General features: G+C 48.0%; 3 protein-coding genes and 1 long non-coding RNA gene across 4 annotated transcripts; 1 reads left to right on the top strand and 3 right to left on the bottom strand.

Moving 5' to 3' along the window:
• Positions 1 to 188: 188 nt before the first annotated feature.
• Positions 189 to 3,484, bottom strand: LOC127346235 (B-type cell cycle switch protein ccs52B). Its single transcript, XM_051372788.2, has 9 exons — positions 2,852 to 3,484; positions 2,635 to 2,757; positions 2,446 to 2,550; positions 1,877 to 2,056; positions 1,500 to 1,757; positions 1,309 to 1,410; positions 800 to 862; positions 576 to 644; positions 189 to 496 (listed from the first exon to the last, which is right to left on the bottom strand). The coding sequence occupies exons 1-9, from the start codon at positions 3,329 to 3,331 to the stop codon at positions 443 to 445; spliced, it is 1,434 nt and encodes a 477-aa protein (XP_051228748.1). The 5' UTR covers positions 3,332 to 3,484; the 3' UTR covers positions 189 to 442.
• Positions 3,485 to 25,250: 21,766 nt separating this feature from the next.
• LOC127340575 (uncharacterized) lies at positions 25,251 to 26,558 on the top strand. Its single transcript, XM_051366313.1, has one exon. The coding sequence runs from the start codon at positions 25,251 to 25,253 to the stop codon at positions 26,556 to 26,558; it is 1,308 nt and encodes a 435-aa protein (XP_051222273.1).
• A 6,873-nt stretch (positions 26,559 to 33,431) lies between these two features.
• Positions 33,432 to 33,982, bottom strand: LOC127346236 (uncharacterized). Its single transcript, XR_007879409.2, has 2 exons — positions 33,735 to 33,982; positions 33,432 to 33,621 (listed from the first exon to the last, which is right to left on the bottom strand). It is a non-coding gene; the product is annotated as an uncharacterized lncRNA (long non-coding RNA).
• Positions 33,983 to 35,960: 1,978 nt separating this feature from the next.
• On the bottom strand, positions 35,961 to 40,032 carry LOC127340576 (putative FBD-associated F-box protein At5g50270). The gene is made up of 3 exons (XM_051366314.1): positions 39,064 to 40,032; positions 36,424 to 36,603; positions 35,961 to 36,305 (listed from the first exon to the last, which is right to left on the bottom strand). The coding sequence occupies exons 1-3, from the start codon at positions 40,030 to 40,032 to the stop codon at positions 35,961 to 35,963; spliced, it is 1,494 nt and encodes a 497-aa protein (XP_051222274.1).
• Between the last annotated feature and the right edge of the window lie 31,561 nt (positions 40,033 to 71,593).

Genomic DNA, 71,593 nt, shown 5'->3' with positions numbered 1-71,593 from the left:
GGGAGGATATGACTCATCTTGAGCTCTGAACACAGTTACCGAACCTCGTTTAATACTTTAATTTAACAGTCCACATATGCCCACCTAATGTTGACAGATACATCCACGGCCAGAGTTATACAGATTTCTTTCTACTACAAAGAATGGCTCAAGTTAAACGGCCAGAGGATATGACTCATCTTGAGCTCTGAACAAAATTATCCGAACCTCGTTTAATACTTTAATTTAACAGTCCACATATGCCCACCTAATGTTGTACAGTATATGTCAAACAGATACATCTGCGGCCAGAGTTATACAGATTTCTTTCTACTACAAAGAATGGCTCAAGTTAAAGGGCAATTGTATGGTATAAATTAGGTACTCAGCAACTGCACAGGCAAACCAAACTATGTTTTCGCACAGACATATCTATCTCCTCCTCCTTCGGTCCTCCGATGATTCATCGGATGTGGCTTCTCGAAAATGAAAAGAGCCCGGCATCGCGAGCAGGAGCCTGGAATCAGAGTGGCGGTACAAGTTAGAAGGTGTGTCTGCAGCACGCGCCACCATGCGAAGGATCTTAAGAGGCATACCTGTGTCTTCATTGAAGGGAAGATGTTCCAGAACCTGAGGGTTTCGTCACCTGCTCCTGTTACTATTGTCTGCGTAATTGGAAAACAGGCATGTGTTACATCTCATGTCGCCAACAACATATTCTTTCTGAATACTCATGTGGTTACTAAGTGTCCCTGTAATGCATCACATGATCTCCACGCGAATGGAAAGCTAGCATTTGATTATGAACTGGGTTTATTACCTGCCCATCAGGTGACGTTGCAAGGTAAAGCACACGCAGCGTGTGTCCAGTTAGAGTAGCCACCTGGTATTCCAAAATATTCAATGGTCAGTAATAGAAGCACATGGATGACCTTTCCCTACTGCACCAATATATAAACTTTCCAGAGGGAACATTTAAGTAGTACTCCATCTAATAACATCATATGTATGTTAAAGGTTCGAAGGATTTCAGTGATTAAACCATTCCTATACCAAATCTTAAACATTAAAAAAAAGCCATTTTAAAAATGTACACAGCAAAGCTTAACTTTGACATAGATGGGTACTTTCAAACCATATTTCAGTGACTAAACCATATTCCAATACCATATCTTAAACATTATAAAAAAGGCATTTATGTAGACAGCAAAGCTTAACTTTGACACAGATGGGTGCTTCCAAACCATTATTTCAGTGTCTAAACATTCCAATACCATATCTTAAACATCAAAACAAAACCATTTTAAAAATGTACACAATAAAGCTTACCTTTGACATAGATGGGTACTTCCAAACCATTATTTGGTTCTGGGAATACCCATGGGTGCTCACAAGCTCATTCACATTCTTACACCAGGCAAGATTGCAAACCTGCAACACAAAGCGGTAATCAGCACAAGCGCACATATTCACTGCAAAACAAACCGCGAGGGGTCTTGTTCAGAACTATAAGAACTTGCCTGGCTGCCTGTGTCGATAGAGTTCAGCATGTTTCCGTTCGCCGTGTTCCAGAACCTGATACATCTATCAGCCGTGCCACCTCCTGAGGCCACGAGGCTGTGCTGGTGCGGTGACCAGGCTATTGCTTTAACCGCAGCGGTATGTTTTGCCAGTCGCAACACCGGCTGTTGCGACCGCTGGTTCCATACTAGAAGCTGGTTGTCGTTTCCACCAGATGCAAGCTCACGGTCGTCATGCGACCATTTCAGGCCACAGACCTGGAAAGGTTTATCAATTCATGTTCAGAACGAGTTCTGAAGTCTACATACATACTACACGGGATGCACATAGGATTGAGTTAACAGTATTGAGGAATATAATGCTTTTGAAGCCTCACCTCTGATCTGTGGCCAGAAAATTTGCTGATGTAGTCACTGGGGACACGGATGTCGTGCTGCAGTATGTTCTTGTCCCTGCCACCGGACGACAAGATGGTAGAGTTCCATGCTAGTACCCCAGCCCGTGTTTGGTGGCCTCCCATATTCCTTATTCGTTTACAGCGAGAGCTATCCCAGATCTGTAAGAGTGTAGTTGAGAGTGTTATATTCTTTGAGACGGAAGATTATAGCTACTTGAGAGTGTTTACTGAAACTTTAAGCTAAATCAAGTTGGAAATGGTTTAAATGTGCAGACAAAATTACTGCATTTGGATCCATACTGATCCTAGGTGTGATACAGTGAAACAAACAGCTCTGTGTTGTGATGCAGTAATAATAAACTTTCCAATTTGATTGGTTGTGAAACTTTCCCAATGTGCATCACATTGGTGTGAAGTTGTGAAGCAAACAACCGGCACGTGTGCATCAGTATCAGTTCATATTTGGACTACCATCTAAGAACGGTGTATATATTCTGAACCGACGATTGCAGGGCGTGTAAGTGCAGAATGATGACGAGATAGTGGACCTGGACATCTCCAAGGCTGGTGCCAATGGCGAGGTAGGAGCCCTCGCGCGTCCAGTGCACGGCGCAGACGCTGTCCCTCGGCCCCAGGTCACATAGCTTGGTCACCTGAATGTGGCCAACCAATCAAAGATTCTCCATAAGCATCACAAAGTTGCAAGAAGAAGAAAGAAACAGCAATGTCCAGCTTACCTTGCTACTAGATGCCGACCAGAGGTAGACGCATGTGCCGAGGCCTACAGCGAGCATGTTCTGCGACGACCAGTCGACGAGGTTGAGGTAGAAGTCGTCCTGCAGAGACGGCGCGTCCAGCACCTGCGGCACATGGGAGAAATTCAGCAACCCGCGCGCGGGGGCGAGGTGTTTGCGGAATTGCGCAGGCAGGCAAGGGAGAAGAGGGGCAAGGCACCTTGTGTGGCGTCTTGGGGACCTTCCTGGGCGCCTTCTTGGGGGTGGAGGCCCCGGATCCGACGCCGCCGCAGTCGTTCTTGTCGGCGTTGGCGAAGGGGGAGGAGGGCGCGGAGTGGTCGGTCTTGTAGCGGAAGAGGTTGGTGTTCGGGGAGTCGGCGTTGGGCGAGGAGTCCGGGAAGAGCTCGGCGCGGAGGAGGCGGGTGTAGGGGGTGTCGGGCGCGGCGGGGGAGTTCTTGGAGTTGGGGGAGGGGCGGTCCAGGAGCGCGAAGTTGTGGAGGCGGGAGGAGGAGCGGCAGGGGATGAATCGGTCGCTGTAGGTGACCTTGGACGGCGACGGCGTCTTGGGGAGGTCCAGGAGCCGCGACGCGGAGCGGGAGGTGACCGGCGACGCGTCGAGGCGGAGGGATCCCGCCATCGCCGCCGGCACGTTGAGCCGCGGCGCCGCCGGCTTGGTGGACGCGGATGTGTCCGTGGCCATGGTGAATCTCTGCTCTAGAGTCTAGACTTTGCCCGCCGCCGGCCACTACCCGGTCGCGTGGCGCCGCCGGTCGATCTGGCTGCGTCTTGGGCGGCGTGGTGGCGAGATGGGGAAGGGGGAGGCTGCTGCAACGGTCACTTGGATTTGGAGCGGCGTGAGATGAGGTCCATTTTCTTTATACATATCCTTTTTTTTTTCTAGGGTGGCGACAGGTAGAGTAGCCGTTGTGGCTGGGACTGACATGTGGGATCATCGCCGGCGACACGGCTGGTCTTCTTCCTTCCAATCTCATGAATTTCACACCATCTAATCGATCGATTCCAAGTCAGAGTGTTGCCATTGCAACTGAATTTGGAAGCCATTATGTGGCGCAGTGCCCGCATGCCCCTCTAGCGCAATTTTGGCGCGAAAACCTGCCCGCGCCTCGCCGAGATCGTTACCTCTTCTCTTGGCGACAATGTCTTCCTCCTTCTCCTCCGTTGTGGCTGTCTACTTTGCTCTCTATAGATACCGCTGCCTCGTGAGTCGGTGACATTGTCCTGCCTCGATCATGCAAAGATCGCATATTCCTCTTCCTCCATCCTTAGTTGTTATCCAGCCATTTTCTCCTGTTTCTTAATTCTTCCCCTTTTTTCGCGCATTTTTTTTTTAAATGAACCCCTTTGCGCCACAAAACTCATTCGCGCCACCAGACTCATTCGCGCCATCGGACTATTTCGCGCCACCTAACTCCTTCGGGCCAACAAACGAACATTAATTATGCATCTAATTGGGCTAAAGTTTCTATAAATAACACAATATCATTGTCAAATTCAATGTGGGCTTAACGCAAACTAAAAGTGCCAACCGTGTGGGCTTCGCGTCGTGACCCCTCATTGCGATAAGCCCACGAGTTTGTCTTCTTTGCTCGGAAATTGTCTCTACTCCTTACTCCTTCTCATTTCCTTCTCGTCAATTTGTTCATCTTACTCCCCTCTAGATGGAGGTCGTCGAGCGCTGACATGACTCTCTTCGCCTTTTTTCTTCCTTCTCCTTTTCCCACGCGGTTGGATGACGACGTGCAAAATTATCTTTATAAGACTTAGTATATCGACTTACTGAATAATTTTTTATATATATGAAGATAAAATTATCCACGACATTTAGATCGTCCTTCGTAGTGCTATTCATATGGCCGCACTTGTATGCAAATTAATACTGTATTTTATGTCTTAAGGGAGGCAAAAAAAAAAAAGAATTCCTTGTGTCTAATTAAAAGAGATTCATAACATGACAGACTATGGGATCTCAAGCTTCGCCTTATAGGGGCGCAATTTGGTGCCCCAAATTTGATATTGCCACAGAAAGTTATCGATGTGGGACAACATACTCCACAAAAAAGGGCTCCATAATAAGCTCATATTTGCTCATTCCTAATATTTGAGAGATGTGATAGGCATCTTTAGCAGCGTGACCCAAACAGAGCAAGGCGTGATCGTTTAAGTCTGCGTGGACCGGAGGGCACCAAATACATGGCCGCAAAAACGAAACGATGTGTGCGTTTCAATCCATTCGTGGTCTAAATTTACGCTGAGAATGCATCTGCACTGACGTGGCGCAAACTTCCTGCTTGTCCTCTCGTAGATGGACTGTGCACTCGGTGCCTCTCTTCTTTCTTTTTTTGGGTCACTACATTTGAAGGCTTTGTAATAATATTGTACTGGTGTACAGGATGATCTGGAGGATGGTTCACGTGGCGGCACAGTGTGAGTAGGTGTGGTGACGCATTAAGACGGCAAAATGTAAATGCTGATCAACCTGATGCTTCAAATGTTGAAAATAGCGCTTAATGAGGATGAGCCACACTTGTGTGTCAGCTGAAGCAATCTGACTAGAAGCAGTAATTCCAAAGTAGCGAGGCCAATTCGTTTTGCAAAGCGTATAGTGCCAATTCGTGTTGTACCTAAATCATACTGAGATATTCATTTTGACAAGTTCCTCCTAAAGCTCATTTCTTCCTCTGGCTCATGATGCACAATAAGATTATCACTAGTGATAACATGATCAAGAGGCAATCAGTAGACGATTTGACCTTTGTATTTTGCAATGAAGAAGAGTCTTGTTATCATTTCTCTTTTGGTTGTGATGTTGCTTTTAATATGTGGCCAGGAGTTAAGAGGGTTTTGGGCATTAACGTCCCTTCTTCAACTTTAGTTGAAACCTCTCAGCTCTGGAACAATAAGAAAAAGAATCTAGAGTAAAATATGATCAATAATGCTATCATTTTGAGAATTATTTGGCTAACAAGGAATGATATGGTGTTCAATCACATACCTTGGGTGGAAATGCAGGTACCGTGGAGGAGAGTGGCTTATACCCTTGCTCAATGGAGCATCGTGATCAAAGGAGAAGAAAAAGGAAAGTTGATGAGGTATGTGAGCAGGTTACACCTTGGCTCGTGCTCCGCCTCTGCTGTTTTGGCCGGAGCCTGGCTAACCCCAGAGAAGAGGTGTCACGTGAAGGCTTTAGTGGTGCAGCAAATCGTAGGAAATCAATCTGTACCCTTCTAATTTAAGAGGATCATATATCTAGAGGTAGTTTCCAAGTTATTTAGTACTTTCCAAGTTTGTTAGGATTCTGGCCTTAGACCTCAAGTAATGTACGTGGGCTATTTGCCTATTTATGCCTGCCCCTAGACTCTTACGGAATCAATCAAGAAAGAATCAGATCTAATATATCTCCTCCCACGTTACTTCTTCATCTGCCTCTGTTGTGCGACAACCCCTCCACGGCTGGAGTCGCGCTGCAGAGGTCCAGGGGTTCGGCGTATATCCCACTACGTGATAATTTGGTATCAGATTCAGATCCATCCCTCCCACCATATCCGACGTCGCCATGTCCTGGGAAGAGAACCTCGAGAAGATTCAGGAATCCTTGCTGGCTTTGTGCAACACACATACCACCATGTGCGAAGATTAGAAGAAACTTGCTGCAGATCAGAAGGCTCTTGCTGTCAACGTTGACAACCTCTCTGGTACTGTGCGTGACATTGATCAGCAGACACGTGCACACAACTTGGCGATCCTTAGGTTAGAGAAGGGTGAACATCCTCCTTATAACCCTAGCACTGCCAAAGATGGCAACATGTCATCCTCCAGCCAGTCGACGCTCCCCATCAACAAGACGGCGGATGACAGGCCACCACGCTACTTCAAGATGGAGTTTCCCACCAACGATGGCGAGGTTGACCCGCTGTCTTGGCTGAACCGCTGCGATCTCTTCTTCAACGCACAGCGGACAACTGAAGCTGAGAAGGTGGGTATTGCCTCCTTCCATCTCATGGGCGACGCCCAGCTGTGGTATGGCTAGTACAAGGATGTCTACGGCCCGCCGCCATGGAACCGGTTTACTGAGTTGGTTCACACCCGATTTGGCCCACCTTCACGCAGCAACGCCCTGCGTGAGCTCATCTCACTCAAGCGCACTGCCCTGGTGGCAGATTTCAACAAGCAGTTTAATGCCCTACTTGGTCATATACCTCGCCTACCATCTACGCAACAGGTTATGATTTACACCACTAATCTCCAAGAGCCTCTCACACTCGATGTGGAGATGTGGCGGCCGACTTCTCTACTAGAGGCAATGAGTTTAGCGCGTACTTGTGAACGCCGAGCAAACTGGGTACGCCCAGCTCCAGAACCAGCCGTGAGAGCAACCAATGGTCTGCTTCAGGACTCTGATGTTCTCCCTGTTCCGGCTCTCCCACCACCAGGAGGAGTGGCAACAGCACGAGCTGGGCGCCCTTGGCGCACGCTATCTCAGGCGGAGATGGTAACCCGACAAGCCCAGGGCCTATGTTTCAACTGTGACGAGCAGTTTGGCCCTGGTCACCGCTGCAAGAAGTTGTATATCATGGAGGTGGATCCATTCCTCGATGATGATAATGCAGCTGATAATGGCTGATTTCTAGCAGCCCTGTCTAGCTTATCAGCTCGAGGACAAGCTGATTCTCGAGGGGAGGAGAAATGTCACGTGAAGGCTTTAGTGGTGCAGAAAATCGTAGGAAATCAATCTGTACCCTTCTAATTTAAGATGATCATATCTCTAGAGGGAGTCTCCAAGTTATTTAGTACTTTCCAAGTTTGTTAGGATTCTGGCCTTAGGCCTCAAGTAATGTACGTGGGACTCTTACGGGAATCAATCAAGAAAGAATCAGATCTAATATATCTCCTCCCACGTTACTTCTTCCTCTTCCTCTGTTGTGCGACAACCCCTCCACTGTTGGAGTCGTGCTGCAGAGGTCCAGGGGTTCGGCGTATATCCCACTACGTGATAAGAGGGCAAAAAGTGAGCTGGAGGTGTACATTGGAAATGTGAAGCACGAAGCTTGAGAATCCTTGAAGATCATTGGGACAGTGGCAATGACATTAAATGCTAATGCGTTGATGCTGGTGGGCGATGGGGAAGGGTTTTTAGAGTCTTGCCTATGCCTTGATCCTCTCCGTTGCTAGTTTTATGTTTGAGCTGCTGTGGGTTTCAGTCTCTGCTTGTGTTTTCACTTCACTGTAAGAAAGCCTTGAGCTGCATGTGACGTTTGGCATTGTCCTAAAAACTGATAACTTGCTGTAAAATCTTGTAGGCCTTGTTTGGTTGAAGTGTATTACCGAGTAACTGGAAGTGTTTTTTCCAAGGGGATTGGGTGAAAACACTCCTGTCACCCAAAACACTTCGTTACACCAAAAAACCCTTCATCACCAATACTCTACATTTATTCATCTGTTTGGCAGGCAGGGATAATTCTACAACCAAAAATGCAATTTACACAACAAGGCTAGGACGATCATAGTAATTCGAATAAAAATTAAACTTTTACACTCTGGTCACAAGCACATTACATAAAATAGATGCTGGATCAGAGGCGCAGTGGCCTTGACTTCTGTCAGCTTGGGGACATAAGGTGAGGCGACTTAAAGATGGACGCGGTAGCATCGGCGAATATTAAGTCAGCAGAGGCCGGGCAAGTGGCAGTATCATCGCTCCGCCGCGCCAACGGAGCCATGCATCATGTTGAGAAGCTGTCTCCGATGCACTTCCACCCAGCAGAGTTTCTGCCAAACCAAGTATGTGTATTAATCAGCATCTTAGTAAAACAACAAATCATGATGCAACCGGGACTTCAAAAGAAAGCATAGCTAACTTGAAGCACTAGGCAGCCTAACTCAATCAGGAAGCACCAAACCAAACATCCAGCAATAGTAATCATTATATCCTAGCTAAATTACAATCATGCCATGAATAAGAAATAAAAGACGGATATTATAACAGGGATGCAGACAAGTTAAGAATAAATTTTATGTTACTAACATGGCAGTGGTCAAATGGTTACAGATTACAGAAACAGGGCAAAGATGAAATGGTTTAGAAGCACAACAATAAATGATAAGGAAGAATATTGTTTAGCAAAATATACCTAGCTCCACTCTTCTCACAAAGGATGAAATGGACTGAAATCAACATAACATACAAATGCATCAGTGTGATAGGATGAACGAGCTAATTGAGCAAAACTATAAGCATCAATTTTTGTTTGTGAAATTCCTTCTTTTAGAACCAATTGTCTAGACCCCATCTTGCAATGCAAATATATTTGGTTGTAAAACATCTGTGTGCTAAAGTGAATTTTATTTAATTGATACAAGATTTGCAAGAAACTGCATCTAACAATGCATCAGACCGTATAAGTGACATTGCACATTAATTGTATAAGCATTCCAAATTTCATGTTTGCACAGGGTCATCCTACAGATCACAAGTTGTTATTTACAATAGCACAACTCGGCTCTGAATTCCTCACACCTTCAGATCATTGGAACCTCCATCGTTACTAGACTACAATGATGGTAAGAAAAAAAAAATCAAGACTTCTTCCATCTACTGAAGCAAACATAAGCAAGAATTTTTTATTACAATTTATACGTATTGCCCATGGACTGAATCGGCATATGCACATCTATCAAATTAGCCTATGTTCACAAGTATACTTCGTGCTCCTATGCAACTAGCCAAGAGATCGTACCTCATCCATAAATTGTAGCTCACGTGAGGAATAAAGCAAGAAAAGAAAATACCTCTGTCATGTGTCCTGGGGAGGTGAAGCGAATAACTGGCGGATGAACAAATGGAGCGCATGCGACCACTCCATCCATCTGGAGATCTGCTAGTCTGCAGCCTCCAAGTCTGCCATTCAGCGCAGCCATAAGTTCCTTTTGATAGAGAAATGACTATGGACATTTCAGTTTTTATACACTACTTATGTTCCTTTTGATAGAAAAATGACATGCTGATTTAAGGAAGTGCAATGGAAAACAAATCGTATATTACTAGAGGCAATTAACAGATCCAAAAGGACATGCAGTGGCATCAAGAACTAGAGGCAAACACTGTAATCATATATTACTACAGTAATTGACAGAATGACAGATCCAACAGAAATCTGAATCCGTAGCCACTAGCTCACCCTAGGCATCAAGAACTAGAGACAACTAACAGGATCTCACGGGAGGCATCAAGAACCCTAGGTCATTCATGTAGCAGTTGTATCTAGAACTAGATAGGGAGGGGAAGGGCGAGTTGAAATAGAACTTACACGAGAGGACGGACGGGCGAAGGAGCCTACGTCGGCAGGAACCTCAGCGGCGAGGGCACCAGGTGCTGAAGCGGCGGCGGCATCAGGTTCTGAGGCGGCGGGTACTGAGTCAACGGCGGCGGCAGATGCTGAGGCGGCGGCACAAGGTGCTGAAGTAGGCGTCGCCGGAGCTGTTACTTTCTGTTTGCGGGGCAACGGAGCCGCCGGCGTCGCTGCAAGAGGAGATCCGGCGTCGCCGCGAGAGGAGATCCGGTGTTGCTGCGACGCGTGTGGACCAAAAAAACGCGAGGTGGGTGGAGCGTCTGGAAAACTCGTCGGGTCGACGTGTATTGCGGGGTTTACTCGGGCTGAACCCGGCCAAGACAGGCCTGCCAAACGGCTCGCTCGCAGTTTCACGTGTATAAAATTTAGGCCGGGATAATACTCCGCAAACCCGGTTAATACTCCTGTGCCAAACGAGGCCGTAAGGATCTAGTTCCAGAAATAGAACTATGGCTTTACCCTTTTCTTCTAAAAAAATATATTCATTTTGACCAATATCACGGATGTGTGCTGATGAAACAGAAAATATAGCACTCAATCGACTAATTAAGACGTTTCGTTCATCCATTAGTTTCAGGATGATTGGCACGTTCAGTTCCATTCATTAGTTAGGTTCCATTTTCACGGATGTGTGCACAGTTTCACAAAATTTGAAATTACCAAAATTGGTATAGCAACAAATCCGAAATCGTGATATACAGAGAACAGGGGAGGTCTAAACTTATCCGAAATCGTGAAATTACCAAGTATGTAGAATTGCATTATTTCAGAAAAAAGAGCATTTATGGTGGGGCCAAGAACATAGAGTGCTGATTTCGCCGCGATTTCTAGCTTACAAACTTCAGCTGAAGAAGCTACGGCCAATGCCAGAACCGAAACACCATAAACACACACACGCACTTCCGTCAAAGCACGCGTAGATCGAGTACCTCGACAACGCTGAAGTGTCTTCAGCTGAAAATTCAGGAAGGAAATATATGCATGTAAACACTAGAGAAGACCTTCTCCTGAGAAAGAAAACGTAGTTTCAACTCTAGAAGCAACACGTCACGCATGACCTGATACCGTTTACTCATCTAAACATATAACAATAACATGACTCCTTCAAATATATGGAAGGATTCTGCTAATTACATATGTGCTCTAAGTTTAGTAGCATTTAATTAAAAAGGCTAATATGTACTGAGAGTGGGTGAGGGTGTTTCCGTCACCGTCCATTTATTTCTCGATTCATGCCCACCATGATAGATGGAAATATTTCTTTCTTTCTCCTCTTTTTATCCGAATCTCAAAGCACAATAGACGGTGACGGAAACACCCACACCCATGCGTGGGTGTACAAAATCCACTCTCTATGTACTGTGATAGATTCTAATTGGTGCAGGAAAAAGAATTTGAATGTGCACTTGGAAACTTCATGCCCCAAATAATGTGGTTCCAAGATAAGAATTCTTGGATCTTCAAATCACTTGTTATTTTTTATACTTTTTTTTTTGATAACTCAACGGTGGGAAGCAAAAGCCCCCACCTGAAGTCCTTTTCTCACTCTTTATTCCAACATGAAAATGGCCAGGCCGCTGGGAGGTACAGAGAGGTACAGGGGGAGGTACAAGAGAAGTCCAACTCGAAACAGAAACACACACTCATCACAGGGCATTCTCCCGCAGCTGCAGCAGCCACGCATCTACTGAGTGTCGCGAGGCGCGACGGGGCAGACGGTGAAGCCAGAGCTCGCAGTGATCCACCAGCATAGCAACCATGCACCGAGTGCGCATCCGGACATCATCAAAGACCATACGATTCCGGCTCTTCCAAATGATCCAGAGCAGCAGGAGTACCAGCGAATTTCGGACAATGGAGGCGTGAGGTTGCATCGCGCCGGTAAGCGCAGCGCAGACACCCTCCAGGTCGTCCGCCACGGCTGCGGCAGGGGCTCCCACGGCGGCAAACAGCGGCGTCAGGCGTGCGCATCGGGAGAAGAGGTGGAGCTGGTCTTCATCTTCCGTGCAGAAGGGGCAGCGCGGAGAGGGAAGGCACCCATGCCGATGAAGGAGCGCACGCGTCCTGGTGTTCCCGTGTCGAGCAATCCAGAAGAACACCCGGACTTTTAGTGGAGCGAAGTTAACCCAGTTGGTGTCTGCCAAGGGCATGGCCACGCCCGAGGAGTGCATGACGCGATACACGCCCGCCGCGGTGAACTTGGCCCCTCCTGGGAGCATGCGCGAGTCTTGCTCCTCAGCCAAGGTAGCATGCCGGAGGGACGCCTCTAGGGCGGCCAGCTGCCCTTGCGCCGTGATAGTAAGCCGATCCTGCAGCGGGAGATCGAGGCGAGCGTGACGGAGGGCGTCGGCGACGGTGAGCGCGGGAGCCGTGCAGTGAGTCAACAGGGCGGGGAGGCAAGAGAATAGAGGCCCCGCGGCGTGCCAATTGTCGAACCAAAACGAGGTGGTCGCACCGTCGCCCACCCTGACGTTGGTGAGCCCGCGGTAAGTGGCGAACAGACGCTTGAACCCACGCCAGGCCGGAGTGTCTGTCGGCAGCGGTGGGCTAGAGATGCCGCCCTCTCCATACCAGCGATGGACCCACCGTGTCCATGGCGTGTCGTCGCCACGAACAAGCTTGTGGATGAATTTCAGGAGTAGGCTGACATTATGACTGCGGAGATCACGGACACCCAAGCCACCCTCGGCGCGAGAGCGGCAAACGTCGTGCCAGGCGACTTGACAGTCACCGCCCGAACATGCAGATTTCCCTTTCCACAACATCCCACGCCGCGGCCTGTCCATGTGGTCAATAGTCGTCACCGGCATCGGGATAACGCTCATGGCAAAGGTGGGCAGGGCCGAGAGGACGGCGTCGGTGAGCGTTAAGCGCGAGCCAAGGTTGAGGAGGGAGCTCTTCCATCCAGGCGCCCGCTTCTCAACCTTAACAACCAGATGCTGTAGATCCTGAACACGAAGCTTGCGCGCCGTGAGTGGCAAACCAAGGTAGGTTTGGGGGAAGGCCGCAGTAGAGCATCCAATCAGGGAAGCGAGCATCGTAGCGCGGTCATCGGGGACGTGGATAGGCACGAAGGCAGACTTCTCAAAGTTTATCTGCAAACCGGTAGCACGCGAGAAGGAGTCGAGGAGCTCTTTGGCATGGATAATTTGGTCATCGTCCGCGCGCAGGAGCAAGAGGGTGTCGTCAGCGTATTGGATCACTGGACAAGACAGGTCATCCACGAGCGGGTGGAGCAGCCGGCGGGGGGAGGTGTCCCTCGCGATGAGCTCCTGGAGGACGTCAGCCACAATGATGAACAGATACGGCGACAGAGGATCGCCCTGGCGCAACCCCTGCTTGCAATCAAACCACCTCCCCGGAACGCCATTCAGGAGGACAGCGGTACGGCCCGACTCCAAAATAGCACGAATCCAGCTGCACCATAACTCGCCAAAACCTCGAGCCCTAAGAATGCTATCAAGGGCTCCCCAGTCCACAGAATCAAATGCCTTTCGGAAATCCAGCTTCAGCACAATCGTTGGCGCACGGCGTTTGTGGCAGCACTGAACCAGCTCCGCAGCGTACGCGAAGTTATCAGTAATGTTCCTGCCGCGGATAAAGCCAGACTGGTCGATGGACACCAACGACGGAATCAGGGGCTGGATTCTTCGAGTGAGCAGCTTACACAGAATTTTCACGGTTGTTCCTTGCAGGGAAATCGGCCTAAACCCATCAGCAGTGACCACATCCTCACGTTTGGGCAGCAGAGCCATGTACGCTTGGTTGAGAGGCTGCAAGTTGGTGGCGCCAGAGTGGAACGCTGCAAGCAAATCAGACATGTCCTCTTTGATAACCGGCCAGAATTGCTTGTAAAAACCAGGGCTGAAACCGTCCGGACCGGGGGAAGCGTCCGTCCGCATCCGCGCGAGAGCTGCATGCGCTTCCTCAATGGAGAAAGGCAGCTCCAGCGCCGCCAATGCGGGCATGGGCGTGTACATGGACTCGACGTCGAAGTCGAAGGATGTCTGAACGCGCGAGCCCATAAGCGAGGAGTAGTACCCAGTGAGGACGGCTTCTTTTTGTTGATGGGTGTATACTGGCGCCCCGCGATCGTGGAGGACGCGGATGGTGTTTTTGCGGAGGCGAGCGGAGGCACAAGCATGGAAAAAGCGAGTGTTTTCGTCTCCCAGCCGGCAGTACCGGATGGAGTATCGCTGGCGCCAGTAGAGGGACTTGGACTTCAGATGACGGGAGAGCTGTTCCTTGACCAAAGAACGCAACATCGCTTCCGCTGCCGATAGCCAACGGCACTCCTCGAGCCGATCCAGGAGTTGGATGGCAGCACGGCAAGCAGCAATGACTTCATCGGGTTTCTTCCGGGAACGCGCCCATTTCTTTGATTCCGCCCGAACCCACTTGAGTTTCTTGGCCAGACGAGTGGCAGGGTCGGCGAGCTGGTTGCAGCGGCGGCCCCAAACATGGCCAACCAGGGAACAAAACCCCGCATCGAGTGCCCAGCCTTTCTCGTAACGGAAGACAGCCGGAGTAGGGATTTTTGACGTCGCTGACACAACGAGCGGGACGTGGTCAGAAGTTGCACGCACCGCGGAGCCGAGGGTGGTGTTGCATAGCACCCCGGACCACTCCAGGTTGATGAAGGCTCGGTCCAGGCGAACAAGGGTGGGGTTGTCGCGCATGTTGGACCAAGTGAACCTGCGGTCCAGGAGCGGGAGCTCCTGCAACAGAAGCTCATCGACGACGGAATTGAAGGCGGAAGCGAGAGCAGCGTCGAAGGCCGTGTTGTTACGGTCGTCCGGCCACCGCGCAATGTTGAAGTCGCCCGCGATCATCCAGGGGCCACGGCAGACGGCCGCGAGGCCGCGGAGCTCGTCGAAGAAGTCGTCACGCAAGGCGCTGTCGCAGGGCCCGTATACATTGGTAATGAAGAACTGAAGATCGTCCGCCGTGGACCGAAGTTCTGTGGTGAGGCAGAACTGGCCAGCGTGGCGTGATACAAGGGACCAGCGGGAGGCGTCCCAGGCGGTGAGGATGCCGCCTGAGGCGCCAACGGCGTCCAGGAGCTCGTGGGCAGAGAGAGTGCGCGGCAGGAACGAGCTGAGCTTGAAGCGTGATGGTGCAGTCAGTTTAGTTTCTTGCAGACACAGCACTGAAGGAGACATATCTAGGACAGACGACTGGACTACCGTGCACTTATCATCATCACCTAAGCCACGTACATTCCAGATAGAAACGGACATGTTGTACAGACGTGGAGCACTCATGGAGGAAACCCACTCACACCTAATTTACAACCGGCCTGGCTAAACTGATTAGACGAACAGAACTCGCATACATATGGGGAAGTCGCAGAGCAAGCGACAGAGGGGCGGGGTGCGGTAGCGCTCCGGGCACAGGTGGAGCAAAAAGGCCGGCGCGAACGCCAAGCGGGTGCCCGAAGCGGCAGCAGCAGCCGTGGAGGCTGCATCAGTCCACGTCGGCGATCACCGGGGAGGCCACCGCCAGGCGGCCCATTGCATCCTCAGGCAGGTTGCAGCCACGGGCCAGGCTGCGAAGCAGCTCAGCTGGTAGGAACGGCATGGTCGCCTCACCGGACTCCCGCGCAAGGGGAGCTCCTTCAAGCCTATGTGCCTTGAGCGCCACAGCCTTGGTTGTAATGTCCTGGTATCCGCCTTTGGCTCCATCCCTGATCCTTCTGCTGCGCCTGGGACCAGCTTCGTCAATAGCTTCCTCCACAGGGTTGGCCGGCGGCGCAAGATCCTCCGTGTCGGGCGGCTCAGAGGGATCACCGTGGGAAGGAGAGGAGGGTGGGGCAGATGGGGCGGGAGGGTTCCCCGGAGGCGGCGGTGGCTGGACGGCATTGGGGTGCGGGGTGACAGGAAAGGCAGCGCCATTAGCGACACGACGGGGTGGCGGGGTGCCTGATGTCTACGTTCCCCCTCCTTTCCTGTAGACAGTGTTGGGCCTCCAAGAGCAGAGGTTTGTAGAACAGCAGCAAGTTTTCCCTTAAGTGGATACCCAAGGTTTATCGAACTCAGGGAGGAAGAGGTCAAAGATATCCCTCTCATGCAACCCTGCAACCACAAAGCAAGAAGTCTCTTGTGTCCCCAACACACCTAATAGGTGCACTAGTTCGGCGAAGAGATAGTGAAATACAGGTGGTATGAATATATATGAGCAGTAGCAACGATGCCAGAAAATAGCTTGCTGGCGTGTAGTTGATGGTGGTGGTATTGCAGCAGTAGTAACGCAGTAAACAGTAAACAAGCAGTAGTAACGCAGCAGTAGTAAACAAGTAGCGATAGCAGTATTTAGGAACAAGGCCTAGGGATTAGACTTTCACTAGTGGACACTCTCAACATTGATCACATAACAGAATAGATAAATGCATACTCTACACTTTTGTTGGATGATGAACACATTGCGTAGGATTACACAAACCCTCAATGCCGGAGTTAACAAGCTCCACAATAATGCTCATGTTTAAGTAACCTTATAGTGTAAGATAGATCAATAGACTAAACCAAGTACTAACATAGCATGCACACTGTCACCTTCATGCATATGTAGGAGGAATAGATCACATCAATATTATCATAGCAATAGTTAACTTCGCAATCTACAAGAGATCATGATCATAGCATAAACCAAGTACTAACACGGTGCACACACTGTCACCTTTACACACGTGCAGGAGGAATAGAACTACTTTAATAACTTTGCTAGAGTAGCACATAGATAGTAGTGATACAAAACTCATATGAATCTCAATCATGTAAAGCAGCTCATGAGATCATTGTATTGAAGTACATGGAGAGAGATTAACCACATAGCTACCGGTACAGCCCCGAGCCTCGATGGAGAACTACTCCCTCCTCATGGGAGCAGCAGCGGTGATGAAGATGGCGGTGGAGATGGCAGCGGTGTCGATGGAGAAGCCTTCCGGGGGCACTTCCCCGCTCCGGCAGGGTGCCGGAACAGAGACTCCTGTCCCCCAGATCTTGGCCTCGCGATGGCGGCGGCTCTGGAAGGTTTCTGTGGTTTTTGTCGAACGTATCAGGGTTTTCGATCCAGGGGCTTTAAATAGGCGAAGAGGCGGCGCAGGAGGGTCGAAGGGGCGACGACACCATAGGGCGGCGCGGCCTGGGCCTGGGCCGCGCCGGCCTATGGTCTGGGGGCCCAGTGCCCCCCCTCTGGTCCTTCCCGGGTGTTCTGGATGCTTCCGGTGAAAATAGGAACTTGGGCGTTGATTTCGTCCGATTCCGAGAATATTTCGTTACTAGGATTTCTGAAACCAAAAACAGCAGAAAACAGGAACTGGCACTTCGGCATCTTGTTAATAGGTTAGTTCCAGAAAATGCACGAATATGATATAAAGTGTGCATAAAACATGTAGATAACATCAATAATGTGGCATGGAACACAAGAAATTATCGATACGTCGGAGACGTATCAGCATCCCCAAGCTTAGTTCTGCTCGTCCCGAGCAGGTAAAACGATAACACAGATAATTTCTGGAATGACATGCCATCATAACCTTGATCAAACTATTTGTAAAGCATATGTGATGAATGCAGCGATTCGAAACAATGTAAATGCAATGAGTAAACAAGTGAATCATATAGCAAAGACTTTTCATGAATAGTACTTTCGAGACAAGCATCAATAAGTCTTGCATAAGAGTTACTCATAAAGCAATAAATTCATAGTAGAGACATTGAAGCAACACAATGGAAGATTAAGTTTCAGCGGTTGCTTTCAACTTGTAACATGTATATCTCATGGATAGTTGTCAATGCAAAGCAATATAACAAATGCAATAAGCAAGTATATAAGAATCAATGCACAGTTCACACAAATGTTTGCTTCTTGAGGTGGAGAAAGATAGGTGAACTGACTCAACAATAAAAGTAAAAGAATGGTCCTTCAAAGAGGAAAGCATCGATTGCTATATTTGTGCTAGAGCTTTTATTTTGAAAACATGAAACAATTTTGTCAACGGTAGTAATAAAGCATATGTATCATGTAAATTATATCTTACAAGTTGCAAGCCTCATGCATAGTATACTAATAGTGCCCGCACCTTGTCCTAATTAGCTTGAACTACCGGATCATCACAATGCACATGTTTTAACCAAGTGTCACAAAGGGGTACCTCTATGCCGCCTGTACAAAGGTCTAAGGAGAAAGCTCGCATTGGATTTCTCGCTATTGATTATTCTCAACTTAGACATCCATACCGGGACAACATAGACAACAGATAATGGACTCCTCTTTTATGCATAAGCATGTAACAACAATTAATAATTTTCTCATATGAGATTGAGGATATATGTCCAAAACTGAAACTTCCACCATGGATCATGGCTTTAGTTAGCGGCCCAATGTTCTTCTCTAACAATATGCATGCTTAACCATAGGGTGGTAGATCTCTCTTACTTCAGACAAGACGGACATGCATAGCAACTCACATGAAATTCAACAATGAATAGTTGATGGCGTCCCCAGTGAACATGGTTATCGCACAACAAGCAACTTAATAAGAGATAAAGTGCATAATTACATATTCAATACCACAATAGTTTTTAAGCTATTTGTCCCATGAGCTATATATTGCAAAGGTGATGATGGAATTTTAAAGGTAGCACTCAAGCAATTTACTTTGGAATGGCGGAAAATACCATGTAGTAGGTAGGTATGGTGGACACAAATGGCATAGTGGTTGGCTCAAGTATTTTGGATGCATGAGAAGTATTCCCTCTCGATACAAGGTTTAGGCTAGCAAGGCTTATTTGAAACAAACACAAGGATGAACCGATGCAGCAAAACTCACATAAAAGACATATTGAAAACATTATAAGACTCTACACCGTCTTCCTTGTTGTTCAAACTCAATACTAGAAATTATCTAGACCTTAGAGAAACCAAATATGCAAACCAAATTTTAGCATGCTCTATGTATTTCTTCATTAATGGGTGCAAAGCATATGATGCAAGAGCTTAATCATGAGCACAACAATTGCCAAGTATCACATTACCCAAGACATTAATAGCAATTACTACATGTATCATTTTCCAATTCCAACCATATAACAATTTAACGAAGAAGAAACTTCGCCATGAATACTATGAGTAGAAACCACGGACATACTTGTCCATATGCTACAGCGGAGCGTGTCTCTCTCCCATAAAGTGAATGCTAGGATCCATTTTATTCAAACAAAACAAAAAACAAAAACAAACCGACGCTCCAAGAAAAAGCACATAAGATGTGATGGAATAAAAATATAGTTTCAGGGGAGGAACCTGATAATGTTGTCGATGAAGAAGGGGATGCCTTGGGCATCCCCAAGCTTAGACGCTTGAGTCTTCTTAGAATATGCAGGGGTGAACCACCGGGGCATCCCCAAGCTTAGAGCTTTCACTCTCCTTGATCATATTGCATCATACTCCTCTCTTGATCCTTGAAAACTTCCTCCACACCAAACTCGAAACAACTCATTAGAGGGTTAGTGCACAATATAAATTGATATATTCAGAGGTGACACAATCATTCTTAACACTTCTGGACATTGCATAATGCTACTGGACATTAGTGGATCAAAGAAATTCATCCAACATAGCAAAAGAGGCAATGCGAAATAAAAGGCAGAATCTGTCAAAACAGAACAGTTCGTATTGACGAATTTTAAAATGGCACCAGACTTGCTCAAATGAAAATGCTCAAATTGAATGAAAGTTGCGTACATATCTGAGGATCATGCAGGTAAATTGGCTTAATTTTCTGAGTTACCTACAGGGAGGTGGACCCAGATTCGTGACAGCAAAGAAATCTGGAACTGTGCAGTAATCCAAATCTAGTACTTACTTTTCTATCAACGGCTTTACTTGGCACAACAAAACACAAAACTAAGATAAGGAGAGGTTGCTACAGTAGTAAACAACTTCCAAGACACAAATATAAAACAAAGTACTGTAGCAAAATAACACATGGGTTATCTCCCAAGAAGTTCTTTTCTTTATAGCCATTAAGATGGGCTCAGCAGTTTTAATGATGCACTTGCAAGAAATAGTATTTGAAGCAAAAGAGAGCATCAAGAGGAAAATTGAAAACACATTTAAGTCTAACATGCTTCCTATGAAAAGGAATCTTGTAAATAAACAAGTTCATGAAGAGCAAAGTAACAAGCATAGGAAGATAAAACAAGTATAGCTTGAAAAATTTCAGCACATAGAGAGGCATTTTAGTAACATGAAAATTTCTACAACCATATTTTCCTCTCTCATAATAACTTTCAGTAGCATCATGAGCAAACTCAACAATATAACTATCACATAAAGCATTCTTATCATGAGTCTCATGCATAAAATTATTACTCTCCACATAAGCATAATCAATTTTATTAGTAATAGTGGGAGCAAATTCAACAAAGTAGCTATCATCAAATATAGGAGGCATATTGTAATCATAATCAAATTTACTCTCCATAGTAGGTGGCAACAAAAGACTACTATCATTATAATCATCATAAATTGGAGGTAAAGTATCATCAAAGAAAATTTTCTCCTCAATGCTTGGTGGACTAAAAAGATCATGAAAACCAGCTTCCCCAAGCTTAGAATTTTCCATATTATTAGCAACAATGGTGTTCAAAGTATTCATGCTAACATGTTCCATGGGTTTTTTAATTTTCGGATCAAACCATCCATGTCTTAACTCAGGAAATAGAATAAAAAGCTCATTGTTGTCCATTATGCCAAACTAGTGTAAACAAGAAACAAAAAGTTGCAATTGCAGGATCTAAAGGAAATAGCTTTGAGTACTTACAATGCGCCGGAAAATAGCTTGGTAGCCGAGATCCGGAGTGTGAGTACCTTTTACCTTTCCTCCCCGGCAACGGCGCCAGAAAAGTGCTTGATGCTGTCCAGGACTGGCGCGTGGTTGGCGAGGGAGGAAATTCCTGTTGTGTAGCTTTCTGGTCCCCGGCAACGGCGCCAGAAAAGTGCTTGATGTCTACGTTCCCCCTCCTTTCCTGTAGACAGTGTTGGGCCTCCAAGAGCAGAGGTTTGTAGAACAGCAGCAAGTTTTCCCTTAAGTGGATACCCAAGGTTTATCGAACTCAGGGAGGAAGAGGTCAAAGATATCCCTCTCATGCAACCCTGCAACCACAAAGCAAGAAGTCTCTTGTGTCCCCAACACACCTAATAGGTGCACTAGTTCGGCGAAGAGATAGTGAAATACAGGTGGTATGAATATATATGAGCAGTAGCAACGATGCCAGAAAATAGCTTGCTGGCGTGTAGTTGATGGTGGTGGTATTGCAGCAGTAGTAACGCAGTAAACAGTAAACAAGCAGTAGTAACGCAGCAGTAGTAAACAAGTAGCGATAGCAGTATTTAGGAACAAGGCCTAGGGATTAGACTTTCACTAGTGGACACTCTCAACATTGATCACATAACAGAATAGATAAATGCATACTCTACACTTTTGTTGGATGATGAACACATTGCGTAGGATTACACAAACCCTTAATGCCGGAGTTAACAAGCTCCACAATAATGCTCATGTTTAAGTAACCTTATAGTGTAAGATAGATCAATAGACTAAACCAAGTACTAACATAGCATGCACACTGTCACCTTCATGCATATGTAGGAGGAATAGATCACATCAATATTATCATAGCAATAGTTAACTTCGCAATCTACAAGAGATCATGATCATAGCATAAACCAAGTACTAACACGGTGCACACACTGTCACCTTTACACACGTGCAGGAGGAATAGAACTACTTTAATAACTTTGCTAGAGTAGCACATAGATAGTAGTGATACAAAACTCATATGAATCTCAATCATGTAAAGCAGCTCATGAGATCATTGTATTGAAGTACATGGAGAGAGATTAACCACATAGCTACCGGTACAGCCCCGAGCCTCGATGGAGAACTACTCCCTCCTCATGGGAGCAGCAGCGGTGATGAAGATGGCGGTGGAGATGGCAGCGGTGTCGATGGAGAAGCCTTCCGGGGGCACTTCCCCGCTCCGGCAGGGTGCCGGAACAGAGACTCCTGTCCCCCAGATCTTGGCCTCGCGATGGCGGCGGCTCTGGAAGGTTTCTGTGGTTTTTGTCGAACGTATCAGGGTTTTCGATCCAGGGGCTTTAAATAGGCGAAGAGGCGGCGCAGGAGGGTCGAAGGGGCGACGACACCATAGGGCGGCGCGGCCTGGGCCTGGGCCGCGCCGGCCTATGGTCTGGGGGCCCAGTGCCCCCCCTCTGGTCCTTCCCGGGTGTTCTGGATGCTTCCGGTGAAAATAGGAACTTGGGCGTTGATTTCGTCCGATTCCGAGAATATTTCGTTACTAGGATTTCTGAAACCAAAAACAGCAGAAAACAGGAACTGGCACTTCGGCATCTTGTTAATAGGTTAGTTCCAGAAAATGCACGAATATGATATAAAGTGTGCATAAAACATGTAGATAACATCAATAATGTGGCATGGAACACAAGAAATTATCGATACGTCGGAGACGTATCAGTGCCGAGCGGAGAGGTGGGAGAAGCCCCATGAGCGGGTGACGGCGTGGCGGACGGGGGGCGTGTATCGGAGGCAGGGGCGTGAAGGGGCACCCCCGGCATGGCGTTGGGGCAGCGGTCGCGCCGGAGGCCAGAGCGATGGCCGGAGCCGCCACAAACAAGGCAGCAAACAGGGTCTCGACACTCACGAACAGGGTGTTTGGGCGAGAGACAGCGAAAGCAGAGGCGCTTGCGCTTTATAACCGTCGTGAGCGACGAACGCGAGGGAGCAGAGGTCGTCGACGAGGTCCCCGAGGCCGGCGAACAGCGGCTACCGGCGCAATGAACAGACGAGAAGGACGCAGTAAAACCAGGCTCTCCCAGCCGCGCGCTGCCCACGACCGTGCGATTCGGATCAGAGGGAGAGGGAGAGGGCAGGGGGAAGCGGCGGGTGTTGACCAGCGACCTTGGGGACACGTAGGTGGTGGAAGGCAAGGCACGTGGTGTGTGAGGTGGCGAGGGTGGGGGCGGCGTTGCAGCGGTAGTGGGTGCGGGGTCCGGACAGCTCGAGATCACGATCGCTGGACCGTGGAGCCCGGCTCCAGCACGAACCACGTCCGCGAAAGATGGGGGACAACGGTGGGCCACAGCGGGACCCACGACGGAAGACTTTGGAGCGTTGACAACCGCAGAATTTTGAAAACGAAGGTGGCGCCTAGCAAGGTCAACGGATGGATGGCAGAGCAGGGCCAGTCCGGCGTAGTCGAAGCGGCCGCGGCGGAGAACCGCGGCGGCGACGCTGGCACAAGCTACCGAGGTGGAGAAAACGCCGGGCTCAGGCTCCCGCAGCGAGAAACGATCCGAACGTGAGGTGAAGTGGAAGTTCAGGGCATTGAGGACGGCGAAGAACGGCGGCCGGACCTGCCCAGAGAGCGTCGTGATCCAAAGGAAGCAACGGCCGGCCGGAGAGGACGAGGGAGCGATGGAGGAGCAGACGCTAGAGTGGAGAGAGGCGAGGCAGAACTGAAGAAACGCGTCGCCCAGACGGCAGACCGGGAGCGCCGCGCCACGGGAGAGAGCGACGGCTGCCGGAGAGGCCGCCGGGGCAACGAGGACCGGAGACGAGGCCACAGCAGCGCGGTGCGGCGCGGCGAGAGGAAGCGGTGGTTGGGAAGGCCTGGGGAGGAGCGGTGGCTGCATGGAAGGTGGTGGTGGGAGGCGCCGGGCGGGCGCCCATCGCCGGGGAGAGCAGCTCTCAACCTATTACAATTACTATGAGTAATTGTAATGAATCTATGGACGAGAGGTAAAATATTTTGATGGGATATATACCAAAGATATATGGGCACACATTTTATGTTAATTTGACTGCATTTCTATTAATTGTAGTAGTTTTACTGCAGTTTAACTTGCAACGGATTTCAAAGCAAAACAAAGCATTGTAATGAACCAGACTAGAAAACAAGTTTGGGTTTCAGTTAGAGATTAGAGATCTCCTAGGATTTAATCATTGGAAAGCACGGCACCACCTATATATATGTAGCCAAGATAATCATTGGAAAGCACGGCAGTACCTATGTAGCCAAGATGTACCGGTGTATTCCAGCCCAAGAGTATGGTGGCTGCAGGGCACAAGAATGGTGGCTGCAGGGCCTGGTTTGTAGTAGCCTGGTTTGTGTTTGTGTACCATCCACGTGCAGCTGTTGAGCACAAGAATGGTGGCTGCAGGGCATCGAAGCTGCCGGCGGGTTGTGGCTTCGTCCTGATCTGTTGCGTCTATGTTGACGGACTCGAGGCGGACGGTGAGCAGCACCGGCGCGGCGTCGATGACGCGTTGGAGAGCGGATAGGTGCTGGTTGCAGTGGCTCAGCCGTATGGAGGACAGCCGCGGGGCGGCGGCCTCCCTCCGGTAGAGCAGCCCCTCGCAGTTGGCGAGGTCGAGGACCCGTAGTGTCTTGATCAATGGCAGGGAGTGGAGGGTGACAGTGTAGAGTCTCTCGGGTCGCGTGTTGCCGAAGTCGTGGCATTCGCACCAGTACTGTCTGGCGACGAGCCGGAGCTCCTCGACGCGGCGCGCCGCCCGGTGGGAAAGCACGATGCCGACCAAGCCTGTGTAGCGCGAGGCGGCCTTGAGGTCGGAGTCGAGGCGCAGGGTGAGCCTCGTGACGGGGACGTCGGCGGCGTCGAGCGCCCCCGTGGCCGCGGAGACGAAGGCGTCGCGTGTGGAGAAGAATCGGGCCTTGTCGTCGTCATGGCGGCGGCGACGGTTGTTGTCGACGCCCGTCTCGAGGTTTACGGCGCCTGAGGAGAGCCAGAGCGGCGCGCGCCATCGGCGCGAGAGCGCGGTGGTGGAGGCGGCCTCCTTGAGCGGGGCGAAGTGGAGGACGCGGCGGAGGATGTCGTTGGGGAGCTCGGACAGGCGGTCTTGGCCTCCGGCCATCGTAGGCGGCGGCGCGAGGGCGTGAGGTAGTCCTCTAGGTAGGATGCGATGCGATCGTGAGGACAGACAAGGCTATATATGTCATCCTACATGTTACTGGGCTGGGCTTCAGGTTCAGGTGCTCTAGCTGCGCTCGAATTCTAATCAGGCTGCAAACTACGATTGCCGTAACCTGGCAGTAATCGATCAGATGTGAATCCGGCTCGAGCTCGATTTAGACGTCAACAAACCTAGTACAAATATATCCTCCCGCGCGCTTCTAGCTCCCACCTCGTAATCGATAGACTCACGAGATGCCGATACGGATGGCAGCTGCCGGCGACGAACGGAGGACCAAACTATTGCGGCGCACGGGAGGATCAGGGCAGGCCACCACGGCGCGGCAGCGCCAGCGCAGGTCCTTCTCCATGCTGGCTGACGACATCCTCGTCACCATCTACCGGTTGCTGGACGAGTATCCGAGCAGCCGCGCGCGCTTCGCCGCGGTCTGCCGGTCGTGGCGCGCGGCGGTCGCCTCAGAGCCACGGGCGCCCGTCCTGCCATGGCTGCTCCTCTCGCCGCGGGAAGCCGGCGGCGACAGGACGAGGCTCGCGCGATCCCTGGAGGACGGCGCCGTGATGCGCATCTGTCCCCGACCAGGGCTCGTCGGGAGGCGCCTTGTGGGCGGCTACGACGGCTGCTGGGTCGTCTCGTGCCACCCGCCGCCGATCAGGATCGTCAACCTCTTCTCGGGAGCCGAGCTGGCGCTTCCCGGGAAGCTGAGCAAGATCGCCTGCCCTCGCCGCGACCATGGCCGCGGCGACACCCGTTGCCCGATAGTCGTCTCCAAGGTCGTCTTCTCTGAGCCGCCCACCTCGGACGGCTGCATCATGGCTGCCATGACCGAGAACTGTGGCCTCGCGCTGTGCAGGGTCGGTTGCCCGGAGGGTGGGTGGTCGATACACGGCTGCCAAGTCGAGTCATTCATGGATATCGCCTTCTGCAACGGTGAGCTCTATGGAGTCACGCGCGGCCACAAACTTGTCAAGTTTGACATCACCTTGCACAAGGGCGGAGCTCCAATGGTCACGGCCGACACCCGAGTAGCCTTGCAAATGGTTAGCCGTCACAATTCCAGAAACTCTTGCAAGGAGTATTCCGTTTACCTGGTGGATTTGCACGGCAAGCTCGCAATAGCGATCATGACCTGGTGGTGCCTCGGAACCGAGCCTTTCTTCAAGGTGTACCAGCTTGTTGATAATAACGAGACAAGTGGGACAACAACATGTTGCAACAATAGATGGGAGGAGGTAACGAGCTTAGGCGACCATGCCTTGTTTTTGGGGCAGACATTTTCCAAAGCGGTTCACGTGCCAATGGACATGTGCGGTGACGTGGAGAGAAACCGCATCTACTACTCCAACAATAGCTCTCGAAGTTTAAACGCCGAAGTTCACGGTGATGCGGTGAAGTTGACAATCTCATACGGAAACGGCGACCTCAAGTATGAAAGGGAAAAAAGTACGAGCATTGCCGACTATGCTGAGAAAATCACGTCTGTAGGGTACTTCATGAAGTGTGGCCTTCATGATATCATGTGGCTGCTTCCCCCTGATATTTAGATAGATAGTTAGTTCTAATGGGTATGCGTGAGTTGTTTTGACTCCCGGGTGCTTTAGGATGAACTACTCAATAATAATCTATGCCTAATTCCTATACCTAATACCTATATATAATAATAATAAATTAATAATCTACATCTATACCTAATAGTAATAATAGTTCTTACCTAATAATAATAATAATAATAATAATAATAACAACAACAACAACAACAACAACAACAACAACAACAACAACAACAACAACAACAACAAAGGAAAAAAGTATGCTCGTTATTTCATCCATTTGGTCAGTTAATAAACATCGATGCACCTAGGGGAGCTTTGTGTAGCTACCATCTCCGTGTCGGGCACGATTGGCCAGAGCGATCATTTGTCTACACCGATACAAGCTCTATTCTGACCACACACACAGATGTTCGGCATGGACTCAGGCACTCAGCAGAGTCCATGCTAAACATTTGAAATATTCGTCGTCTCTGCCTAGTTTCAGGACCATCCTAGAGGACTGGAGGTGCTCCCGAGAAGAGCGATCTGCGTGTGCAAGCCGATGAAGCAAAGCCGGTAGTGAAACCTCATCGCAGTCTGTCGTCCTCCCCTCCGCTGACAGCCGATATGGCCGCTCGCCTTCGTCACGAGATAACATGTTCCAATCATGATAACAAGAAAGGGGAGAATGGCGACCTTAAGTATGAAATGGGAAAAAGGATGAGTGTCGAAATACACATCTTCATGAAGTTTGGTCGTCATGATACCATGTGTCTGCTTCCCCCCGATATTTTAGCAACTAGTAGGTTAGTAAGGATAAGTATGAGTGGGGTGTCTTCGCTGTCTTGTCCTAACAACTAGAACACATGCATAATACATGGTTATCTCAAAGAATTTTATTTTTTGAAAGTTCTAACATTTTCTTCTATTTTTTTGAAAACTAAAAAGGTGATTCAAGGAGTGGTGCATGGAGCAAAAATGAAAAAAATGCCAGCAGCTTTGCCGTCGGCATAGTGCTGAAAAAAGATGTGCCAACGGCATAGGGCTGAAGAGGAAAAACCCTCTGCCAGCGGCTTTGTCATCGACATAGGCTGACGCTGTTGCCTCGCCGTCACAACGGAGTTCGTCGGGGCCACTATTGTTTTTGGATTAGTCCTTCCCAAATCCTCGACTAGATCCTTCCTTCTAATTCCGGTGACAAACGCATCTATCGCTCTTTCATCAAATATGTTTTCCGCCGAGTTTTTGATAATGTTCCACCTCTGAATGTACGTCCTCATCGACTCATCATACTTTTGTCTACAGGCTCGCAGTTGCTCTATTGATGCATGTTTCTTGCATGTACATAAAAAGTTTTTCACGAACATGTCCTCGAAAGATTCCCAGCTATCGATGGATCCAGGTGGTAACTTTTTGATCCATGATCGCGCTGCTCCACTTAGGTGCACTTGGATGCTCTGCATGGTAGTTGCTTTGGTTCCTCCCGTCAGTTTCACCGTTTCCAGATAATCGACTAGCCAATCCTCTGGATCTTGCAGGCCATCGAACTTCTTGTAATTATCGGGTAACTTGAAACCGGATGGGACTCGCGTTTTGCGAACTCTTCGAGTAAAACAGGGGAGCCCGCACATCTCCTCTTCATCGACTTCTGGTGACTGCCGACGTTCCCTCCTTTCTTGTCGTGCCCTATCAACTCGCGCTTGTGTCGATGTATTTCTTGCCGCGCTTGTTCTTGGCGGGTCCTGTACTACCACTGTTGGTCGTGGACTATTTTTCCTTGGAGCGCCTTCAGGAGGTGTGCCTGTGTTTGCGAACATTGGTCCCATGACTCCAACTCATGCTATAGCCATGTTATACAATGCTTCCCTCGGATCTCCGGGAGGTGGTCTATTTGCCAGTATAAAGGCCTGAGTTGCCAGTATCCAGCTTCCGGTGTTTTGGGAATAATGTTCCCCCTTGTGTCTATTGACATAAAAGACATGTCGAGGTTCTGGATCAAGTTTTCCCTCTCGGCTTCGGGTATGTTCTGCAGCCTAGATCTTCCCCTATTACGGGCTGCTCCATGATTGGATTCCGAAGTTCCTGAATGTCGGCTGAGCTATGCCCTTCTTCGGCTTGACGCAGAAGCCGCGGCTTTCCTCCTATTAAGCTCAGTTGTTTGCTTTTCGGGTTCTCGTCCAGCATGGGCGAGTCTATATTGGTACGCTTGCAATTCCTCGAACGTGGCAGTTGTATTCATCGGCTCTGTACCGTCCATAGCTTTTGCGGCTCTGTCCCAAGCCGCTTGTGGAATTTGCACCATCTTTCGTTCCGCAGGGCCGACATATTTAGTTCCCCAATCTCGCGTAAGATTAGCGGGATCGACATATGGATTTTCCAAATTATCGAAAGCCTCTAACGTCTCCTCCTGTGGGCGACTTGGCTCTCCAACCACATAAACTTGATGATATTTTGAAGCTTGACCTTTGCTGGGGTTGGTGACACCGTCACATAGATCGGTGAAGACCTCCCAAACAGAAGTAGATCTGTCAATGAAGTTGAAGCTGTCGATGCTGTCTGAGTCGCTGCTTATATTGGAGTCCACAGACGACTCGAAGGACATGCCGCCGAAGATCTTGACGAGTTCTCCGCTTGTCGCCGACGTGGCGAAGAGCGGTGAAGAGATTTCCTCGGCATCGATCTTGAACGCTGACGTCGATTCCGAAAAATCGAAATTGGCCATCGACGATCCCGACGAAATCGGAACCTCGAGACGATGCGATCCCTTCTTCCCGATGCGGAAGTGGAACCTCCCGCACGTCATCTCCATAGGCTCCTCCAGATACGCATATGCATCCACACGGGAGGGCGGGTGAGGAACAAAATCGACTAGATCAGTTTCGATCTGTTTACCTCTGCCCATTGCGTTGCTTGCCACCGAAGACGTCGACGATGTTGAGCGTGCCATCGAGGTCAGATCCTTGTCGCCTTCAATTCCCACAGACGGCGCCAATTGACAAGGTATCGACTTGTCAATGCCTACAGATTGTAGACTAGGGTTTTCTGGGAAGTAAAGGGCAAGTAGATCTCGAAGGTTCAGCCGGAAAAGTACCCGACTACTATAAAACTAGGGTTATGTTGACAATAAAATTGATGCTCTCTTTGTCCCTCGACTCCCCCTTTTATAGGAGGCGGAGCCGAGGGTTTCGTGATGTACAAGTTACAAAGTCCGGGAGACTCTTTGAGTTCATCCCGTAATAGTTACAAACAAGGTTTAAAATAGCGCGCTATTTCTCCGCTAATACCACGCAATAGCATATTTGGAGGGTCTATGCTAAATTTTAGTAATTTTGCTCCCTATGGCACTATTTGTGAAATAGCATGATATATCGTGCTAAAACTTCATAGCGTTAGCGCGCTATTTTTTCAATCTAAGTTGCTTTCACTTTTTCGTGGTGATAAACTGCAATATGTTGGTTCCTCTTCTAGAATAGAACTTAATATCTAATGCTGATGATTCTTAATAAAGAATTTATACTATGTTGTTGCCTTATGGAATACTGATGTTAGCCTTCTGAAAAATTGGAGATATATTTGTTGTATGTGGTTATGTATGTATGAATTAGTCATTTTTGGACTAAATATCCAACCTTTTTAGCGAAATCCTTTATTTTTAGACTATATTTGATATTTTTTTCAAAACGCTATTTGAAATATAGCACGCAATTAGCACGATATAGCGTCCATAGCGTTTGAAGGAGGCCGGCGCTATTTCATTTGGCACGATTTTAAATCTTGGTTACAAATCAGTATTCCTAATACAACTCTATCTTTCCAAACTATCTCTCGACTGGGCTTCCAGGCTTCATAAACTTCGGGTCATGGGCCTTCAGTAAAACCCCGGGTACCATCTTCGGTAGGCCAATTGGGGATGCCTATGTCAGACGCGCGGTCAATTTCGACCATTTCGGCTAACGCAAATGGATACACATGGACAATTTAAACGTCCGTTTTACATCACTAACCAGTTGCGCACCCAAGATCTTCACGTGAATGAGAGCTCGCAACTAATCAGTAATCCTGGGATCCACGTCAGCACAAACGAGCACCAAACGGGATTTCTGCTAGGATCGACAGGGAACGACCGGGATTAGAAAGGTTAGGGTCTCAGTTTCAGGGATTCGGGGTTTGGTTTAGACTACCTCTACAAAGTCAAGGTTTAAATAGACTTTACTCTATATAATATATAAGCTGTGCCTGTGCGCGCGTTGTGCCACTCCTTTTCCTTTTTTATGTCTGTCTCACAATGTCACTATATATAAACCATACACCGATGGTGGTGTACATGTACACGGAAACTAGACCACCTCCTAAGTCTACCCTTACAACTACGTTACAAGGATCACTACGGGAAAAATAGACGTCACCGTGCAGCCTTTGCCGTGCAACATTAGCGAGTCACACGGCAAAGAAGCGTTTGCCGTCAATGGCATTGCCGTGCGATCTTTGCCGTGTGTCCCCGCACGGCAAAGCCTTTGCCGTGCATATAGGACCATTTGTCGTGCAAATAGTTGCACGGCAAAGACATATTTTCCCGTAGTGGACAGACTTGCTAGTTTCGAGGACATGGATGAGAACTCACGATTCCTAAGCTAATTAAGAGACATGCTGGTGTACGTACTTTAGGCGTTTAGGGATCACATATACTAGGATGCGATGGCGCGGCGACACGCTGCGCCCGTAACAATGTAAAGAGTGTAAAATTTTAATCGCTAGGAGAATAGGTAGATAAGATTGTAATATATATTTTTGATATAGTCAGTCAAGCCCATAAGTCTACAAATAGTCGGCCCAACTAATTTTGGATGGATGAGGAATTTATTTGGAGGTCCTATGTCGTGGCAGAGTCTTTTGTCTATTTGCTGCCGTGACAGGGTTTTACCTTAGATTTGCTACCCGTGGCTTAACATTTCAAGAGTGATGTATCTAAAGTAAGACATAGCAAATTACTTTGTGATTGTGCTTGCTGGAACTGATTCGAGAACTATGCACCCTAATAATGCTAATATCTAGGATGTAAGCACAAAATTTCCTCACTTATGTAGTAGTCTTTACTCTTTTATTTCTATAACAACAATGCTATCCGAAAAATAAAATTAACCCACTCAACTCTTAATTGGTGTGAAAATCGATCATGGTCATCAACCAGAAATACAACATACACACTGATAAGGTGTGCTATAGTTGCCATGGTCCTGACAACATGTCGAGGGCCTCACCATAGCAAGGCAAACATATGTCTCAATGAGCTGAATATCATTTCAGTGCTGGTACATATCAAACCCATGGCCTTTTGTTTGTAGTAAAAGTGATTACTTCTGGATCTACATGCCCATTTTTCTCCGACTCAACATTAAACCAACTATTGATGAAAAATATATGTAATATAACTACACTACCATCTAAATAGTGTTTACTCTTGTAGGTAGCCTGAGCACCGGATATTTGTAAACGTCATATGCAGACATCTGAATGTAGCTGCTTGAGCATCATTTTGGTCCTGCAATTAATCTTGAACGATCAACTCATGTTTTGCCTGAACCAATCGATATGAAGATGTTAAATAACACATACAAACCTAACCACATAAGTACAAAGCTCTGGTTAAAATAGCCGGCTATAGCCGATAGCCGCGAAATTTTTTGAAGCTATGAAAGGCTATAGCCCGGGCTATAGCCATATAGCCAATTTGCTAAATAATGAAAAAAATTGAGGAGCATATAGTCATGTATATATATCAATAATTCACAAATTGATAACATAATAACATCTTCACATACGAGATACACATAATAGTTCACACATAGTTAAATACATAGTTTTGTCCAAATATTACAACATCATTATGTAGTTTAGGACATAGTTATGCTTGCCGCTCGGCTTGGTGGCTATTTCGCCAAGCAAATGGGCCGATCGACTGAAATTTTTGGTCCAAAATTTTAGGCCCATTGAGCGAGAAGTTAGCGGCTGTGCGGCTAAATCAAGGCTAAATAGCCTTAGCTGGGCTATTAGCGGCTATTAGAGGCTATTTCTATTTTAGCCTCTAAAGCCTCTAGCTATAGCCGTAGGCCTCGCGAAAGGCTATAGCCGGCTATTTTAAACGTACAAAGTCAAAACACCCTTTATCCAGTACTGACAATACTTGCACCTCAGTTTCAGTCATCTGAACTCTTTAGGCACCAAAAACTCCAATGCAAAAAGGGACAGGTAACTTGATGCTTTCAATAGAGAGTGAACCCTAGAAAAAAACTGTGTTAGTCATTTAAGGTTGACCATATGTTCTAAATGTTGCAATTATTTCTAAAATATTGTGTGCTTTCCATGCAATATTAGAAATATTGCACAACAACAATTTTTGAATGTGTTAATAAAAATATTTATGTAATTTCGATCTAGAAATTAAAAGTTGGGTTTCAAAGATCGAAACTGAGTATGTTCAGGCGTACATAGATTTCTGTTTTCGAAGTCCGTACTGAAGCATACAGATGACCCTCCCGATTAGAGCCCACCCTGACATGGATACTCCATACAGTACTCTAAGACTGAATGTGGTAAGCAAATTATGTTGAATAAGCTGAATGTGGCAGCATGCTTCAGTATAGAACGGCACATACACTTCTGCGCAGTTGTGAAGAAAATTAAGCATCCTAAACAAAGTCATAAGGATATGTTGTCACAGCTATGGCAGGCAAGGCACAGGTTCAGAAATATAACTCTTAAAGTGACAGTAAACTTTATTCAATTTCTTGTATCGATGTAGTATTATTTGTGAGTGAAACATCCTGAACAACACCCGTGCAAAAAGAAACATGATCTACAGCACGACCTGTTTTGAGAGACAAAGTATTGACGAATCTTAGAATAGAATTTTGATTAAATGAAAAGAAATGAGTAGCAGCATATTCAATTTCGTAACATATGGGAGTATTTCTTAAAGAGTAGTGATTATACAACATAAATCGGAGGCCCTTTACACTGTACTATCCTTTTTGAGATGGCTTCAATGTACCTTCATCTTTGATCAGAATCAGAAGAGCTGTATAGTTGTGAAGAAACAAAAGAAAAATCTTAGGTAATAAAGCAACAACACAGTACCACTGAATGGTCTTCAATAAAAAAAGATTGAAGTCTAAGAGCATTTTCTGGAACCTGGAAGCCCATGAGATTTCCCTTTGTATGGTAACATCACAAAAGATGGGAAACACTGCCACAAATGATGGGAACCTCTCTATCAGTCTGTGGAAAAGAAGAAGGGGCATAGCTGATCAACCAAACACCCAGCAAATTTTGTGATATTTGGTTGATCAAATTATTTATTGAAGCAAAGTAGGTGACATAAAAAAAATATCTTTACAAAGAAAGTCATATTCGACAATAGACTGATATTTAGCACCTGAACCTCATGCACCATTACACCATGTTGAATAAGCTCAATGTGGCAGCATCCTTCAGTATAGAACGGCACATACACTTCTGCGCAGAGTGGGCAGTTGGGAAGAAAATTAAGCATCCTAAACAAAGTCATAAGGATATGTTGTCACAGGGCAGGCAAGGCACAGGTTCAGAAATATAACTCTTAAAGTGACAGTAAACTTTATTCAATTTCTTGTACTTTCTCTGTAGGGGAATCGATGTAGTATTATTTCTGAGTGAAACATCCTGAACAACACCCGTGCAAAAAGAAACATGATCTACAGCACGACCTGTTTTGAGAGACAAAGTATTGACAAATCTTAGAATATAATTTTGATTAAATGAAAAGAAATGAATAGCAGCATTTTCAATTTCTTAACATATGGGAGTATTTCTTAAAGAGTATTGATTATACAACATAAATCGGAGGCCCTTTACACTCTACTATCCTTTTTGAGATGGCTTCAACGTACCTTCATCTTTGATCAGAATCAGAAGAGTTGTATAGTTGTGAAGAAACAAAAGAAAAATCTTAGATAATAAAGCAACAACACAGTACCACTGAATGGTCTTCAATAAAAAAAGGATTGAAGTCTAAGAGCATTTTATGGAACCTGGAAGCCCATGAGATTTCCCTTTGTATGGTAACATCACAAAAGATGGGAAACACTGCCACAAATGATGGGAACCTCTCTATCAGTCTGTGGAAAAGAAGAAGGGGCATAGCTGATCAACCAAACACCCAGCAAATTTTGTGATATTTGGTTGATCAAATTATTTATTGAAGCAAAGTAGGTGACATAAAAAAATATCTTTACAAAGAAAGTCATATTCGACAATAGACTGATATTTAGCACCTGGACCTCATGGTACATCGAGGAGAACATGGTACATCTAGGTGTAGGGTTTAGGTTTAGGGGAGCTACTTTTGCACCATTACACCTTACACCACACTTTCACACATATCATAGGTCCACATGCAAGATTTGGTGGGGTTCCGGTGCTCCGGCGGTCGTTCTCCCCCTTCTCCCCCCAAAACAGCGGAACGTGTGCCCCGACGGGTCTACCCCCTAGATTTCTCCGCGCGAGGGTGCACCAATGTACCTTTTCATTCTTTTAGGTTTGTTTAGTACATATACACATGGATAACCAAGATTGGGACCCTTTGGCGCATACACCCGCAGCTCGAGCCATTATCACACGATCGAGGGTGTGCCTGATCTACTGGTTAGGGTTAGGTGAAGGGTTAGGGCTAGGGTTTAGGGTTTAGGGGAGCTACTTTTGCACCATTACACCTTGCACCATACTTTCACACATATCATAGGTCCACATGCAAGATTTGGTGAGCACGACAGCGAAGTAGACGCACGGTAGAGAAGTTGGCACGGCAGAGACTAGGCGCACGGTAGAGACTAGGCGCACGGCAGCGAAGTAGATGCACGGCAGCGATTTGTCGCACGGCAGCGTAGTCGACGCACAGTAACGTTTTGCCGCACGGCAAACGCATGGCCTCACGGCAAAGCTCAGGAAGCACGGCAAAGACCTTGTTGCCGTCGGGATCTTCGCCGGGCGCTCGTTGTCGTGCATCCACGCACGGTAAAGACTTTGCCGGGCATATAGGCCCCTTTGCCGTGCGATTTGTCGCACGGCAACGTCTTGTTTTCCCGTAGTGTTGGTTCTAGCGATTGGAGGGCTGGGTACCATAAAAGAGCTCCCTTTCCCCTAAAAAATAAAAAGAGCTCCCTAAACTGTGGGTGGAAGCTTTGAAGGATTAGAATATCGGGAATTTTGTTGGTATGTCATATGTGCACCAAGAATTTGCGTGCTCCTGTAAGCTAGGTCGGCATATACTAGGATCGGTAAGTACATGACTACATGCTCTCTATTTGAGATAACAGTTCCATTTTCACAGATGCTTCTTGGATTAAATAGACTTTCTCGTACTTTTTCTCTTGTTCGATACTATAACTGTGATGTCCACTCATACTCCAACGTCATTGCCGCCTCGTCAGTAGCACGGTGGGCTATCCATTTCCCCCTTCCGCGCGGAAGGCTATGCTCCGGCGATTCCTTAAGCACTAAATTTGGGCACCGCCAACCTTCCCTAGATGCCTTGGGGGTCACGATCATCCTCTCCAGTGCTGGCGCGCTCGCGAGCAGCAGTTCCACCATGTCGACGCAGCAATACTCTTGAGCATAGAAGCCGCCCAACTTCACCTCGCGGAGGTGCTCCAACGAGATGACGTTGTCCTTCGAGCTCGCAGGGAGGTCGCAACCGCCACACCCCTCCTCGCAACGAGCAGAATACTTCATGTGGTGGTGATCAATTCAAGTCAAACAAGAAGTACATACAAATTAGTTACCTTGAAATTCTTGAATCACCATGTTAATAAAACTTACTATAGATATGATATAAGAATCTCACCAGGTGAATCAGGTTGTCTATGTGGAGGTATTCGAGATTGCTGCATCGCGCGAGGAGACTACTCACTGTTGCTCCCAGGTAGTGGCTGTTGTGTGAGCAAAACTTGATGGTCAAATGTCTGACGCCGGGGAGCTGGGGTATCTCTGTCATTGCCTCATCTTGCCCTCTTTTCGTTAGCACCTGTGTAAGTAAAGAAAACCCAGATATGAAAATTGAGAAACAAAGATAGTTATAGTGGGAATTCCCTCCCTGGCAATCGCTCGCTCGAGCGATCGGTTTTTGTGGCGCGGAGCGCTCACGCGAAAGCGTGACTCAATTCCCTTTGTATCACGTAGTGCTTTAATTGCGTTCACATGTGTTCACACTAACAGCTTGTATTACTACTTTGCAAGTTGCATTAGCGTTCACACTGCATGCATGCACATGCATAGAGTATCTCATGGATTTGCATTTAATGAGCCAACTTTTCAGCACTCTTTCATAAGTTGCTGCATGCATACACATAGCATCTCACTCTTTTTCTTCAGCACGAGGCAGACTCTCAATTCACTTTTTACAATTCCCTTTTGGTTTTTTTTTCGTATGGTAATTCAGATTTAATGGGGTCCTTTTGCAATTCCCTTTTTCGGGCCAGTGGTATTTAAGGGGGAAAATAACGGGTGGGAAGATCCACTTGCAACTCAAATGAACTACCACTTGCTACTCAAATTAAGTACTGTTTTAAGTTGTAATCTAACAAAAGTTGCTAAAAAAATTCTTAATGAAAATTACTTTTTAGGGTTGCTAGTTATTTATATTTACCGTTGATAAATAACGGGGCACCGGGTTGATAACTTGTAAACAAAAAAAGAGTCGCTACATTTTTTTAAATTAAATTAAATTTTTAGGGTTGATATTTATTTATATTTACCATTGATAAATAGCGGGTCACCGAGTTGATAGCTTCTAAACTAAAAGAGAGTGGCTAAAATATTCTAAATGAAATACTTTTTAGGTTTATTATTTATTTATATTTACAGTTGATAAATAACGAGGCACCAGGTTGATAGCTTGTAAAATAAAAAATGTTCGCTAAAATATTCTAAATGAAATACTTTTTAGGGTTGGTAGTTTTTTTATAATTACCATTGATAAATAACGGAGCACCGGGTTGATAACTTGTAAACTAAAAAGAGTCGCCAAAATATTCGAAATGAAGTTAGATTTTAGGGTTGGTAGTTATTTATATTTACCGTTGATAAATAACAGGACACCGGGTTGATAGCTTCTAAACAAAAAAATATTCGGTAAAATGTTTAAAATAAAATTAACTTTTGGGGTTGATAATTTTATACATTTACCGTTGATCACTCAAGTACGGACGGGTTGATTATTCGAATAGGAGAGGGTTGATAACTTTTAGCCAGAAAAAAAGTTTCTCGAAACATATCAACATGGGTGCTAGTTTTGAAGATCTCGTCGAGACGGATTTATTGGTGAAAGCGGATCTTAATTTGAAGTTGTCGTTTGAAAGTTAAAACGTTTTGAATTTTGAAATTTGGAAAAGATTCCGCCGACATCAGCAGATTCGTCTATTTGTGCATGCATGCAGAACTTTCCCTCAATACCCTGCACTAGGTTGATAATTTTATACATTTACCGTTGATCACTCAAGTACGGAGGGGTTGATTATTCGAATAGGAGAGGGTTGATAACTTTTAGCCAGAAAAAAAGTTTCTCGAAACATATCAACATGGGTGCTAGTTTTGAAGATCTCGTCGAGACGGATTTATTGGTGAAAGCGGATCTTAATTTGGAGTTGTCGTTTGAAAGTTAAAACGTTTTGAATTTTGAAATTTGGAAAAGATTCCGCTGACATCAGCAGATTCGCCTATTTGTGCATGCATGCGTAACTTTCCTCAATACTCGCACTGTGTTGATAATTTTATATATTTACCATTGATCACTCAAGTACGGAGGGGTTGATTATTCGAATAGGAGAGGGTTGATAACTTTTTAGCCAGAAAAAAAGTTTCTCGAAACATATCAACATGGGTGCTAGTTTTGAAGATCTCGTCGAGACGGATTTATTGGTGAAAGCGGATCTTAATTTGGAGTTGTTGTTTGAAAGTTAAAACGTTTTGAATTTTGAAATTTGGAAAAGATTCCGCTAACATCAGCAGATTCGTCTATTTGTGCATGCATGCAGAACTTTCCCTCAATACCCTGCACCAGGTTGATAATTTTATACATTTACCGTTGATCACTCAAGTACGGAGGGGTTGATTATTCGAATAGAAGAGGGTTGATAACTTTTAGCCAGAAAAAAAGTTTCTCGAAACATATCAACATGGGTGCTAGTTTTGAAGATCTCGTCGAGACGGATTTATTGGTGAAAGCGGATCTTAATTTGGAGTTGTCGTTTGAAAGTTAAAACGTTTTGAATTTGGAAATTTGGAAAATATTCCGCTGACATCAGCAGATTCGTCTGTTTCTACATGCATGCAGAACTTTCCCTCAATAGCCTCCACTACAGTCCAAAATTTGCCAAAAATGGAAAGAAAAAATTGGTTAGAAACCGATCGCTCATTCTCTCCCTAGCAATCGTTCGCTAGCTAGGGGAGCCCGTTATAGTGTGGCCCTTCGGGTATAAGTACGTACTTTTGGAACATATAGGCATAAGACGTGGGCGTCGCTGGGCCGGCATTCTTGCATCAGTTGGATGGTGTAATGTTGGATTTCGAGCTGGATGTAGCCGAGGGCGAGGGAGGTAACGAGTTTCTCTAGAGCCGGCGCCTGGACGGTGAGGCTGGTGTGCTCGCTGTGCTCTTGGTGCATGAAGTACTTCTCCACTACGAGGGTCGAGAGCCGCGGTGCGTCAACGTCCAGCCTCCTAACACAGAGGCTATCCAGTTTCAGGGTCTCGAGCGCTTCGCCATGGAGCCGCAGGTCGTGCAATCCGCGGAGGTGCGAGAGAGTCAGCTTCCGCAGCCTAGGGCAGCACGACGGCGACGACAGCAGGTGGCCGAGGAGGGGGCCGTCGTCGTCGGAGAACCATATGGTGTGCAAAGTCAGCTCCGTCAGCGCGTGGAAATCGACGGCCGGCGGGAGCAGGAGAACGCCGGAGTTTAGCTCCAGCGACATCGTCTTCAGCCTCGTGCTGCCAGGCAGGCTCAACCGAGGCTGCAGCTTATCCGCCGAATATTTCGTCCTCCGCCTCCACCTCCGCCGTTGGCGTGGCACCGGCAGCTCGAACACCAAGGATGTCACCGTGTGCCTCATGGCGCGGCGGAGCCACAACTCCGCCCGTGACTTGCCCGGCCAGAGCCAGGCGCGCAGCTCGAGAGTATCGATGTCGGTGTCGCCGTAAGCACGCCGTGCGAGCACGTTCTGCACAAAGTCGTTGAACTGTGCATTGTTCTTCTTGGCGCTCTGGCCATTGCGGTTCCAGTTCCCTAGACGGAGCACCGGGGCGCGTGTCCACAGGTTGCGCCATCGTCTCGATAGCACGGAGGTGCACACCACGTCCCGACCGTCCTTAGACACCAAGCGGAGGACGTGGAGGAGAAGGTCGTCGCTGAGGTCGCTGATGTAATCGACGGCGCCGTCGACGCATGCCGCCGACGGCATCGATCGATTGCTTATTTTAGCCGTACATGCCAGTTCGTCTCTCTCCTTTGGCAGGTTCGGCGTATGCGTAAACACGGCCCAAGATCCTTTCTTCTTAGATTAGAAATTCAACCTAGCTAGATTACTTTGTTGGTTCGTATACGGTACGGAGCGAAAACTTCTGCTTAAGTTGAACCTGTAAACTTGTAAACCAATAAGGACTCCAACAATTATGTGAGATCGGTGGTGACCTGTCAAAGCCCAACACAGCAAACGTACTAGAGCAACTTTTTTCTCGTTGAGAAGTGCTACAACTCTTGTTGAGAAGTGCTACAACTCTACAATAGCAAAATAAAACAGACAGGATAACAAAAAAAAAAAAACCGTCGTACCTAAACATCAAAGAACAGAGGAGAACCAGAAAAAAAAAGATCCACAAGGTTCTAGAAGATTCACGAAACCGGAAACACCAGACCACAACGTTAATGGGTCATGGCCCAAGTGGCCACCCCGTGCATGCCAGGTGTATTCCCGCATGCAAGCGGGGCGACAAATAAGGTTCGTGCGTACAAATAAGTAAGAGCATCTCTAGCCGATCCCTTAAACTGGTCAAACCATTAAATTTGTAGATTAGTTTGAGGGTTTGATGTTTTTTTTTGGGCCAGACACCTTAAAATGGTCAAACCCGCAAATGATTTTGCAGGCCAACCTTTGTACGAGCCCGCGATCTGTATAGTTGGAGTTTCGAAGACGTTTTTGCAGGCCAACCTATATACGGTCAACGCACTCGCAACAGCTCGCGCCAACACATTTTGCCAATAAATTCTCCGGAGTCCAGCAAAATTCCGACCGAAGATTAGCAAAAATCGAACTACGCTCGCCGGAATTGGCCGCCGGTTGGATTGAATTCGAGAAGACATGGCGGAGCAGTGGTCTAAACTGGTTTGAGAGGCGTCGCAAAAACTCCTGTTATTTTCTGCCTCCATTTTTGTGGGCTATATCTCAAAGTTATCAATTCCCGGGACGTTTCCCAGTGACGGGGTCCACTGATAAATGGTTAGACGGGTGTCCCCAAAACTCATATTTTTCATGTTTTGTGCCCATTTTAAGTGTCTATGGTGCACATTGTTCGGCTCCCGGGACGATTTCCAGGTACCGTAACCACCGAAACGTGGTTTGAGAGGAATCGCAAAAACGCGTATTTTTCATGTTTTCTGCCTACATTTTCGTGGGCTATAGCTTGTAGTTTTCAATTTCCGAGATGTTTCCCAGCGACGGGGTCCATTGATACATGGTTAGATGGGTCTCTCCAAAACTTATTTTTTCCATGTTTCCTGCTCATTTTAAGTGGTCATAGCGCACACTTTTCGGTTACCAGGATGATTTCCAACTACCACTACAAGAAAAACCTTTCATAGAGACATTTTACTAGAGACACTTCCTACTTTGCCTCTTTAAAAATCACATTAAGACACTTTGCACGTTGTAGTGGCACTTTTTGAGACACTTCAGAAATAGTCTCATATGTAGAGACGTTAGTTGAGACATTTCTGTAAGGGGTTGCAGTTTTCATTCTATAGACAACTTATGAGACACTCCAACGTGTCACAAATAAGTTATTAAGAGGAAACCCATGAGACACTTTGTTGTATGTCTTTAATTTTTTATCTAGAGGCAATGTTTGAGGCATTTTGCTTGTTCTCTAGAGACATTTGTTCTATGTTTGGGTCATGGTGGATAATACTAATTAGAGTTATGTTCCAAGTATCAAGATATACTTGTGAAAGGGTGAGATGGCTAATGGAAAAAGTCTTAATCACTAAGGTCATGAGTTCAAGTATCGCTTTTCACATGGTTTCTTTTCATTTATTTACTCTAGAGACACAATATAATGCATCTTTTATGTCTTCTAAAATGTAAAGACATTATTACTATTGTCCTTACGACGTAGAGACACCGCCCGTAGTGACAAGTTTGAGACAATATGGAAAGTGCCTCTATAACTATGTAGGAGCAATTTAAGTGTCTCTACGGGACCAAAATAGTGTCTCTACATGCCAATTCTCTTGTAGTGTACCGTAACCACCGATATATGGGTTGAGAGGCGTCGCAAAAACTCTTGTTTTTCTCATGTTTTCTGCCTCCATTTTCGTGGGCTATAGCTCACAGTTTTCAATTCCCCGGACATTTACCAGTGACAATGTTGTGGGTATACTTCATGGGTGTACCATCGACAGTGCCTAGATCCGGCAAGCCCGGGTGGCCCACAGATGGTGGTGAGGCATGTGGCCCATCGGGCGGCCCAGTTGCTGTTGATCTTGACGGAAGATGTCCAGCCCAGGAGCAGGGAGCCGGATCCAACCGACATTGAGGAGGAACCCGGATCCACGGAGGCCCATTAAGGGACCCGGATCCGGTACGACATAGATAGAAGGGCGGATCCTTGGCGTACACGGCAAGACATTGTACCGTAGTTAGGTAACCTGTATCCGGGTAGGACTCTCCATGTAAACCCTAGATCCGTGCGCCTTTATAAGCCGGATCCCGGGAGCCCTAGAGGCAAGACAACAACTCATTGTAACATCGCGAAAGCGCCCAGATAATTCCATACAAGCAGCAGTAGGCCCTGTCATCGAGCAGGTGTTCCGAAGCTGGGTAAATCGCGCACCACCGTCCCGAGAGCTCTCCGCCCTATGGCCCCTACTACTTCTCCCCCTCGTGAGGATCCCTCCTCCGAGGTACCGTCGATTAGGCAACGACAGTTGGCGCCCACCGTGGGGCCTGCGGCGTCTGGAGGCCGGAACCGGGAGGTTCCGCCATGGGAAGCTTCGACGACACAATCGCTGTGGGGCGTGTCCTTTACGCCGGAAATCTGCCGATCGTCCCTCCGGATGAGTGCTGGATTCCGGCTAAAACCGACCCCGTCAAGCTCTCCATCGTCCCAGTTGGCGGCATACACATCTTCATCGGGGAAACCGTCGATTCCGACGGAAACCCACTGGTAAGTAACGCTGACGCGACCGCCGCTGAGCAGGACGCAGTCGCGAAGATCCGATCTGAGTCGCAGGAACTTCCTAAGAAGGATTCCGCCTTAGATCTGAAAAAATCAAAGCCCACCCAATCCGCCCCTGAGCAGGAAATAACGGTGGAAGACCAACGCAGATCCGCCTGGGTCTCCCAGGTGTTAGAGAAGCAAAGGTGTCACTTCGTGCACTTCATAGCCCATACCGCCGGAGCCGCCCCTCAAGATATCGGAGCTGGCCCCGTGCAGGATGAGGCGCCAGAAAACGCTGTCGCTCCGGATCAGCAGGAGGCTGTGGGCGAAAGCGATGCTCCGGGTCCAGAGGGTGCCGGAAACACTGAGGAATCAATCCTCGGCAACCTAAGCCCAATGTCCGGGGATTCCATGGACACCGAAGAGTTCGATCGGAAGGTAAAAGAATACGGATACGGTGAACAGCCCGACGTTGAGTCCGCCCAGCCCATGCAGGTTCTCGCAACCGTGGCACAGCTGGATCAGCAGGAACCCGAAGATGAAAACACCGCCTCCGATCTGGGACCGTCCAATATAGGATCTCCGCTAGATCGGGGACTACCGTACGAGGATGTCCTGTCTCCGAAAGAAATAGTTGCACAAGCACGCATGGATTTGGTCGCAAGGTCAGACGTCCTCAACAAGCCAATAACGCCTGGCGACGCCGCAGATCCGGAGGCTTTAGAGGCCACCAGAAAGGAGATGCTGGCCACAGCCAAGAAGTTTGCCAATACCGCAGCTGCTATATTGGATGAGAGGGAAGAAGCTGCGCATCTCGCGGACCGTTTCGAAAGACAGGATCGCGAAATCACCGCAACACTCGAGCAAGTCAAGAGCATGAGAAAAGAGTGGGAGGTGAAAATGACCTACGCACAGGCGGAGGCTGATAGAATCATCAGAGAAGCAATCCCTCCCCGCAGGATCAACTTCGCAACCCCTGTCGAACAGCAGCCGCTCGCAACTCCAAAGGATAACATGCAGAAAGCGGCGGAAATCCTGAACAAAAAGGACGAAGAAATTGATATCGATTACGTCCGCAAGCTCGTTGCTTCTGCAATGCAGCAGCAGAGTAAGGCCGATACTTCGCGCAGGTTGGAATCCAATCCGGATCACTGTGTATCCACCGCGCAGAAGGACGCCCGTATCAATCGCCACCCTGATGATGAATCGCGCACCGGATCCACGGAGCGCAGAAGAAAAGCAAGGGAGCACCCGAACCCAATCCCCGTGCCGTCGAAGACGCCTCCGTCAGACCCAAAGAAGGGAAAGGATGCAATGTACACTGGTAGGAACAAGTACCGGGATCCGTCACCTCCGCCTAACGGGTACCCGCGTCCCCCGCCACCTCGCCGCCGCAGTCCAGCCGGAAACACCAGACCCCATGGGGCTGGTGGAATTAACATCCGCGACAATATGCCGCCGCCAAGGACCAGGGCGCGCACACCGGAACCACGTCGGAACCAGAACAACGATCATGAGCCCGAGCCCAGAAGGAGCCGGAACAATGATCGCGAGCAGGAGCCCAGGAGGAGCCGGAACGCGGAACGTGAGCCAGAGCCTCGCAGGAGCCGGAACGACGGAGGATACTATCACCAAGGTGAAGGTAGCCACCGAAGCCGGAGCGAGCCTCGGGAAGACCGCCGGGATTCAGACGGCGGAAGCAAAAAATCTTACAGGCCTCCTCGCAGGTCCCATTCACCGCCACCCAGCGGCCGAGGCGGAGGCGGAGGCGGTGGCCGAAGATCCCGCTCCCGCTCAAAAACCCCAGGTGGCGGCCCACGCGACGCCCGAGAACGCCTCAATGAGTACAGATCTGACTACATTGGCCCAAAGTGCTTCGGCAGGATGATCCGAGAGGAACCAATGCCAAGGATGAACCTCAAGCTACCCGGAAACCTGAAGACATATGATGGCACCGAAAGGCTGGACACCTGGGTTGAGGATTACTACAATGCTGTAACCTTCGCCGGAGGAACCCCTAATATCGCATGCCGCATGCTTCAGTTGTACCTTGTAGGTCCAGCCCGGATCTGGCTCAGCGACCTCGAAAGGAACTCCATCTTTTGCTGGTTCGACCTGAAGAACGCCTTCGAAAAGCACTTCAGGGGCACCTACAAAAGACCAGCAGCGATAAGCGCTTACAGGCATGTATCCAGAAGAAGGGAGAAACATCAAGAAACTTCCTCACCCGATGGCTGGCATGCAGGAACGAGTGTGAGAACGTCGATCACACCACGGCTATGCACGCCTTTATAGGAGGATTGCAGCGAGGAGGGTTGCTGCGGCACAAGCTCACATGCTTAGCTAACGCAAATAAACTGACCCTGGATGATATGATATCCATTGCCAGTGATCATACTGCCGCCGATGACGACGCTGGTGGAGATCTAGTAGTGATACGTCTCCAACGTATCGATAATTTCTTATGTTCCATGCCACATTATTGATGTTATCTACATGTTTTATGCACACTTTATGTCATATTCGTGCATTTTCTGGAACTAACCTATTAACAAGATGCCGAAGTGCCGATTCTTTGTTTTCTGCTGTTTTTGGTTTCAGAAATCCTAGTAACGAAATATTCTCGGAATTGGACGAAATCAACGCCCAGGGGCCTATTTTTCCACGAAGCTTCCAGAAGTCCGAAGACGAAACGAAGTGGGGCCACAGGGTGGCCAAACCCTAGGGCGGCGCGGCCCACCCCCTGGCCGCGCCGACCTATGGTGTGGGGCCCCCGTGCCGCCTCTTGACTTGCCCTTCCGCCTACTTAAAGCCTCCGTGACGAAACCCCCTGTACCGAGAGCCACGATACGGAAAACCTTACTGAGACGCCGCCGCCACCGATCCCATCTCGGGGGATCCAGGAGATCGCCTCCGGCACCCTGCTGGAGAGGGGATTCATCTCCCGGAGGACTCTACGCCGCCATGGTCGCCTCCGGAGTGATGTGTGAGTAGTCTACCCCTGGACTATGGGTCCATAGCTGTAGCTAGATGGTTGTCTTCTCCCCATTGTGCTATCATTGTCGGATCTTGTGAGCTGCCTAACATGATCAAGATCATCTATCTGTAATTCTATATGTTGCGTTTGTTGGGATCCGATGAATAGAGAATACTTGTTATGTTGATTATCAAAGTTATATCTACGTGTTATTTATGATCTTGCATGCTTTCCGTTACTAGTAGATGCTCTGGCCAAGTAGATGCTTGTAACTCCAAGAGGGAGTATTTATGCTCGATAGTGGGTTCATGCCTGCATTGACACCGGGACGATGTGAGAAAGTTCTAAGGTTGTGTTGTGCTGTTGCCACTAGGGATAAAACATTGATGCTATGTCTAAGGATGTAGTTGTTGATTACATTACGCACCATACTTAATGCAATTGTCTGTTGCTTTGCAACTTAATACTGGAGGGGGTTCGGATGATAACCTGAAGGTGGACTTTTTAAGCATAGATGCAGTTGGATGGCGGTCTATGTACTTTGTCGTAATGCCCAATTAAATCTCACTATACTCATCATGATATGTATGTGCATGGTCATGCTCTCTTTATTTGTCAATTGCCCAACTGTAATTTGTTCACCCAACATGTTGTTCGTCTTATGGGAGAGACACCTCTAGTGAACTGTGGACCCCGGTCCAATTCTCTTTACTGAAATACAATCTCTTGCCAATCTTGTTTTACTGTTCTCTGCAAACAATCATCTTCCACACAATACGGTTAATCCTTTGTTACAGCAAGCCGGTGAGATTGACAACCTCACTGTTTCGTTGGGGCAAAGTACTTTGGTTGTGTTGTGCAGGGTCCACGTTGGCGCCGGAATCCCTGGTGTTGCGCCGCACTACATCCCGCCGCCATCAACCTTCAACGTGCTTCTTGGCTCCTCCTGGTTCGATAAACCTTGGTTTCTTTCTGAGGGAAAACTTGCTGCTGTGCGCATCATACCTTCCTCTTGGGGTTTCCAACGAACGTGTGAGTTACACGCCATCAAGCTCTTTTTCTGGCGCCGTTGCCGGGGAGATCAAGACACGCTGCAAGGGGAGTCTCCACTTCTCAATCTCTTTACTTTGTTTTTGTCTTGCTTAGTTTTATTTACTACTTTGTTTGCTGCACTAAATCAAAATACAAAAAAATTAGTTGCTAGTTTTACTTTATTTGCTATCTTGTTTGCTATATCGAAAACACAAAAAAAATTAGTTTACTTGCATTTACTTTATCTAGTTTGCTTTATTTACTGTTGCTAAAATGGCCAACGCTGAAAATACTAAGTTGTGTGACTTCACAACCACAAATAATAATGATTTCTTATGCACACCTATTGCTCCACCTGCTACTACAGCAGAATTCTTTGAAATTAAACCTGCTTTACTGAATCTTGTTATGCGAGAGCAATTTTCTGGTGTTAGTTCTGATGATGCTGCTGCCCATCTTAATAATTTTGTTGAATTATGTGAAATGCAAAAATATAAGGATGTAGATGGTGACATTATAAAATTAAAATTGTTCCCTTTCTCATTAAGAGGAAGAGCTAAAGATTGGTTGCTATCTCTGCCTAAGAATAGTATTGATTTATGGACTAAATGCAAGGATGCTTTTATTGGTAGATATTATCCCCCTGCTAAAATTATATCTTTGAGGAGTAGCATAATGAATTTTAAACAATTAGATACTGAACATGTTGCTCAAGCTTGGGAAAGAATGAAATCTCTGGTTAAAAATTGCCCAACCCATGGACTGACTACTTGGATGATCATCCAAACCTTCTATGCAGGACTAAATTTTTCTTCACGGAATTTATTGGATTCAGCTGCTGGAGGTACCTTTATGTCCATCACTCTTGGTGAAGCAACAAAGCTTCTTGATAATATGATGATCAACTACTCTGAATGGCACACGGAAAGAGCTCCACAAGGTAAGAAGGTAAATTCTGTCGAAGAAACCTCTTCCTTGAGTGATAAGATTGATGCTATTATGTCTACGCTTGTGAATGGTAGGACTAATATTAATTCTAATAATGTTCCATTAGCGTCATTAATTGCTCAAAAAGAATATGTTGATGTGAATTTCATTAAAAATAACAATCACAATGATTCTAGGCCATACCCTGCTAATGGTAACTCTTATGGTAGATATGCTTCACCTAATGAAGAAAAGATGCTAGAAATTGAAAGATCCACCAAGAGCTTTATGCAATCACAATATGAGCAAAATAAATTGTTTACTAAAACTATGAATGAGCAATCTACCTTGTTGAAGAATATAGGGAATCAACTTGAAAATCTGAATAGGGAGATCTCGGGGTTGCAAACTAAACTTGCTAATGTTGAAACCCGAATCTCATACATGTCTGCATCACAATCTTCTTTAATTAATAAAATGGCTGCTAAACCTAAGGATTTAGATGACAAAATTACTACTACAGCAAATGCCATTCAAGTTAGAATTAATGAGAATATAAGATTAATGGCTGAACTGCGTGCTAGGTGGGATAGAGAAGAAAATGAAAAACTAGCTAAAGAGAAGAATGTAGCTAAAGTTTGGACTATTACCACCACTTGTAATGCTAATGCTACATATGTTGCTGCACCTCCTACTAATACTAATAAAAGAATTGGTGTTAGCAATGTTTCCACTTCTAATGCAAAGCGCGAAAAACTGCCTGAAACTGCTAAAACTGCTGAAACTGCCTGTGATAAAGCTGCTGAAATTGTTTCCAACATTGGGGATGATGATCCCATGGCTTTAGATTATAATGGTTTGAATTTTGATGATTGCCACATCTCTGAAGTTATAAAGTTCTTGCAAAAACTTGCTAAAAGTCCCAATGCTAGTGCTATAAATTTGGCTTTCACACATCATATTACAAATGCTCTCATAAAAGCTAGAGAAGAGAAATTAGAGCGTGAAGCCTCTATTCCTAAAAAGCTAGAGGATGGTTGGGAGCCCATCATTAAGATGAAGGTTAAAGATTTTGATTGTAATGCTTTATGTGATCTTGGTGCAAGTATTTCTGTTATGCCTAAGAAAATTTATAATATGCTTGACTTGCCACCGCTGAAAAATTGTTATTTGGATGTTAATCTTGCTGATCATTCTACAAAGAAACCTTTGGGTAAAGTTGATAATGTTCGTATTACCGTTAACAATAACCTTGTTCCCGTTGATTTTGTTGTTTTGGATATTGAATGCAATGCATCTTGTCCCATTATATTGGGAAGACCTTTTCTTCGAACTGTTGGTGCTATTATTGATATGAAGGAAGGTAATATAAAATATCAATTTCCTCTCAAGAAAGGTATGGAACACTTCCCTAGAAAGAGAATGAAGTTACCTTTTGATTCTATTATGAGAACAAATTATGATGTTGACACTTCGTCTCTTGATAATACTTGATACACACTTTCTGCGCCTAGCTGAAAGGCGTTAAAGAAAAGCGCTTATGGGAGACAACCCATGTTTTACCTACAGTACTTTGTTTTTATTTAGTGTCTTGGAAGTTGTTTACTACTGTAGAAACCTCTCCTTATCTTAGTTTTGTGTTTTGTTGTGCCAAGTTAAGCCGTTGATAGAAAAGTAAGTACTAGATTTGGATTACTGCGCAGTTCCAGATTTCTTTGCTGTCACGAATCTGGGTCTACCTCCCTGTAGGTAGCTCAGAAAATTAAGCCAATTTACGTGCATGATCCTCAGATATGTACGCAACTTTCATTCAATTTGAGCATTTTCATTTGAGCAAGTCTGGTGCCATTTTAAAATTCGTCAATACGAACTGTTCTGTTTTGACAGATTCTGCCTTTTATTTCGCATTGCCTCTTTTGCTATGTTGGATGAATTTCTTTGATCCACTAATGTCCAGTAGCATTATGTAATGTCCAGAAGTGTTAAGAATGATTGTGTCACCTCTGAATATGTTAATTTTTATTGTGCACTAACCCTCTAATAAGTTGTTTCGAGTTTGGTGTGGAGGAAGTTTTCAAGGATCAAGAGAGGAGTATGATGCAACATGATCAAGGAGAGTGAAAGCTCTAAGCTTGGGGATGCCCCGGTGGTTCACCCCTGCATATATCAAGAAGACTCAAGCGTCTAAGCTTGGGGATGCCCAAGGCATCCCCTTCTTCATCGACAACATTATCAGGTTCCTCCCCTGAAACTATATTTTTATTCCATCACATCTTATGTGCTTTTGCTTGGAGCATCGGTTTGTTTTTGTTTTTGTTTTGTTTGAATAAAATGGATCCTAGCATTCACTTTATGGGAGAGAGACACGCTCCGCTGTAGCATATGGACAAGTATGTCCTTGGTTTCTACTCATAGTATTCATGGCGAAGTTTCTCCTTCGTTAAATTGTTATATGGTTGGAATTGGAAAATGATACATGTAGTAATTGCTATAAATGTCTTGGGTAATGTGATACTTGGCAATTGTTGTACTCATGATTAAGCTCTTGCATCATATGCTTTGCACCCATTAATGAAGAAATACATAGAGCATGCTAAAATTTGGTTTGCATATTTGGTTTCTCTGAGGTCTAGATAATTTCTAGTATTGAGTTTGAACAACAAGGAAGACGGTGTAGAGTCTTATAATGTTTTCAATATGTCTTTTATGTGAGTTTTGCTGCACCGGTTCATCCTTGTGTTTGTTTCAAATAAGCCTTGCTAGCCTAAACCTTGTATCGAGAGGGAATACTTCTCATGCATCCAAAATACTTGAGCCAACCACTATGCCATTTGTGTCCACCATACCTACCTACTACATGGTATTTCTCCGCCATTCCAAAGTAAATTGCTTGAGTGCTACCTTTAAAATTCCATCATTCACCTTTGCAATATATAGCTCATGGGACAAATAGCTTAAAAACTATTGTGGTATTGAATATGTAATTATGCACTTTATCTCTTATTAAGTTGCTTGTTGTGCGATAACCATGTTCACTGGGGACGCCATCAACTATTCTTTGTTGAATATCATGTGAGTTGCTATGCATGTCCGTCTTGTTTGAAGTAAGAGCGATCTACCACCTTATGGTTAAGCATGCATATTGTTAGAGAAGAACATTGGGCCGCTAACTAAAGCCATGATCCATGGTGGAAGTTTCAGTTTTGGACAAATATCCTCAATCTCAAATGAGAAAATTATTAATTGTTGTTACATGCTTATGCATAAAAGAGGAGTCCATTATCTGTTGTCTATGTTGTCCCGGTATGGATGTCTAAGTTGAAGAATAATCAATAGCGAGAAATCCAATGCGAGCTTTCTCCTTAGACCTTTGTACAGGCGGCATAGAGGTACCCCTTTATGACACTTGGTAAAAACATGTGCATTGTGATGATCCGGTAGTCCAAGCTAATTAGGACAAGGTGCGGGCACTATTAGTACACTATGCATGAGGCTTGCAACTTGTAAGATATAATTTACATGATACATATGCTTTATTACTACCGTTGACAAAATTGTTTCATGTTTTCAAAATCAAAGCTCTAGCACAAATATAGCAATCAATGCTTTTCCTCTATAGAGGACCATTCTTTTACTTTCAATGTTGAGTCAGTTCACCTATTTCTCTCCACCTCAAGAAGCAAACACTTGTGTGAACTATGCATTGATTCCTACATATCTGCTTATTGCACTTATTATATTACTCTATGTTGACAATATCCATGAGATATACATGTTACAAGTTGAAAGCAACCGCTGAAACTTAATCTTCTTTTGTGTTGCTTCAATACCTTTACTTTAAATTATTGCTTTATGAGTTAACTCTTATGCAAGACTTATTGATGCTTGTCTTGAAGTGCTATTCATGAAAAGTCTTTGCTATATGATTCACTTGTTTACTCATGTCATATACATTGTTTTGATCGCTGCATTCACTACATATGCTTTACAAATAGTATGATCAAGATTATGATAGCATGTCACTCCAGAAATTATCTGTGTTATCGTTTTACCTGCTCGGGACGAGCAGAACTAAGCTTGGGGATGCTGATACGTCTCCAATGTATCGATAATTTCTTATGTTCCATGCCACATTATTGATGTTATCTACATGTTTTATGCACACTTTATGTCATATTCGTGCATTTTCTGGAACTAACCTATTAACAAGATGCCGAAGTGCCGATTCTTGTTTTACGCTGTTTTTGGTTTCAGAAATCCTAGTAACGAAATATTCTCGGAATTGGACGAAATCAACGCCCAGGGGCCTATTTTTCCACGAAGCTTCCAGAAGTCCGAAGACGAAACGAAGTGGGGCCACAGGGTGGCCAAACCCTAGGGCGGCGCGGCCCACCCCCTGGCCGCGCCGACCTATGGTGTGGGGCCCCCGTGCGGCCTCTTGACTTGCCCTTCCGCCTACTTAAAGCCTCCGTGACGAAACCCCCAGTACCGAGAGCCACGATACGGAAAACCTTACAGAGACGCCGCCGCCGCCGATCCCATCTCGAGGGATCCAGGAGATCGCCTCCGGCACCCTGCCGGAGAGGGGATTCATCTCCCGGAGGACTCTACGCCGCCATGGTCGCCTCCGGAGTGATGTGTGAGTAGTCTACCCCTGGACTATGGGTCCATAGCTGTAGCTAGATGGTTGTCTTCTCCCCATTGTGCTATCATTGTCGGATCTTGTGAGCTGCCTAACATGATCAAGATCATCTATCTGTAATTCTATATGTTGCGTTTGTTGGGATCCGATGAATAGAGAATACTTGTTATGTTGATTATCAAAGTTATATCTACGTGTTATTTATGATCTTGCATGCTTTCCGTTACTAGTAGATGCTCTAGCCAAGTAGATGCTTGTAACTCCAAGAGGGAGTATTTATGCTCGATAGTGGGTTCATGCCTGCATTGACACCTGGGACAGTGACAGAAAGTTCTAAGGTTGTGTTGTGCTGTTGCCACTAGGGATAAAACATTGATGCTATGTCTAAGGATGTAGTTGTTGATTACATTACGCACCATACTTAATGCAATTGTCTGTTGCTTTGCAACTTAATACTGGAGGGGGTTCGGATGATAACCTGAAGGTGGAATTTTTAGGCATAGATGCAGTTGGATGGCGGTCTATGTACTTTGTCGTAATGCCCAATTAAATCTCACTATACTCATCATGATATGTATGTGCATGGTCATGCTCTCTTTATTTGTCAATTGCCCAACTGTAATTTGTTCACCCAACATGCTGTTCGTCTTATGGGAGAGACACCTCTAGTGAACTGTGGACCCCGGTCCAATTCTCTTTACTGAAATACAATCTACTGCAATACTGTTTTACTGTTCTCTGCAAACAATCATCTTCCACACAATACGGTTAATCCTTTGTTACAGCAAGCCGGTGAGATTGACAACCTCACTGTTTCGTTGGGGCAAAGTACTTTGGTTGTGTTGTGCAGGGTCCACGTTGGCGCCGGAATCCCTGGTGTTGCGCCGCACTACATCCCGCCGCCATCAACCTTCAACGTGCTTCTTGGCTCCTCCTGGTTCGATAAACCTTGGTTTCTTTCTGAGGGAAAACTTGCTGCTGTGCGCATCATACCTTCCTCTTGGGGTTCCCAACGAACGTGTGAGTTACACGCCATCAAGCAGCCACAGCAATCCCCCTGCACCAGCAGAAAAAGAACCGTGACAACGGTAACAGTAGCGGCGGCAAGCGAAAAAATCCCCCTGATGACCAGAAGAGCGGCGGATCCGAGATGGTCGCCATGGCGTTCCAACGCGGAGGTCAAGGAGGCGGAAGAGGACGCGGCCGCGGAGGCGGAGCCGGCAGGGGCCAGCAGCGTGACGAAGTCACCGCAGCCGGAACCCGCGCTCCCCAAACCTATGAAGAGTACAGAGACATGCCCTGCCTAGCCCACCTGGATCCGGCTACAGGGAAGTCCACTCACACCAATCGCAACTGCAAGTGGGTCAACGATCTAAAATCTGACCCGGAAGCAGGTTACAAGCGAGCCCGGAAGCACCGCCCACGCGGCAAAGGAGGCAAGGGCAAGAACAAGGACAAAGAGGAAGACAGTTCCGAGGCGATGGATGAGGATGATAACTCGCCGGACCCCAAGGCAGGGCCCGCAGGTAAATCCAACCCATTCGAGAAAAAGAGCGTGGGGGCTTACCACACCTTCCTCGGAACCCCAACAGTCCGCGCTACCAAGTCAGCTACCCGGATCCTGAACGCCACAGTTCCGGCTGTGCCGCAGTATGTCAGGTGGTCGGAAGTCCCGTGCACATTTGACAGGGAGGATCACCCTGCCGTTGTGCCAAAAGAATGCTACGCCTTGGTTGTAAGTCCCCGCATAGACGGGTATGACTTCTCCAAGTGCCTCATGGATGGTGGAGCCAGTTTGAACATCATGTACCTGGAGACCCTAGAGCGGATGAACCTCACCAAGGAACAGCTCAAACACAGCAACACTGAGTTTCATGGCGTGGTTCCGGGTAAGAAGGCGAATTCCCTCGGCAGCATCACACTTCCCGTGGCCTTCGGCGATGTTCACAATTTCCGCGAAGAAAAGATCACGTTTGAAGTTGTGCCCTTCAAGAGCTCCTACCACGTCATCTTCGGCAGGCCCACCTACCACAAGTTCCACGCGAGAGCGTGCTACATCTACAACAAGCTCAAGATTCCGGGTCCTAAGGGTATGATTACCGTATCCGGAGACTACAAAAAGGCTCATGAGTGCGAGTTGGGCGAAGCTGCCTTCGCAGAGTCTGTGATATCTGGAGAAGAGCTGAAAAGCTACAGAGCAGCGGTGGATCCGACAGAAATGCAGACCACCAAGAAGCAGATCTCCGAACAGAAAAACTCCTTCAAGCCCGCGATAGAGACCAAGAAAGTCAACTTCAAGGAAGATGACGCTACCAAGCAGGTCTCAGTCGGAGCCAACATGGACCCCAAATAGGAAGACGCGCTCGTCGAGTTTCTCCGCGCTAATATGGATATCTTCGCATGGCAACCTTCTGACATGTCCGGAGTACCAAGGGAACTCACCGAGCACTACCTCAACATAAACCCGGGGGCTAAACCGGTGAAGCAAGCTATGCGACGCTTTGGAGATAAGAAGCGCCGCGCCATAGGAATGGAATTAGCAAAGTTACTAGAGGCAGGTTTTGTAAGAGAAGTAATCCACACTGATTGGGTCGCAAATCCCGTCCTTGTACCCAAAAAGAATTCTGAAATACTAAGAATGTGCATCGATTACTCTGGCGTGAACAAACATTGCCCGAAAGATCCGTTTCCCCTGCCGCGCATTGACCAAGTCATTGATTCGACGGCAGGGGCTGAGCTTTTATGTTTTCTTGATGCGTATTCCGGGTATCACCAGATCCGGATGAAGGAGTCTGACCAAGAGGCGACCTCATTCATCACCCCATTTGGCACTTACTGCTATGTTACTATGCCCTTTGGCTTGAAAAACGCAGGTGCCACCTACCAACGTACGATGCAGCGGTGCTTGAAGGACCAGATTGGCCGGAACATACACGCCTACGTCGACGATATCGCAGTCATGACTCGGAAAGGATCCGACTTGATCAGCGATCTCACAGAAACCTTTGAGAATCTCCGTCGGTACAAGATGATGTTGAATCCGCTAAAGTGCGTCTTCGGCGTACCAGCTGGAAAACTCCTTGGCTTCATTGTTTCTAACAGGGGCATTGAAGTGAACCCGGAAAAAATCAAGGCAATTTTGTGCATAAAAAGGCCAACTTGTCTCAAAGATGTGCAACGGCTCACTGGTTGTGTCGCAGCAATCAGCAGGTTCGTTAGCCGTCTTGGCGAGAAGGCACTTCCCCTGTACAAGCTATTGAAGAAAACAGACAAGTTTGTCTGGGACGAGGCAGCAGATGCAGCTCTTCAAGGGTTGAAGGACATACTCACCTCCCCACCTATCCTAGCAGCTCCAGGAGAGTCAGAGCCTATGCTCCTTTACCTGGCAGCTACCAACAGGGTCATCAGCCTCGTCATCGTGGTGGAACGACAGGAAGAAGGTCACGAATATGGAGTCCAAAGGCCAGTCTACTATATTAGCGAAGTCCTTACGGAGTCCAAACAGCGCTACCCGCACTTTCAGAAGTTAGCCTACGGAGTATTCCTAGGCAGCAGGAAGCTGCGACACTACTTCCAAGAGCATCCAGTAACAGTCGTGAGCAAGGCTCCGCTGTCAACGATTCTCAACAACGCTGACGCAACAGGACGCACAGCAAAATGGGGCATTGAATTATCCGCCTTCGACATCAACTACAAAGCTAGGACCGCGGTCAAATCCCAGGTCTTGGCAGATTTTATCGCAGATTGGACAGAAGCTCCGGACATAAGCTTGGAGCCGGAACCAAAGACATGGGTTATGCACTTCGATGGATCCAAGCAGCATCAAGGCTCAGGAGCCGGAGTCACCTTGAAATCCCCTACCGGAGAAGAATTGCAATACGTTTTGCAGATCCACTTCCAAGCTACAAACAATATGGCGGAGTACGAGGCTCTACTACACGGACTGCGCATCGCTAAGGAGATAGGGATCAAGCACATCATTTGCTGCGGAGATTCCGACTTGGTGGCACAGCAGGTAGCCGGAACCTGGAACGCCAGAAATTCCATCATGGCGGCTTACAGAGACGAAGTTGACGAGATCGCCAAGTGCTTTCTAGGATACGAAGTCAAATACGTCCGGAGTGACGATAACGCAGCGGCAGACATGCTATCCAAGCTCGGATCCGGCAGAAAACCAATTCCGCCTGGCATTTTCCTGGAGCACCTACGGATACCCTCGGTGAAGGGCGCTAACCCGGAAAACCCAGAGGTGGCAGTTTCTCCGGCTAGAGAGGTGATGGTTATCACTCCGGCTTGGACACAGCCTTTCCTGGACTACCTCATCGATCAAAAGTTGCCAGAGGACGAGGTCCTCGCACGACAGATCATCAGACGAGCAAGATCCTACACAATTGTTGATGGGCATCTCTATAAACGCAGCGCAACAGGGGTGTTTCTTAAATGCGTCTCAAATCAAGACGGCATTGAGATCCTCAGAGAGATCCACGCAGGGGACTGCGGGCATCATGCCGCCCCCAGATCACTCGTTGCCAAAGCCTTTCGGCTAGGATTCTATTGGCTCACAGCTAAAGAAGATGCTGACAAGATAGTCAAGACCTGCCGAGGTTGTCAGTACTACGCTACTCAACCAAACGCTCCAGCCCAAGAGCTGAAGACCATACCTATCACCTGGCCGTTTGCGGTCTGGGGGCTCGATATGGTTGGTAAGTTAAAAAGATCATCTCCTGGCAGTTTTGAATACCTCTTGGTCGCTGTTGACAAGTTCAGCAAATGGATCGAGGCAAAGCCAGTGAGAAAAGCCGACGGTGCTACGGCACTAAAATTTGTCTGCAGCCTCGTGATGAGATTCGGCATCCCACATAGCATAATCACAGATAACGGCACAAACTTCGCACAGGGAGAATTGAAGGATTATTGTGAGACAGTAGGAATTCGACTGGACCTTGCATCTGTGGCTCACCCACAATCTAATGGTAAAGTTGAAAGGGCTAACGGTCTAATATTATCAGGAATTAAGCCACGCCTTGAAGAACCGCTGCGACGAGCAGCTGGAGCTTGGGCTGATGAGTTGGAAGCTGTCTTGTGGAGTTTGCGAACTACCCCTAACAGGTCAACAGGGTTTACCCCATTTTTCCTGGTATACGGATCCGAAGCCGTGCTTCCCTCCGACATCATCCACGATTCGCCGCGAGTTTCCGCCTATGATGAAGAAACTGCTGACGAGGCCAGACAGCTATCTGTGGACCTGATCGAAGAAGCTCGGAATTTGGCTGACCAACGTTCCACCATATACCAGCAAAAGCTCCGATGTTACCATAGCCGTCGAGTCCGGCATCGCTCGTTTATGGCCGGAGACTTGGTCCTCCGCCTTCGGCAGGTGAAAGACCATAAGCTGCAGTCTCCATGAAAGGACCCTTCGTCGTTAGCAAAGTGCTCCACAATGGATCGTACTACCTTGTTGATTTCCGAGAGCTGAAGGACAGACCTGCTAATTGGCACCGGAAACGCAAGCGTGAGGATCCGGATGACATCTACGACGAGACAGATCACCCCTGGAACATCGCACAGCTACGTCCTTTCCACACTTAGCGTATTTTTCTGAGTTATAAACTCTATAATAGTTATACATGATCAATGAAATAAAGCTTATGGTTCACTCTTTGAGTCTTTTACCTCCTTTACTTATTCATTTTTAGATCATGTGTGTTTTCTGACTAAAACCGCAGAGCTGGATATTTCCGCCTAGGCGTGTATAAAAGTTGTGATTTTCAAAAATCGTCCTTCAGGACGTAAGCTTAAGTTTTCTGATTAAGTTGCTATCTGTTGCGAACTCGTGGATTACTAGTAGCGATTTCCGGCACCTATGCCTGGGGGCTTGTTTCCGCGGTTATGGACGGATTGCCATTGGGCTTCGTCGCCGCTGGCGAGTGTTTCCGGCTAAGGTCCTCCGGCTCGCGGAAGGTCAAGCGGGCAAGCCAGAAAAACAATAAAATCAGCACTTGCTTTCCAACATAAAACGAAACATGCGCATAATATTAACGGATAGCAGGATAAGTGTTTCCGCCCCATGCATAGTCGTTTCGTTCCCTAGCTACTTAAGAATTTAAAGTCTTATTACAAACCCACTCTGGGACCAAAATGATGCAACTTGTTTCATTGACTAAACAGGAACTCTACTCGGAGTCCTCTTCTTCAGATTCCTGGTAGGCGGAGTCGTCGCCGTCGTTGTCACCGGATCCGGCTTCGGAGTCTTCACCAGAGCCTTCTCCGGAATGCTCGACGCTTGACCCGGAGCCTTCGCCATAATACTCTGGCTCACCCTCCTCCTCCTCCTCTGCATCGGAAAATCCCTTGGGCAGATCGTATTTGTTATACCAGAATGAGTGATTCACTCGCCTGACAAACAACTGCTCATAGCCTTGGGTTTCCGCAAGGATGGCGCCCATGTCGGAACCTTCCGGGGCTCCGCGTGCAACATTCGCAAAGTTGAGCGAGGGGAAGTGAGCCTTGCAGGTGGCTAAGACCAGAGAGGCGACTCCGCGCGCGGAAGATTTTTGCCAGTCCTTGATGAAGTCCGGCACTTGTTCCATAAGATTGGTCATCGTATCGATGAATGTAGTTTTAGCCTTCTTCAGAGACAGAGTCTTGGCGATTCCGCGACAGGCTTCAAATAACGCGTCAATGGAAATCCGCGCTTCATCGTATGCCTCCGTCCTCTTCAGGTTCGACTCTTTTGACCACTCGAAGCCAAGGCTCGCTGTGGAAGAAGGTCCAGTTTCGTTAGAGAGAGCATATGAGGTAGTCGGAGCAATGACACGGAAAAACGCTTACGGAAGATAAGTTTGTCGATGGCCTCCGCCTCCGCTTCTAGAACTCTGTTCTTGGCTATCACGGAAAGCACGCGGCCCTGGCTTTTCTCCAGTTTTTCGTTCAGCTGCCAGGTCGTGGGCATGCTTCCCGGAGAGCTCCTTCCTCGCCTCAGTCTCCTTATCAGAGGATTCTTGGATGAAGGTTTTGAGGGACTCGTTCTCCGCCTCAAGTACCTTGACCTTGGCGGAAAGCTCATCAAACGAGGAATGCCTGGCAGTTTCTTCTGAAGGCGGAAAGTTGCACATATCAAACATCATGAACAGATATCAATATACAAACGCAAAGCTTGGAAGACGTACCACGGAGGCGGGTCTCAAGAAGCTGGATAGCCTTTAGGCTGTTTTCCGCGCTCTGACGCAGCCCTTAGATCTCCGTTATCTGCTCCAGCACGTGAACGCGTAGATCTTCGTGCAATTTCCGCGTGGTCTGAGAAGCAGAGAGGAGTTAGTCGGATATGTAAAATCTTGGGGGCTGGCGAGGAATTCAAAGTCTGGGAGGTTTAAAATTTTAAATTTCCGCCTAAGGTACATCTTGAAGAAAGCATCGGCTAACACATGTTACACGGAAATGTCTCACCCAATGCTTGGGGGCTAGTATTACCTGCCGCACTTCCTTGTGCTTGGCAAAAAACACCTTCAGATCGTCCTCCAGCTCCGCGAGCTCTCGCATCTCCTCGTCTGGCTTCCCCCAAACTTTGTTCAGCATGGCGGAAACTTCCGCGTGGCGTTGTGCGAGGGTAAGTTTTTGCAATGACTGAGTTGGTTGAGGGTCGACCCGGATCGCGTTGGAAGCTTGAACGAGCTTTACCTTCTCCTCATATTCTTCCTCGGTGGGCTCCGCGAAAGCGGCGCTTGGTTGATCTTGAGGAGGGGCAGACGAGGAGGCACCCTTGGCGGAATCGCCGAGGTCTGCGGGATCTTCCGGAAGATCCTCAAGGTCGATGATGTCCTTGGGATCCGGCTTAGAAGCAGATGAAGCTTTGGGTGGGATCTCCACTTCTGGAGTAACAGGAACTGAAGCCGGAGATGGCTTGACCTTCTTCTTCAAGGCCTTTGGAGCCTTGGGGGGCTGGCTTCCGGAGCTTCAGTAAAAAGAAAAAAGCATAAACAACTAAGGGATTGCTCGTGAAACTAGAACTTGGATCTCGGAAATGGATACTTACCCGGAGGGCTTGAAGAAGTTCTGGATGGCGGGCTGCCCCTTGTTGCTGGTGTTAATCAGCTTAAGGCGTTTCTTTTCCGCCTCCGCCTTCCGAGTTGCCGCAGTGCTAGGCACTTCGCGGGCACGTTTAGTGGCGGGGCTGGAAGGAGCTGGCCTTTTCCTCTTAGGAGGGCGCGGAGCTTCGTGAACCTCCGCTTCAGATACAGCCTCCGGATCCGTGTTGCTGGTGGAAGGAACCCGGAGAAGAGTTCCGAGTTCACTTTCTTCGAGCGCCTCAAGCTAATGCAGTGTTGAACACTTAGACAAAAAGTTTGGATGCGAAGGAAAGCAATGGACTAAAAAGTCGAGACGACGTACCGCGGTTCCGGAACCATTCGTGTGAATGTCCTTGTTGCACACGTGAACATGAAGTTCACGCCGAACCTTGATGAGGAGCCGGATCCTCTTGTCGATGGCGTCGGCGGAAAGATTGTCTTTTGTGGCGCGCATTGGGTCGTCGCGCCCTGAGTACTGGAACATCAGCCGGTCCCTGTGTTGAAGCGGCTGGATCCGCTTGGTGAACCAGGAAAGGGTTAAATCCTTCCCTGACAGCCCTTCCTCCGTGAGCTTGCAGATCCGCCTGACAGCGCGAGTGAGCTGGGGCGACTCGGAGAGATGGGGGCAGTGCGTCCATGACGGAAGCTCGGCGGCGGGGCAGTTCTTGAACGGCGGCAGCCTCCTTGTGCTCGCCGGGTCGGAAACGTCCTTCAAATAGAAGAAGCCTCCGAACCAGTACCGCGCGGATTCGTGGCGGTCAGTGTGGGGGTAGACGCGGCCCGGACGGATCATGAAGGTGATGGATCCGCATGTTGCGAGCTCGGTGGAGTTCCGGATCCTCTCCTTCTTGACGGTGAAGTAATATTGAAACAGAGGAAGTTCGGGAGTTACCCGGAGATGGCCCTCGCACAGGGCGACGTGATTGCTGATCGCAAGCACGCTGTTTGGAGAGATGTTGTGGGGTTGGAGTCCGAAAACCTTCAGGATCTCCAGGAAGAAGTCCGAAGGCGGAAACGAAAAACCCCGCTCCACCAGTGCCTTCGTCAGCACCATCTCATTGTCCTCCGGAGCTGGGGCTAGTTCATTAGGAACCTGTTGACGTCAGAAACCCACCGGCGGGCAGCGACGGGCAACACCGTAGAGCCGGGAACAACCTAGGGCTGCGGCTGGCCGAGGTCCCTCCGAGCGACGGCCCGCAAAGCCTTCTGGTCACACGTCCGATGCTGATGCAAGGGCGTGCCACCTGACCTATACCTGGTCAGGAAGGTGATGGAGATGCCTCGCTTAGTTTCCTGCATGGCATACACGTAAACATTAAATACGAGCCTCGATCGGCTCTCAGGTTATCCTGTGAATCGGCTCAGGGAGCCGATCCACCCATGATTCGTACGAGGTGCACGAATGTATGGTGGTCCTGCTTGATCAAGATAAAGCTAATGAGATCTACGACGATTTAGGGTTTTCACCGCATAATCGGATCATCCTACTCACGGTTGGGCCTCGCGGCCACGCACGGTGATCGTAAGCCGATCCTAAACAAGGCCTAAAAACCAACACGAGGTTGATCCCCGGAACATCCTGTTTAGGGCTAGCGAACGACACCCTACGTGCCGCTGGATCCTCCACCCCTTTGTAAGGCCTAACTATTGCAGATATTAAACTAATCCTTGTAGAACAAGGAGCAATCGTAACGGATCAGATCTACTAAATAATGATCAAGCGGGGTGCCGCCCCCACACCTAAGATAGGTGTGAGGGCGGCTAGACATGCAAGGGTTGCACTACGATAGCATGTTACGCGAAGAACTATGCTAACCCTAACACATCTATGATAACTACGTTGCTCGCCATCAACAAGGCTTCAGTACGAGCAACGCATGAACAACGTGGAGCTTGTGCTGCCTAGATCGCAAGATGCGATCTAGGCAGCATGTTGCTTACCGGTAGAAACCCTCGAGACGAAGGAGTTGGCGATGCGCCGAGATTGATTTGTTGGTTGAACGTTGGTTGTTGTTTATTCCATAAACCCTAGATACATATTTATAGTCCAGGGGACTTTCTAACGTGGGAATAATCCCCACCGTGCACGAGACAAATTCTAACTTCTAAGATGCGATCTACTATAATACAGATACACGGGCAATCTAGCCCAAACTTTGCATAACAGGCCGATTCACGTTTTTTCTTCCATGTATATTCCTCGAGTCTATCTTGATCGCGGCCCACCTCTGACTTGGTCAAATCCTGGTGATAACACATGCCCCCTGGTTTTGGTAATGATAATTTCAAAACCACTCTGTTTTTCCCCCGAAGGGTCATGTCGTGGCAGAGCAGAACCGTTGCAGCATCCTTCATCATGATGTCCTGTCTTCTGAGCTTCTCTGCAATTCGATAGCTTTAGCATCACCTCCTCGGAAACTGCAATGGCATTAAATTTCCACCAGGCTTCTCATTATTTAACTGTGCCGATTGATTAGCTCTCTTCATCCCCTTCCTCTGTTCCGGCCATCGGCACCAAAAAACCCTCTTCTCCCTCAGCCATGTCTTCTTCTTCCTCCTCTTTCGTCTCTCTCCAATCCTTCTCTTCAAGCGAGCCGGAGTGGAACTCCGATCACGCGCCAGAGAGCAACCTGCCTCTGACCGATGGGGAAGAGGACCTCAAGTTCCTCATCGATGGGGAGCTGATGAGCGAAAGTGAAGACGACCTCCATCCTTGGGCGAAACCCACCTCCCCCGACGGGAAGGGGGAAGAAGTAGAGGAAGAAGAAGAAAAAGAGGAGGGCGGCCCCTCTTCCCCCGCTAAGCTTCTACCGGCCAAGCGATTCCGCGCTTGGGCGGTCAGCGAAGACGATGATGATGACGAGGAGGAAGAGGAGGAGGATGAATCCTCCTCCTCCATCGGGTATCCGCCGACCAAGCGCTTCCGCTCCTGGGCGGACAGCGAGGATGATGATGATGACAAGGAGGGCGAGGCTCCAGCCAAGGGCTGGGGCAGCAGTGACGAGGAGCTTCCTGGGAGCAGCGCCGACGACATCGACGGCGGTGATGACGAGGACAGCGACGACTGGTAGAATAGGACTAGTAGTAGCAGTGCACTAGGCACCAGATCCCTCTTTTGAGAGCCATCGGCTCTTTCTTGTAACCGCTCCTTTGAATTAATGAAAATTGTTCTTTCAATTAATCCAATTTCATTCCTTCCGCCTGTCATGCCAAGACCGATAGCAACGTATCGGATTTCTCTTCTTTTGGACGCCCGTGAAGCCGGACTCACATGCCGATTAGCCCGTCGGTCAAGCACTTCTCAATTTCAGGCTGCGATTTGATATCTGACCATAATTTTTCGCAATCCCTTATCCGATGACTACTCATCGGCTATTTTGAGAATCCAGTCCCTCTCCTTCTCTTGCAGCGACAGGACGGTCCAAAACCTGTAAAAGCCGACAGCCTCCTTTTCCGATTCCTCTCCATAGCTTTAGTAGTCTTCTTTTGCAACACCTTACTACTTCAGAGAAGATCACAATATAGGGTCAGTCGATGCGACTCCAATCGGCTCCCAAATCAGAGCATCTACCAAGTTAACTGCCCCCCGAGCCTTAATCAAGGCGAGAATACAGGTGAGGATGCACAGGTCGTTGATCAGCTTTCTTCTACTGAACGTCGATGTTGATGTAAACTTTTGAGCACATAGCCAGTAGGTCGTGGTCTTGTGTAACTGTACTAGAGTCGATGGCTGCGCATCGGCTTCGCTTCTGGTGCAAAATTTTTTTTTTATTTGGCCGATTTTTTCTAATCGGCCCCCAATGTTTCACTGCACGCATATTTACACATGTTTATCTGCACATGTTCATCTGACTATATGCCCCCCGAGCCGAATCTGCCAGATGACTGCAGATATCGGCTTTTATGGTTAGCCAGGGCAATGTACTTGCACGTCGGCTCCGTAAGGATTCGTGCTGACTTTCATCTGCCGACGTGGCCGCTGCCCAGTGGATCGATGCTGAACACAAGCAGAACATGTGGTGAAGATAATTTTGGCCGATTGCTGGAATCGGCCTCCATATCCATTGGAGCGCTGACTGAAGGTTCTGTAATGCTCCTTCATAATTTTTGGGGCCGATCACAAGGATCAGCCTCGTCACGTTTGCTCATCGCTTCGCTTCAGCAACACGGTCAGGCCAGTGGATAAAACCAGCTTAACCCTTCCCTTCGTCACGTCGATGCGCTCGCAGTCGTCCAAATTGATACCTGAGAGGGGTTCTTGGCCTGCTGCTTCCCATGCGTTCATGCCAGCTGTTGAAATTTCGGCTGAGTCATCGGCCTGGACGACTTCTACCTCATCTCCATCCCACTATATTATGCATTGGTGCATCGTGGAGGGAATGCAGCAGTTGGCGTGGATCCAATCTCTTCCTAGCAGAACAGCATAAGTGCTCTTGCTATCCACGATAAAGAACGTCGTAGGGATAGTTTTCCTTCCTACGGTCAGATCAATGTTCAGAACACCTTGTGCGTCAGACGCTTGGCCGTTGAAATCGCTCAATGTCACGTTGGTCTTGATTAGATCTGAGCTAGAGCGTCCCAGCCGACGTAGCATAGAGTACGGCATGATGTTGACTGCCGCTCCGGTGTCCACCAGCATCTTATTGACAGGCCTCCCATCAATATAACCTCGCAAATACAGGGCCTTCAGATGTCTGTAGCTTCTTTCTCGTGGCTTCTCAAAGATAACCGGCCGTGGGCCGCAGTCAAGTTGTGCAACAGGTGCCTCGTCTAATCCTGGAGCACTGAACTCCGAAGGGAGGATGAACACCATGTTTGTGCCAGCCGATGTTTCAACATCGGCTTTCCTTTGCTTGGGGCGCCACTCCATTTTCCGTGGACGACCCTCTTCGTCCAGGGTTCGCTGAACTTTCGTAGCCAGATCAGGTCGTGCCTTCCTTAACGTATGCAAGTATAACCTTTCGGCTTCCTCCAGGCCGCGCAATCGCTGAACCCTGCGCTTTTGTGAACGGCTGAGTCCATCAGGGCACCACCTTGGACGGTGGCACCCGTCTTCTTCTTCTTGTCCCTCGTCTTCTGAATCCTCGAGATCTGCCCACCGAGGGGACTCAGCGCGTTTGCTTTGTGGCGGGAGAGGCCCTAAGCGCCTGAACACAGATACGTTGGCTGCCTCCTTCTTCTTCTGGTTGCATTCTGGGCAATTGCTGATTGTGGGCAATCGGCTCATTCCTGAATCCCAGCAGTGTCTGAAGAAGGGGCAGTCCCAGTGCCTGTCGTTGTCGTCTTGCTCCCTTGATTTTCCTATGGCACGGCGCTCATGCTCCTCCTCATCGCGATCGTGCCGACGATGTCTTCTGGCTTCTCTAGCCAGACGATCTCTCTCATCATCATCGGTGGATCGTAGGCGTTGGTCATACTGACTCACATACTTGTTGAGGAGGTGATCAGAGAGGGGTCGCTGATATCTCGTGTTCTTCACTTCTCCCTCTGTGACGTAGCGCTTGCCATCATGCCGGAGCCGATCGCGTGGAGCGGCCTCCTCTGTGTCCTTGCTACGAGAGCAGCTGCCCTCGTCTCCATCTTTGCCAGAGTGGTGCCCAGGTCCTACCATGTTGATGCTGAACAAGGATCCTGGCTGGCAACCTTCAGGGTAAGTGCATTCTACCATGTTAACGGCGGGGAAGGGCTGGGTGTCGACCTTCATAGCGTACTGGTTGAAAATTAGACGCCCTTTTTCTATCGCCGCTTGGATGTGCTGACGCCATACCCTGCAGTCGTTGGTGGCATGGGAGAGCAAGTTGTGCCATTTGCAGTATGGCTTTCCGTTCAGCTCTTGCACCGTGGGGAATTTGAGACCTTCAGGAATCGTCAACTGCTTCTCCTTGAGCAGGAGGTCGAAGATTTGCTCAGTCTTGGTCACGTCAAAATCAAACCCCCGGGGCGGGCCTGGTGGCTTTACCCATTTGCAGGACACGGGGGTTCCTCCCCGAGTCCATTTAGCCACTGCTACCTCTTGGTCTCCCGCAGGAACTTCGTCTTCCTCTGCATCGACCAGGACTACTGCACGCTTGAACTTGTCTTGGTACAGGTCCGGGTGGCGCTGTTCATATGCCGATAGTTTCTGAACCATGTGCGCCAGTGAGGGGTAGTCTGCTTGGGAGGCCATGTCCTTGAGCGGTGTTGCGAGGCCCGCTACTGCCAACTCGACTGCTTCCTTTTCAGTTATACGAACCGAATAACATCGGTTCCTAAGATTCCTGAAGCGCTGGATGTATTCTGTCACAGTTTCTCCGCGCTTCTGACGTAGTTGTGCTAGATCGGCAATGCCAGACTCGGAAGCCTCTGAATGGTACTGCATATGGAACTGTTCTTCCAACTGCTTCCAAGTCCGGATGGAGTCCGGCGGCAACGAGGTGTACCACCCGAAAGCCGATCCCGTGAGGGACTGTGAGAAGAGCCTCACACGTAGTTGATCCGACACTGAAGCCGGTCCTAGTTGCGCCAAATATCGGCCCACGTGCTCGATGGAGCTGGAACCATCTGATCCACTGAATTTGGAGAAATCAGGGAGCCGATATTTGGGTGGTAGCGGGATCATCTCGTAGTCGTCGGGGTACGGCTTGGAATAGCCGATTGCCCTCCTTTTCGGCACCATGCCGAACTGGTCTCTCAGTATGGTACTGATCTGATCCGCTGTGCTGGCCGCAGGAGTTGAATTCTGAAGATTCGCCGAGGTGGCGTACTTAGCCAGCCATGTTTGCTTTTCCAGCTCTGAGCCAACTGCAGGAGCTGAGCTCTGGAGGTTCGTCGGGGTGGCGTACTTAGTTAGCCACGTCTGCTTCTCAAGCTCTGTCGCTGACGTCCCTCCTGTTCTCCCAGAAGTCCCTGATGTTGTGGCCTGGTTTGTGAGTGCCCAGTTACCACAATCTGGCACATACGTGCACGTGTACCCGTGAGGGATCTCCTTAGGCGCCTCAGGCAAGAACTGGTAGTCACCAGGGTCACCACCGATCTTGTAGACGACGAATGCCGGTGAAGCCGGCACTTCTGGTGCTGCCAATGCATATGGCAGCGGTGGACGGGACTGGAGTGGCAACTCTCCTTGATGCGTCCCGAGAGCTGGTCCTGACGGCGAGTACTGGTGCCTCATGATCTCCTGGATCACGCGAAGAGCGACACGCTCCAGCGTGTTGACCAGGTTCTCGGAGTGGCGGTGTAGCGAGTGAGCCACCAAGTAGTTGATCTCCTGCCGCAGGGACCTGGTGCGTTCTTCCGATGGGGCAGAGAGGTCTATCCCATCTAGTGCACCATTTGGCGAGAACCCCTTCCACCTGATGCCATGGGAGCGGGTTCTGTGGAAAGAGCCGATGAGGTCGGCCTCGAGGATGACCTTAATCTCGTCATACTTCTTCTTGAGCTCATCGGTCAGGTCCTCGTACGTGACTGGCGTGCCGTCCGCCATCTCAGATGTAGATGGCGATGTGGTTGATGTAGAAGCTTGTCCCACCGGGCGTGCCAGAATGTGTTGACGTCAGAAACCCACCGGCGGGCAGCGACGGGCAACACCGTAGAGCCGGGAACAACCTAGGGCTGCGGCTGGCCGAGGTCCCTCCGAGCGACGGCCCGCAAAGCCTTCTGGTCACACGTCCGATGCTGATGCAAGGGCGTGCCACCTGACCTATACCTGGTCAGGAAGGTGATGGAGATGCCTCGCTTAGTTTCCTGCATGGCATACACGTAAACATTAAATACGAGCCTCGATCGGCTCTCAGGTTATCCTGTGAATCGGCTCAGGGAGCCGATCCACCCATGATTCGTACGAGGTGCACGAATGTATGGTGGTCCTGCTTGATCAAGATAAAGCTAATGAGATCTACGACGATTTAGGGTTTTCACCGCATAATCGGATCATCCTACTCACGGTTGGGCCTCGCGGCCACGCACGGTGATCGTAAGCCGATCCTAAACAAGGCCTAAAAACCAACACGAGGTTGATCCCCGGAACATCCTGTTTAGGGCTAGCGAACGACACCCTACGTGCCGCTGGATCCTCCACCCCTTTGTAAGGCCTAACTATTGCAGATATTAAACTAATCCTTGTAGAACAAGGAGCAATCGTAACGGATCAGATCTACTAAATAATGATCAAGCGGGGTGCCGCCCCCACACCTAAGATAGGTGTGAGGGCGGCTAGACATGCAAGGGTTGCACTACGATAGCATGTTACGCGAAGAACTATGCTAACCCTAACACATCTATGATAACTACGTTGCTCGCCATCAACAAGGCTTCAGTACGAGCAACGCATGAACAACGTGGAGCTTGTGCTGCCTAGATCGCAAGATGCGATCTAGGCAGCATGTTGCTTACCGGTAGAAACCCTCGAGACGAAGGAGTTGGCGATGCGCCGAGATTGATTTGTTGGTTGAACGTTGGTTGTTGTTTATTCCATAAACCCTAGATACATATTTATAGTCCAGGGGACTTTCTAACGTGGGAATAATCCCCACCGTGCACGAGACAAATTCTAACTTCTAAGATGCGATCTACTATAATACAGATACACGGGCAATCTAGCCCAAACTTTGCATAACAGGCCGATTCACATTTTTTCTTCCATGTATATTCCTCGAGTCTATCTTGATCGCGGCCCACCTCTGACTTGGTCAAATCCTGGTGATAACAGAACCGACCTCCAGCTTCCGGGTTGCAGGAAGCCCTCCGTCTCGAGGTTCGTCAGCTCCATCTTGGTGGTGGTGCAAGGCCACCATTTTCCCTTGGCTTCAGCATCTCGTTGGCGAGCCTTTGATTTTTTGGCAGCGGCCTCTTCCGCTTGATCCTCCCTGGAGGCCTTTTCCGGGTTAGCGGAAGTCCCTTCGGTTTGCTTGCCGGAATCCTTTGAAGGACCCAGCTTAACTGGAGCGAAAGGAGGAGGGGCGGAGGAGATTGGGGTGGCCATGATCGGTTCAGAGGCTGGAGGCGGAGTCGTTGAAGACATCTGAAGAAAATATGAATGGCGGAAAATGTTCTTTAGTCGGATCCAGCATCGTCTTCCCCAAGTTCATCCCTACCAACTACGGCGCGAGAGCAAAGTTCGAGAACTAACCGTAATGGCGTTTACGGCGGTCGGAGTCGCCGGCGACGAGGTTTCCGCGCGGTGGCTCGCTGATGTTAAGAACAGGATGAACTTGACGCGGCGGCGAAACAACTCCGGCGATGTTCCGGTGAGTTTCCGGCACGGCGGAGAGGGAGCTCGCGTCGGCGCTTGGCAGAGAGGTGAGAAGGGGGATGAATGAGGGTTAAGGCGTCGACGGCGGATATTTATAGGCCGGCGAGACGAGATTCGTGCTCCGCATCCTGTGGTCGGAACGCAAGCGTCGCACCGTTGGATGCGTGACACGTGTCCTAAACCCTAAGCGGTCAAAATGGCTAGAGATAAGTTACCGCACAAATCGCGCTAAAATGGCGCCAGAATTGGCGGAACCGTTTGAGTCTTTTAAGATTCCGGGTAATTGCGTGAGGATAAATTGGCTCTCATTCGCGAGCAGGGAGTAACCCGGAAATGTTCTTTGGAACGTCGATGGATGAAGTCCCGCAGGATGGGAGCATTTTCCGGCTATAAGTTGGAAAAAGAAGAAAATGTGAAGTTGGAGTTCTTCAAGTTTCTTCGCGTTACCAACATTTGCCGGAGATCATATGGACCAGCAAGACGGAAACAGCAGGTGAAACTCGGAGAACTCTGGGGGCTACTATTGTGGGTATACTTCATGGGTGTACCATCGACAGTGCCTAGATCCGGCAAGCCCGGGTGGCCCACAGATGGTGGTGAGGCATGTGGCCCATCGGGCGGCCCAGTTGCTGTTGATCTTGACGGAAGATGTCCAGCCCAGGAGCAGGGAGCCGGATCCAACCGACATTGAGGAGGAACCCGGATCCACGGAGGCCCATTAAGGGACCCGGATCCGGTACGACATAGATGGAAGGGCGGATCCTTGGCGTACACGGCAAGACATTGTACCGTAGTTTGGTAACCTGTATCCGGGTAGGACTCTCCATGTAAACCCTAGATCCGTGCGCCTTTATAAGCCAGATCCCGGGAGCCCTAGAGGCAAGACAACAACTCATTGTAACATCGCGAAAGCGCCCAGATAATTCCATACAAGCAGCAGTAGGCCCTGTCATCGAGCAGGTGTTCCGAAGCTGGGTAAATCGCGCACCACCGTCCCGAGAGCTCTCCGCCCTATGGCCCCTACTACTTCTCCCCCTCGTGAGGATCCCTCCTCCGAGGTACCGTCGATTAGGCAACGACAGACAAGGTTCATCGTTACATGGTTAGACGGGTGTCGCCAAAATTCATATTTTTCATGTTTTCGGCCCATTTTAAGTGGCTATAGCGTACATTTTTCAGTTCCCGAAATGATTTACATCTACCGTATCTACCGATACATGGTTTGAGAGACGTCGCAAAGACTCGTGTTTTTTATGGTTTCTGCCTCCATTTTCGTGGGCTATAGCCCGCAGTTTTCAAACCCCGGGACGTTTCCCAGTGACGGGTCCACTGTAGTTAGACAGGTGTTGCCAAAATTCATATTCTTCACGATTTTCCCCATTTCCAGTGGCCATAGCGCACATTTATCAATTCTCGGGACTATTTGCAGCTATTGTAACCACCCATACATGGTTTGAGAGGCATCGCAAAAACGGACAGGGTGTTTCTACACCCGGGTGCATTTGCACTCTTTATTTGAAATGCATATTAAACATATTTTAAAATGTTAGAAAAATACAAATAAAAATTCCCCGTGTATACCTTGACATATTACATGCTTACAAAGTTGTTTCAGCAAAAACCGATATGTTTCGTGCCTTGTGCAAAAAAGACAAATCTTTGGTGCTAAAATAGTCTATTTTTTGAGGCATTATTTGTCTTTTTTACACAGGGT

Source organism: Lolium perenne, chromosome 3 (genome assembly GCF_019359855.2).
Source record: "Lolium perenne isolate Kyuss_39 chromosome 3, Kyuss_2.0, whole genome shotgun sequence".
Taxonomy (NCBI): Eukaryota; Viridiplantae; Streptophyta; class Magnoliopsida; order Poales; family Poaceae; genus Lolium; species Lolium perenne.
Note: the sequence above shows the minus strand (reverse complement) of the source record. Positions and strands in the feature narration are given on the sequence as shown.

Bases quoted from the DNA above. Each gene is read 5' to 3' on its own strand.
- LOC127346235 (XM_051372788.2), bottom strand. From the start codon at position 3,331: ATGGCCACGGACACATCCGCGTCCACCAAGCCGGCGGCGCCGCGGCTC. The intron at 2,551-2,634 runs GTAAGCTGGACA...GGCCACATTCAG, and splicing joins GGTCGGCATCTAGTAGCAAG to GTGACCAAGCTATGTGACCT. The intron at 1,758-1,876 runs GTGAGGCTTCAA...AAACCTTTCCAG, and splicing joins TTTCTGGCCACAGATCAGAG to GTCTGTGGCCTGAAATGGTC.
- LOC127340575 (XM_051366313.1), top strand. From the start codon at position 25,251: ATGCCGATACGGATGGCAGCTGCCGGCGACGAACGGAGGACCAAACTA.
- LOC127340576 (XM_051366314.1), bottom strand. From the start codon at position 40,032: ATGCCGTCGGCGGCATGCGTCGACGGCGCCGTCGATTACATCAGCGAC. The intron at 36,604-39,063 runs GTACGTACTTAT...TTACTTACACAG, and splicing joins TATGCCTATATGTTCCAAAA to GTGCTAACGAAAAGAGGGCA. The intron at 36,306-36,423 runs GTGAGATTCTTA...CACCACATGAAG, and splicing joins TAGACAACCTGATTCACCTG to TATTCTGCTCGTTGCGAGGA.